Source organism: Phoca vitulina, unplaced genomic scaffold (genome assembly GCF_004348235.1).
Source record: "Phoca vitulina isolate PV1807 unplaced genomic scaffold, GSC_HSeal_1.0 scaffold19, whole genome shotgun sequence".
NCBI lineage: Eukaryota > Metazoa > Chordata > Mammalia > Carnivora > Phocidae > Phoca > Phoca vitulina.
In genome coordinates, this window is record NW_022589722.1 from 20,385,439 (window position 1) to 20,457,189 (window position 71,751).

General features: G+C 43.3%; 2 protein-coding genes across 3 annotated transcripts in view; one reads left to right on the top strand and one right to left on the bottom strand.

The window, feature by feature from the left end:
- Positions 1 to 297: 297 nt before the first annotated feature.
- BPIFC (BPI fold containing family C) lies at positions 298 to 39,930 on the bottom strand. The gene is made up of 16 exons (XM_032416910.1): positions 39,852 to 39,930; positions 32,004 to 32,127; positions 28,929 to 29,049; positions 24,913 to 25,041; positions 23,576 to 23,731; positions 23,385 to 23,448; positions 21,206 to 21,266; positions 17,992 to 18,083; positions 16,682 to 16,858; positions 15,466 to 15,519; positions 14,329 to 14,499; positions 13,588 to 13,655; positions 4,794 to 4,836; positions 2,043 to 2,106; positions 1,209 to 1,285; positions 298 to 420 (listed from the first exon to the last, which is right to left on the bottom strand). The coding sequence occupies exons 2-16, from the start codon at positions 32,125 to 32,127 to the stop codon at positions 298 to 300; spliced, it is 1,524 nt and encodes a 507-aa protein (XP_032272801.1). The 5' UTR covers positions 39,852 to 39,930.
- A 13,242-nt stretch (positions 39,931 to 53,172) lies between these two features.
- Positions 53,173 to 71,751, top strand: part of FBXO7 (F-box protein 7) — a 22,435-nt gene continuing 3,856 nt past the window's right edge. Inside the window, exons 1-7 of one of the 2 annotated variants that reach the window (XM_032416589.1) lie at positions 53,173 to 53,506; positions 56,910 to 57,204; positions 61,798 to 62,025; positions 63,592 to 63,733; positions 65,815 to 65,898; positions 68,931 to 69,026; positions 70,772 to 70,948. In XM_032416589.1, coding sequence (XP_032272480.1) covers positions 53,385 to 53,506; positions 56,910 to 57,204; positions 61,798 to 62,025; positions 63,592 to 63,733; positions 65,815 to 65,898; positions 68,931 to 69,026; positions 70,772 to 70,948 — 1,144 coding nt within the window. In that variant the 5' untranslated portion in view covers positions 53,173 to 53,384. Of the gene's footprint in view, positions 53,507 to 53,611; positions 53,747 to 56,909; positions 57,205 to 61,797; positions 62,026 to 63,591; positions 63,734 to 65,814; positions 65,899 to 68,930; positions 69,027 to 70,771; positions 70,949 to 71,751 lie in introns of those variants that run through there. The other variant, XM_032416590.1, reaches the window with a different exon arrangement.

Sequence of the window (71,751 nt, forward strand, 5' to 3'; positions counted from 1 at the left end):
AGGCACATGGCTAGCTCTCGGCCCCAGCACCTTATAAACACAGGAACACACAATGTGCATTCGAACACAAACACACATTGAAACGCCTACCCCTCCACACACACAGACACACACCCCGATTTAGCTCTTTAACTCAGTTTGCCTCCCTCCGACCCTGAGGGCTTGAGAGAGAAAACTGTCAGCCTAAGCACTTCACAAGGGCTTTACAATCCAGTGTGCACTGTCTTCCCCTTCTGGGCTTACAGTAGCTGTGGATTAAGGGCCATTTACTTCCTGGAGTGGACTCCAAACAGGCAATCAGGCGACTGGCTTCCCCCTCCACTGTCCACTTATGAGGTTCAGACCTTCCCAACCATGGAAACTTAGCTGCTGCTTTAAGGATGTTTCATACTTCAGGTCGGTGGAAATCAAAAGGAATCCCTGAAAAGGAGGCAAGGGTGAAGATAATGTCACACTCTGGACACCGGCCGCCACAGGCCTCTGGGGTTTGCTAAGGGGTGAGGGAGAGATGGTTTCTTTCCCAGGTCCTCCTGTGTCACACCCTCCCCGCCACTGTCCCCTTGTGAGTGCCTCAGACATAGGAACAGGCCACTTGGGATTACTGTCTCCTTATGTGACTTGAGCAGCTGTAGAAGGGGAGGTGGGGAGGGAAGCGGGAGGGCAGGATAGTGTATGGGATTGGAGAATTCCCTAGGAATCTTACTCCCCCTCCCTCAAAAAAAAGCACCAAAATGGAAGAAAAAAGGTGTTCTGAAGTTTGTTGATAATGATTAATGAGGAAACAGCTCACAACAGATCCCTGAACCTTGAGGAGGGTCTTTGGTTCGGGCAAAAGTTCAGAAGACCCAGTCAAGTCTCATCCAGGCCTCGCTTTCCTTGTTTTAAATGGAACTGCCAATCCGGGCCTCCAAGGTTGTTTTGTGGAATGAATAAGATAAAGCACACCATGGTGCGCCTTCTCATACTGTGGTGTGAGTAAGTCTGGCTGTGAAGGGAAATCAGACTTGGTCTGATTTTCAAACTCAAGTTTCAATGCTTTTCATTGTTGACTGCAAGCTTTAAGAGCTAAGCCTTTTGTCTATAAAATTCCTTGGGCTGGAAAAACAAAGCAGAACAAAGTAGCATAAAACAGAGTAAGCAAAATAGGAAGAGGCTTATTCTACTATGAAAAGAAATGGGGGCAGTGAAGAGAATATTCACATTCTTACCTCAAAAACTTCAATATCTGAATTGACAAATGAGATTTTGTGTGGGTTGGGCAGAGGAATTCCTTGCTGCAATTTTGCTAAAAAACAGAACGAGGTGTAAGATAGCTAGGCACAGACACAGAAGTTTTGGAAAACTTTTTAGTAAAAGATGAATAAGCAGTTTTTAAATATGTCTTTTCCTTCTTCCTGATTCTGTATTTTCATTCTATGTTCCTTGAACTTTCCTTGATGAATGCTTAATTATTTAATGAAGTACTTAATAAAAATGCACAAGCAATTATGTACACTTGGATGGCAGAAAAATGTTGGCAACTTGTCCAGTTTATATTTTGAGAATACCTTAATTAGTGGGTCTGAGAACATTTTGGTCTCTGATACAAAATGTATTTTAACCAAGCCAAACTCAAGATGCAGTAGGTTATGAATGACTGCATACAGGGAGAGGGCCTAGAATTGTCCTTCATTAAAACTGTCTATCCAGATGGTGGTCTGTGCATAAGAACCACAGAGATGCCTTCTGGGGAGACGAATCTCTTTTCTGGCGGACCTGAAGGAGACTTGTTACTGCCTAAGGAGAGTGGTTTCAATCTCCTTAACTCAACCAGAGTTTAGCTGTTCTTGCTGAGTCTGTAGGTAGTGTTGCTAACAAGGCTTGGACCTGGAATAACTAATTTTGCAACCACATCGTTGATGGTACAAACTCTGTAAACTCTGGCATGGGCCTGGATTCATACAATCACATGCTAGAAGTACAGGCTTTGGGGTGGAAAGTACCCAAACAATCCCCAACGTTTAGCAAATGTCAGAGTCACATGTTTCCTAAGAATCCCTTACCGTTGGCCAGTGGGAGGATTCCAAAGTGGAGAATAGAGGACAGAATATTCTCAAATCTCAAGACCTAAAATGAAAGGGGATACTAAATCAGTTGCCAAGTCAGGGCATTTTGAAAGTACCATGCCTGGTCTGAATGTGCACTTTCCCAGACCTTATCACGACAGAGGGCGATAATTAGAATCTCCCCATGGAGATAATCTAGCTTTCCAGACACTGAAAGCTATTTTGCGGGAAACCCTATTATACGGTTTCCCAATCTTTTTTCCTCCTTGAGGATGGACGTTTCTGCTCCCTGGAGGCTGGATCATGGTGACAACAAATGCAGAGGGACCACATGGTGGCAGCAAACATGGCAGCTTAGGTATCTACCAAGTAAGACGATCTAAACAATTACTAAGTATCCCAATTAGTAGTCTTTCCTTAATGGAGGTCCTTTGCATTATGTTATGCTCTATAGTTAACAGTATCACCAGAACATCCAATTTACCCAGAATAAATTACAGTAGTTGTTAAATCTCAGCAAAGTGTTAGTTCCTGGGAAGATTCAGGTATTAAAAACAAAGGGACTATGGGGTGCCTGGGTGGCTCAGTCGGTTGAGCACCCGACTCTTGGTTTTGGCTTGGTCACGATCTTGGGGTCATGATCTCAGGGTCATGGGATCGGTGGGGCCAGGCTCCTCGCTCAGAGAGCAGACTCTGCTGGAGATTCTCTCTCTCCCTCTCCCTCTGCTCCTCCCCACTACGTGCACTCTCTCTCTCTAATAAATAAATATTTTGAAAAATAAATGGACTATGATGAACATCAGTTCACTCAATGAATATATTTTGAATATCCTACATGCTTAGCAAGCTTTGCTGCTTAGTAAGGAGAGCTCTGAAGCCGACTTCCTAGGTTTAGCTCTTGTTTTTACCACTTCTATGATGTTGGGAAAGCTCTTTAATCTCTGTGCCTCCATTTCCTCTACTGTAAAATGAAGATAACAGCACTAATGTCGTAGAGTTGGTCTCAGGATTAAACATGTTAATAGTATGTAAAATGCCCAGTATATATCACTGTCATTTTCTCTCCCCCAGAAATGTCATTATTAGCACACTCTGTTGTTGATACTAAGCAGTTTCTTTGAGTCTTCTTAGAAGACTTGCACTCATTTTGCCTCCTCTAGGTTCAGGAAATATTATTTATGAGAAAGTCAGCTGTGCATTCTCATTGATTATAGTCTGTCATCTACCAAATGGCCACGCCACGGAGGTGCCAACCCACAGTGCATGAGACACTACGGATATTTTAAATTTCAATGTCTGGCATGAAAGACGTAACTTATTTTCCAGCTTGTTGAGACTAATGCCCTGGCTCCTAATCTTCCCAACCTGAAAATCAGGATGTTCCTATAAAATTAAACAAAGAAACAAACATCTTGTTTGGTCTCCTGGATAAATTCCTGGGCGTCTTTGCTATTTTCCTCAGATCTATTCCTCTCTTAATAGCTGCTTCTGTCGAACACGGTAATCAATTCAGTACCATGTCCCAGGACTGCTCTGTGAGAGGTCAAGTGCCCTGACCGAGGCCCTCCAGCCAGTAAGGGGGAGTTTACTCCTGCAGCTTGGCCTTAGAGTTTGTGTATGTAACCATTATGCTATGCTGCCCCTTGACATAGAGGTGGCAATAACTGAAATTAATTTTTATAAAAACAATGGCCATTGTTTATTTAATACCTACCATGTATCCAATATGCTAAATGAATTTCATATGTGATCCCAGCGAATCGTCTCAACAACCCCAAGGCTGGAATGGCCAGCTCCACTCCTACCTGCACTGCCCGTTCTCTTGCTGATTTATCGTTCTCTATAATATTTTTCAGCATACAATATATATTTGCTTGTTGTCTGCCACATACATCCACACACACATGCACACTCACACACACACACACACACACACACACACTCTAGAATAGGAGTGCCCAACGGTGGCACTATTGACATTTTGGGATGGATCCTTCTTTGCTGTGGGGGTTGTCCTGCGCACTGTGGGACGGTAAGCAGCATCCTTGGTCTCTACCCACTAAGTAGCACCCCCCCAGACTGTGACAACCAAAAATATCTTCAGACATTGCCAAATGTCCCTGGGGGGCAAAACTGGTGAGAACGACTGTTCTAGAATATAAGTGCCACAAGGGTAGGGACACCAAGTAGTGATTTGGCTGATCTTCCTGCAGTTTGGGGGGAGGGGTTTGTTTCCAAGTATACCCAAGTTGGGATAGACTCTTCCCATCAGGAGGTCACCGGGATGGGGCCCCCCAAAATGTATCTGCACAACCAGCCTTGATGCGATTTTAGGAGATGGCTAGAAAGGCTTTCAAGGGCAAACTTAGTCATGGCCTAATAATTTGCAGATAGCCTCATCCTTTGGGAGTCTGGGCCTTATATTTAATTCTCAAAGATTATTTTATCCAAAAAATGAAATCGCCCTGAAAATCTCCCTGAAAATGCCAATATTACATAGGTCTTAAGTTTTTAAAAAAATTCCTTTAAAAGTCTTTCTGAATAGATAAAAGTGAATTGGAGAGTTCCTGTCCTGTTTAAAAGTTATGGGGTTGGTGGACAGGCAGCTACACAAGGAATTTTAAAGTTAAAACCTACACTCATGGGGAAACCAAGTATTTAGAGGCTTAGAAAACAGTCATCCAGCTCCTATATAGGAAAATTACCATTTTTCCCTTGACAGGGAACTCTGAGAGCTTGGATTCCTACCTCAATATTGCTGCGATTGGACTCTGGCAAAGAGAGGCGGAATCTGAAACAAAACAAAACAACAAACATCAACAGGAAAAGTTTAAAGGATGGAAGATTTAAAAACAACCATCTCAACAGAAAGGAACAAAAAGGAAAGGGGATTTTTTTTTTTAAAGATCCATAAGCCACTATTTTAAAAAACCACACAGACTGGTAAGGATATAATGTTTTAGTACATCTTTCCCCCGATATTTGCGGCTTAAGAAGCAGAGCTCCCTAGCAGAAGCCTTGGATTTGTAACCAGGATGGGTTCCCCAAGTGCATTTGCTATATGGGACTTACTTTGGCAACTCGAATGCAGAAGAATCTTAAGAAACAGTTTCGGTCTCCAGCCATACCACCCTGAATGTGCCCGGTCTCATCTGATCTCTGGAGCTCAGCAGGATGGGGCTTGCTTAGTACTTGGATGGGAGAAATAGTCTGCAGGTCTTGGTCTGAACTCCCAGAATACACACTTGATTTTTCATACATAGTGATAGTTAAGATGAAGCAGTAGTAATCAACAGGGAGGATCCCTTCTTTTCACAGATGGGGAAACTGAGGTCCAATTAATGGCAGATTTAGGACCAAAACTCAGATCTCTTGATGTCCATCCCAAACCTCCCTTCCACTGTAGGATCTTGCCTCACCCTGCTTTCCCCCTTAGCCTTCCATGGCTCACTTTAGCCCAGGTGTAGAGCCTTACTTCTGCACCAGCCTTCTAATGGCTCTCCCTGTCTCCAGTCTTGGTCTTCTCCAATCCGTCTTCTACACCATTCCCAGAGTGAGCTATATGACAAGCATGTCTGATGAGGACATGCTCCTCTTCAAAATTCTTTAACGGCCTGAGTCCAAGTCACTTACATGGTGCACAAGCCTTTCTGTATTCTGGTGTCCAGTTGCCTGTTTACTCTCACTTCTTTTCATTCTCTACCTTGAATTTTATACTCAAGAACCGTGAACTGCTTAGTGCTATGCTATTTTGTTTATTTATTTATTATTTTATTTTCCTAGGTAGGCTCCACACCCAGCCCATAGCCCAATGCGGGACTTGAACTCACGACCCTGAGATCGAGACCTGAGCTGAGATCAAGAGTTGGACACTTAACCGACTGAGCCACTTGGGCACCACTATGCTGTTTTATTAATCAGGCACTATATATCTGAGGTTAAAAAAATGTATTGGCTTCAAAACACATAACAAAAAACTCCTAGTGATAGTTAATTAATACATGCCCACAACAAGTAACATTATGGTGGACTAGTCACTTTAACTCAACTCCACTCATGGTTAAATTTAAATTATATTTAATGTGGAATGCATTTGAATATATCCAATATATTTGGGGCTGGATTCTCCAAAATTAGAGTGGTCATAAAGATCTTAAAACAACTGTAAAGTATTTCCTTGCATATTCCATGATACTTCTGGCCTCCACGCTTTTTGCTCATGCTGTTCCCTCTTTCTGAAATTGCCCCTCCCCTGTCTTGTTGACTGGTTAGCTTCTTTTAATTGTTTAAGATTTAACTCAGGTGTTACCTCTTCCAAGTACCTTTCTGTTATTACATTTAAGGAGCAGGTAGATATTAATAGAAGAGGTAAGTTTGCTTATTATCAGCCAATATCATGTTAATACGAATTAAGTTTTGAGACTTAATTCGTATTAACATGATATTGGCTGATAATAAGCAAACATAAGAGTAAAAACCAGAAAGACAGTTAAACCTGACGAGGATCAGAGATGGTATTGGTGGCACTGAGCTCAGTGGAACGTGAGGACCAGAATCCTTAGGGTATCTTTAAAGGAAGTAAGCTGAGCAATTGAGCAAACACTTGAATGTACTGCTGGAGAAATGTGAGGGAATTCTTCCCCTTGGCCACACTGCCTTTTATTAAAGACGGGTAACCTACGCCAGTTTACAAATCCAGGTGGAGCAAAGAGCAAACTCGAGGTCCTTGTTCTGAAAAACACGCAAGCACAACTCTGACCACTAGGTGACGACCGAGTTCAGTCTTTTGACTCATCCTCAAACAGAGCCCCTAACCTGTTTCTTAAAACACAATTACTAGGAACTAATTTTATTACAGAACCACAGGGTTGTTGAGGAGAAAGGGAGCTCAAGTAGCCCCACCATGCAGACATATAAGAGTTAGCTTATTTAAAAAGTTTTGGAGAAGGTTTACCGCCCTGATTGAAAACCAGAACAAAAGTACAAACACTTAATCATGTCAAACGATGGTGGGGTCATGATCTGGGTCAATATAGCAAATACGGCATAATGAAGCTCAAGTGGACCAAGGCACAGGCACTCACAGTGCCACTCACTCTTCTAACCCTGTGGCCATAGCAGACATTGAAAATCACACCTTGCACTCAATACTGCATAATAATTGTTTATCTCTTTGCCCTCTGACTATGAACTTGACTGAGTCCAGAGCATGGCACATTTAGGCACTTAGTATTCATTCAGTTATCTGTCCAGCAGATACTTATTGAACACCTAATACATGTCAGTCCTGCGACAGGTGCTGGAGATCACGACTGTGAGTGAAACCAAACACAGCCACGGCTCACATGGAGATTAAAGTCTCGTGGGGAGGCACACATTAATCAAATAAGCCCACTGGTGACAGTTTAATGACAGATTGAGATAAGTGCGCTGAAGGAAAGGAAAAGTTCATGGAGGTAAATAAGAGAGGAACCTGATCTAAACTGGCAGGTGCAGGAAGATTTCCGAGGAAGGGAAATACGTCCTTGAGCTGACATATGAAGGGTGAGTGAGATTAAAAAGGCAAATTGGGAAAGGAAGAGGGAAGGGTCTGGCAGAGGCTGCAAAGGCCCTGTGGAGGGAATAAAAGCCAGTTAGAGAGTGCAGCAAGACGATGCTCGAGAGGCAGACAGTGGTGGACCAGGCTGGGTTTCTCAGGCTATGTCAAAATTTTTATATTTATCTTAAGAGCAAGGAATCTATGGAAGGTTTCTAAAAAGGGAGATGATGTCTGTTTTGTAAAGATCACTCTGGCTGCAGTATGGAGAAAAGATGGACAGGCTGAGAGGTTTCCTAGGTGCCCCTTCTATGCCCAGTAATGCTCTAAGCAATGTGAAGAACTTTAGTTATAACTGTATTTATGATGGACAGACAGAAGCTGTATGTATAGGAAGGAGTTGGAGAATACAAAGTAGCTGTCTTCAGTACTCCTTTGTGGGTTTTACACTGACTTTCTGCAGGAATTCTAAGAATGTATGACATAAAGGTGAAGAAACCAGCGTGGGTTGGAGGTAGGGGTGTGTGTGTGTGTGTGTGTGTGTGTGTGTGTGTGTGTGGTGTGTAAGATATGGGAGGGGATAAACTGCCCTTTGAGAGAAGCACTCCACCATTTCCCTTAGCACCCAGTTTTTGCCTGTTAATCTGAGTGTTTCTCTTATCAGGCTCTGGACCTGGAAGGTAGAAACAATTGCCTTTCTCTCTACTATCTGTACCAAGAACAGTATAGAGCACATAACAGGTGCTCAAGAAATTCTCATTGAATGGATTATGGGTAAATGAGTAAAGGATGGGTGGGGAAGTGTTTATTGGAATTGGGGTCACTTTGAGAGGGAGCCAGTCTAAAGCAGAATGTTCATTTTAGGGAGCGATGAGAGGTAAGATTGGCTTGCTTGGAAGGTAGTCAAAGAGCTTGACAACCCCAGGCTGTGCATTTAATCCACGATGAAAGGCTTTTTTTTTTTTTTTTTTTTAAGAGAGAATTTTAGAGCGAGAATGAGCAGGAGGGGCAGAGGGAGAGAAAATCCCAAGCAGATGCCGTGCTGAGTGTAGAGCCTGATGTTGGGCTCGATCTCACAACCATGAAGTCAGGACCAGAGCCAAAACCAAGAGCGTCAGACGCCTAATCGACTGTGCCACCCAGGTGCCCCCAATGATGAAAGGTTTTCATGTGAGGAATGTGTTGAGCCCATTCCAGTATTAAAGGACCCTCTTGATGAGGAAGAGTTCCCCAGTGTTTTATCTTCATTGCCTTCTGCAGTCTGGAAATTCCCCCAACAAGTCAGGGAGAAGGGGAAGAAGTCATTTGGGGTTTCCTCCTCTGATGGGGGCCTCGCACCGTGGCATTCCTCTGCCCTGGCTTCCACAGTAGCTCAGAGGGAGGGCGGACATGGTGGTCAGCCCAGGTGCCAAGCCCGGGCTCTGACGGCCTGTCTAAAGCACTGTTCTGACAGAAACTGAAACCAATCTTCCCAGACCTGTTTTCCTTTCTGGGTTTCTCTCCAGATGGCTCACACTGGGAAATGCTTATCTGCCCAAGCTGCGAGGAGTAGAGTTGGGTGGTGATTCTGCTTGTAGCCAGCTTTCTTTGCATTCTCTGACGGTGTTGCCTGGGTGGGGTTGTAGGGTGTGTGTGTGTGTGTGTGTGTGTGTGCGCGCGCGTGCGCGCTGATGTTACTGGTGTGGGGTGCAGTTTGGGAGTGTCCAATGCCTCACTCGTGGCAATGTCAAAGTTGTTCCAAAGTTGTTGTTCCAACAATACTGTATATTTGATTGTCTTGAGCTTTGCATGCAATTAAGAAAAAGGGCTAGAATTTAGTCATCTGTATGGTGACCAAAAAAGGGAAAGTATTGTTTAATTTGGTCTCAGAAATGTCTACTATGTGGATCAACCTGCACTGGGGTTACCTCCCAATAGAACTGTGTTTAGAACAAAAGTCGCAATTGTAGATGGACCAGTACAAATCTGGTTTATGACTTTGAGGGCCAACTCTAAGGCTTTTAAGGCCATCCTGACTTGTCATGTTTCTTGGGATCAATTTCTCCCTCTTATTTGGTTAAAATTTGAGCCCAGAAGAGGGAACAAGAATAAAAGTCTATTGCTGGTAGTGACCAGACCTTACCTCATCTACCCATACAACAGCTCTGTGGATAGATGCTGTTTTGCTGATGAGGAAACTGATGTTTAGAGAGGTTGATTGACTTGCCCAGGATCACACAGCTAGCAAACGACAGGGGTGGAATTCAAAATCAAATATGCCTGACTATGGGGCTGTGCTCTTAATTAGACATACTCACAGAGGTCACATTGATTACTCGTACTCCCTGCTTCTGCTTTCTTCATTTTTTCCTTCCCTCCATTTCTCAAGGCAGCTGTGTGGAAAGGGCCGTGTGCTTTTTCCACTGCAGGTCACCCTCTGCCCGCGGCTTCTCTTCTTCTATCAAATCTTCACATTAAGAAAGGACATGCTGCTTGCTTCAATTTCATGTGACTCCACGCTCATGGGTTTCCTCTTCTGGGCAAGGGTGTTTACTGTCTAAATCTTCTAAGTCTTGGCTGTGTTCCACATCAAAGGCAGTATAATGTCCTAAGTGAACACTCAAGGCTGTGAAAACTGCTCACCCAGGTTCAAGTTCTGGCTCTGCCATTCAATAGCTCTGTGATGTGAGCAAGTTATTTGACCTCTCTATAAACTGTAAAACAGGGATAATAAGCTACCTCCAGGTCTATTCACTCAAGCTACAGACATTGATTGAAGATCGTGCCAGGTCCTGGAGATACAGGGTTGTGCGGTTTAAATGAAGTAATATATGTGAAGTTCTTGGCGTGGGACCAGAAGACACCAAAGGCTCAATAATAAAGTAGTCATAAATAGTAGAACAAAAGGCAATTTCTCTAATAGCCATCACGGAGTGGGACACAGGGGAATGAGGTGTTTCCTGAACAGGGTTTTTCTGTATAGGGAAACTCTTGAAACGATCTTGTATGATTGAATACCTTCTTCCCCTGGATAAGGCCAGCCCCAAATTTTAAATAATAGCCATAGTCAACCTTCTTGAACACTTATCATGCACTTTACATATATTAACTCAAGTATTCCTTACAATTACCCCCTGAAGTGGGTTGTATTATAGCCTCATTTTATAGAGAAGGAAATGGAGGCCCAGAGAGGTTAAGTAACTTGCCTGAGACCCCACAGCTAATGAATGGCAGGGTGGGGATCTGAACCAGCTAGTCCTGACTCTAAAGCCTGTGATCTCACTGCCTCTTTAAACTCACCACCCTGGATTCACCTTGATTTCGACATCTCCTGTCTGTGTAGCCAGCCATGAGCAGCTCCGGAAAGAGACACATTCAGGCAGGGGATATTTAGAAAGGTGTTTGGGGGGGGGGGGGGGGGTTAGTATTCTGGGAGCCTAATTTGGAGACCTTGTTTCCCAAGGTTTTCTCAGGGATGCTTCACTGATCCCCACCTCCCTTTACACCTCTCCGCGCTGTGTCTCTCTACCTCACCCAAGACCAAAGCAGGCTGTCCATCCGGAAAAGCAGCGCTTGCGGAACCAGGAGTGGAGGCACCGGCTGGGGCAGTCATGTGGGAGGCGGGGCTGCCATTCCTTTGGCACAGCGCTGCTCTTCCGCAGTCTCGCATGGGCTGCCTTGGGACTGAGTGATGCTTGGCCCATCCGCCTTGCCCCCCATCCTCCTACTGCCCGAGGTCCGCCATAGCACTGCCAGCAGGAGCCACCCCAGACTCCACGCAGGTGACCTGTGCAGTGGGACATGGCCTTGCTCAGAAGGGTCCGTGCTTGGCTTAATGCCCTGCTGTCTCTATCTTGAAATTCTTCATAAGATTTTGAACAAGGTGCTCTGCATTTTCATTTTGCAGTAGGCCTTGCGAGTTAGGTAGCGGTCCTGCTCAGACCCCACTAAGGCCTCAGGAAGCCTCCCCAGCATGAGACTCTAAAGGAGACTCCAGGAAGGCAGGAGTCAAAACATGCTTGTGGGCTGTAGGCAGCCAGAGAATGGATCCACACATTTCTTTGGGTGATGTGAACTGAGCAGGTCGCAATCGTTTTTGCGGTTACTCCCATAAATAAACCTAACACCCTCTGAACGTGCAGTTTCTTCCCAGGAGAATCGCTGGAGAGAAGAGTCTGCCCGACTTAAGCAGAGAGGTGAACCTGGTCTCTCCGCTCCTTAAGGTCTCTCCTACCGGCCGGCCACAAGCCTGAAGCCCCACCCTTACTAAATCTTTCCTTGCATCCTGCCAGTAAACCAGAGCCCTGCTCAAGTGCACACAGGGTTTCTCCCTTCTCAAGAGCTTGCTGCCTCCATCAGCGGCCCTGCCCTCCTTCTCCCCCATCCCTCCAGATTTCCAGCCCCCCTTTCCTATCAGCTGCAGATGGAGGGCTCACTAGTGCTTGTGGAGGGGCTGCTCAGGCAAACTGCATTGCAAATTCTCTCCTTTCCCTCTGGCCTCGCTCTGATGCTGCCTTTCCCTCCCCACCCCCTTCCTGCCCTCTGGCTTCCATCCTCTCAATTATTAAAACTGTCCTCTCCAAGATGACCCATCAAGGTTCAGAGTTTCCTCAGCCTTGACCTTGTGGAGGTTGGGCCACGTTATGACTTCAGGGGCCCATTTTTGCCTCTGGGAGTCCTTCCTCCATAAAGAAATATTAAAAATTATATTTGAAGACTGTGTTGTTATAAAGATAAGTACAATCCAGCCTGGATTGTATTCACTTTTTAATTCTTATTTCAAAATATATTACAACGCTTTCATGGGTCCCTAAAGTATCTGTGGTCTCTAGGCTCTGTACCTGCTGAGACTAATGGAGAAATCAGTCCTGTGTTGCAGAGCTGGGGAAGACGTAATAAAGCCTTCTTGAAATCTTTCCCCTCTGGGAAACCATACTACCTTTTTTGTTGTTGTTCCTTTTATTGGGAAAACAATACAGTTACAAAGAAAATTGTAAGGAGAGAAACGCCCTCCATCCCATATCCTAACGGTACTCTTCAGCTGTGATTTGCTCCCTTGTCCAGATGGAAAGCTCTTTTGCACAGCTGTCTACTGTGTTTATGCAGTTTTGCATTCTGTTTGTCCCATTTAATGTCATTTTATTGAAAGCACCTTCCGTGTCTCTGCAATAGTCTTCATAACCATCTGGCTGACTTACGGTGATTGACTTACTTTTCCCCTCTGTTGGTTTCCTGTCCTTCCCAGACTCTGCTTTCTCTGGCCTTTTTATAGCCTTTCTTCCGCCTTCTGTGGGTTTCATCTGGGCCATCTGGTCATTCTGAATATCATCCCCCAGGTAGTCTGATTCATGGCTTCAACTTCCGGCCTCACAGGGCCGAGGAAAACGGGCTTTGCAGACGGTTCTTCTCAATGGCAATCACTGTCCGACAGTCTACCTACGTGACCTCCCCGATCCCTTTAACAGTGCACGGCGTTCACTGGAGAGCCAGTGAGGCCAAGGGGCATGGTTTTGTTAAACTCTATGTTCTAGTAATGGGGTCAGAGTGTCTGAGCCTGCAGGCACCTCAGAGATGACCCAGTCCAACTTCAGTATTTTACAGACAAGGAGAATGAGGCACAAAGAGGTTCCCAGACTGGGAACCAGTGACCAGGGATTTGACACTTTGTTCCTCGACCTCAAAGTTTCATGCTCTTTCCTCAATAGCATGCTTCCTGGAAGTTGTTGAGGAGGATCTTTAATTTATATTACAGTACCATTAGAATGTGAATTTGTTACAGGATTATATTTACACTTATTTGGCTGCCCATTTTATCTGAACATTATCTAATGGGATAAAGCTCCACAACACAGCTCTTAGTGAAGCCCATACTTTGAAATCATCTGGATCATTACAGGAGGAGCACCTAAGTGATTCATGTTCTATCCAGTGGTAACTTCCCCTGTTCTGTTAATGTTCGCTTTGTCTCTATGGTCTGCTGAATCACTTATTGCTGAGGGTTCCAACAGCCAAATCAGTTAAACTTACCTGTTCAGAGATAATGAGCAGACCAGTCTTTGTCCCAGAATAACCAGGCCAACACTGGTACTAGCAACCTGCAGACAACAATAGCACTCGTTACTAAGAGGACTGAATCTGTCTGTTTTGGCCACAAATAAAATTTCTTACGCTGGAAATACCATAAGCTCCACTTTCCCTCTCATTGCTAGAGATACTGGAAAGAAATAGCTCTGAAAATGCTCTCTTGCAGGTAGGGAAACTAACTATAAAGACTTTTTAAGGATCTCCCTTAAATTATTTTTCTATTTTTTCCTAATCTCTCTTCTCCATGTACTCTGTGTGTGTGCGTGCATGTGTGTATATGCGTGTGTGTGTGTGTGTATGTGTGTGTGTGACATTTCGCTTAGACTCACTGTATTAATCCCTTTCCATTGGGTTGCATTTGGCCTTCATCTGCTCAAATAACCTTGAATTCCATCCTGACTGACTTATTTTGGGGAAAGAAATAGAAAGTCAGCTATCAATGTACCTGCAGCCGAGGGAAGGGCACACAGGAAAGGGAGGAGGGGGAGAGCTATTATACCACGCAGGGGGTATGAGCACTGGCCTCCCATACCGCCCCCACCCCAGTCTCACCCCGTCCGCACCACTAATTGTCGAATCAGACCTCACACCCCCAGACACTGAGCTGAGCACTGCTAGCCAGTGGCCCGCTGTGGGAACAGGACTGGTGTCCACAGGGTGCCCTCCTGCCCCCGCAGGCCTTACAAAGTCCATGGACACGATGGCTTCAGCGGTCGAGTTCTCGGTCTGGGCGAGGAGCACCATGGAGGCAGGGATGTCCAGGGTGAAGCTACCCGGCTGCAAGCTGATCACAGGGGGCTCTATTGCCATGACCCGTACCATGAAGGGCTGGGACAAGATGTAGATCTCTGCAATCTGCGATGTTCAGGGAAAGAAGTGGAGTCCAGGAAGGGGAGTTGATGAGGGGAAATAACACATTTGGGGTGGCCTGGGTGATTAAACCTTACATTATGCGGTCAGAATAGAAACAAAGCTCTTTGGCCATTTTAACACCACCACCACACACAAGACAAATAATAACAACAGCTGACATTCACTGAACGTATCCGAATTATCTGGTTTAATCTTCACTAAATCCCTGTGGGCAGGTTCTATCGAATCCCCATTTCACAGCTGAAGACAGTGAGTCCTTTGGTTAAATAATTTCCTTCACTTCCGGGTGAATAAATTGAGGAACTGGGATTCAAATCTAGGTCTGTCTGACTCTAGATCCTTGCTCTAAAACCAGGATGCTCAGTGAGCATCTCTCTGTCCTCGAGAGCAAACCTGAGCCTTTCAGGTGCTATGAGGGCATGACATTAATAGTTTCTTCACTAAAGGCACAAACATAGGCACTATTCCCCCATTTCCCATGGAAGTTTATTATTTCAAATGTGTGGTGGAACCTTAGGGAAGGGACAGTTGATTTATTTTGTAAACTTAAAATGCCTTTAATAGTAACTTGTTTAGTAAATATTTGTGGCTATTTTATTAAAAGAAAAAAAATCTTGGGGCCCTGGGTGGCACAGTCAGGTGTCTGACTCTTGGTTTCGGCTAAGGCGCGATCTCAGGGTGGTGAGATCAAGCCCTACATCAGGCTGGTGCTCATCGCGGAGTCTGCTTAAGACTCTCTCTCCCTCTCCCTCTATCCCTCCCCCCTGCTCTCTCTCTCTCTAAAATAAATAAATCTTAAAAAAAAGAAAAAGAAAAAAGATCTCTTTAGAATGGAAAGATGGACTCAGGTTTGGACCAAAAAGGAGTAGAAAAAACCCACAAATCTTCCAGAAGTAATTGCAATGAATCCAGATACACTTATCAAGCAGTCAAACCCTCAGTACTCACCCGGGAGAGCACGTTGCCAAGGCCTTGAGAGTTTTGAACCAAATGGTTGGAAATCTGGAAAATCAAGACCATCACGTCACTGTAAGATTTTTACCTGGGCTTTCTTTTCAGAGAAAACCTAGCTTTCCTTATATTTTTATGAATCATGAAGTTGTTACACCAACAAACAATTAGGGTTTAAAGGTGGCCTATCATTTTATAGCCCAACCATAAGAAATCTGAGGCCCAGAGAAGTAAAGTAACTTGCCCAAAGTCACACAGGAAATACCGTCCTTTTTAGTAAGTGCCTTTTAACCCTAGCAATATTGTGTATGTCGTATATGTATGATCCATGTGTAACCATCCTTAACAATAAGTCTTGCATTATTGCCCACCTTTTCAGAGATTACTGAGACAAGGGATGCTTAAGTAATTTATCTTCACAGATGAATGGTTTCCAAATCTGAAGCTAGACCTTTCTAATTCTCGGCAGTCTATGGTAGCTGGTGCTGCCGCACCTCGTATTTTGAACCTACATTTTATAACCACTTGTATAATTAAGATCCATGGAATGGAAAGATTAATAGGGGATGCTTAATAAAAGTTGTTGGTTGACTGGCTGGAGAGAGTGTTCTCATCATAAAAGGGAGGGGCATGGCAAGAGAATCCATGACTATGTGTCCTATTACTGGTCATTGTAGATAAGTCAGTTGCAATTACCAACAGGAGAAATGTTTGTGTTGGCATAACACAAGGCATAATAATAATAATAATAATAATGATAATAAGCAACGCTTAACACTTGCTCTGTGCTAGGCATTGCTCTGAATGCTTTACATATATTTAAACCTCTCTAATGTCCATATCGACCTCATGAGTATGGAATTATTATCCTCATTCTCTAAATGATGACACTCTGGCACAGAGAAGTTAAATAAATTGAAGATGCCCAAAGTCACAGGTCATAAGTGGTGGAGGGAAGTCTTGGCATTACTTAAGATCAATCTAGAACAGTGGGCCGGTATCCTATACAACTGAAATTAGCAGACCCAGAGACCCAACAACTCCCCAGCTAATAACAGCATTCAGTTCACAATTCCTTTATTCATGTCCTGCTGGGGTTGATAGTCTAAAAAGGCCCAGGAAATAGAAACTATGACATAAAATTCCCATAATGGGCTACTTATAATAAGACTAAATGCTGGTGCTGATTGTTCCATCCATGAACTCTCCTCACCTCTTTCATGGAGAGAGTGACGTTAAAGGCCCCAGATGTAAAGTAAGCAAAGGATGCGGATTTAAAGAAAAACTCAGAGATTCCAACATAGAGCATAGAGTCATGGCGTTCTGGCAGCGCAAAAGGAACTGGCAAGAAGGGGGGATCGGTGAGGTTGTCCAGTGGGTAGAATACGCCCTGTGGGAAAACAGAAAGATCAGTGTATCAGGTCAAGACATGGGTGTACAGCACTACGTAGGTGGATCTGCTCATGTCAGAATCAGGAAAATACCAGAAACTCAGGAGGGATTAAAAGACTACAGGGCCTTCTGACTCCTTGACCAGGGACTATGGTTTTGCAGCTCTGATGAGTTCTTGAGCATATGTAGACGTGTCTGTCCACCCTGGGGTGTAACCTCTCAGAAGGCAGGTGCATTTTACCTGGACACACAGCTCTGCATAGTTCCTGAGGTGCCATGTAGAGATGCCAAACCCTTAATCTTCAAATTCTGTGGCTGCTGAGCATCTGTGTTGCCCTCGATGGCTAGAGGGTTTTATTACAAAATGGTGTCTTGAGTAATATTTAACTGATTTGAAAGACTCTCATTGATTGAAATATAAGTCCGGGGCACCTGGGTGGCTCAGTAGGTTAAGTGTCCGCCTTTGGCTCGGGTCACGTTTCCAGAGTCCTGGGATTGAGCCCTGCAGTGGGCTCCCTGCTCAGCGGGAAGTCTGCTTCTCTCTCTCTCCCTCTGCGCCCCCACTCCCCAGCTCATGCTCATTCTCGCTCTCAAATAAATAAATAAATAAAATCTTGAAAAAAAAAAGAAATATAAGTCAATATGCACTTAAAAAAACAATGATAATAACTTCGGGGCAAAACTAAACATAAAGACAATTAATCTCTTTTCCAGAATTAGCGAACACCATTTTCATATGCAAATGGCCCTGACCGAGGTCAACAGCCCTCAGTTAAATTGGCTAATCTGACAGGAACAGGAGTATTGATATGGACAATCTACTGTTGTGTTAAGTTCTAATATATGCAGAGCCATGCTATCTCTTAGCCTCAGACCTATCCCCAGAGACACAGTTATCACAATACTTTCCTTGAGGAAGGCAGTCCTATGTTGGACAAATCCAAACCATCCTTTACCAATCAAGAAAATGTTGAAGGGTCTTCTGAAAGAGCATAAGCATGAGGGAATTGCTTGAAAGGACATTAAATTATTTGAAGGGTATGTAGTGATATTTCCTTCTGCATCTAATATTTGTTCTTCGAATACTGGCTGCTGATAGCCAGGATGAGAATTTGGTGATGATAAAGTTACCTTCAAATTCAGCTCCATATAATTCTCAGTGATTTCTGGAGAACTGATTAGGGAATAATCCAGCAGAATATAGTTGTCAATCTTGGTTAAAACTAAATAACAAACAAATAAAAATGAAAATTTGTATTTATTAAAGGCATAGTATAGCATCTGACTATTATCTATGCAGAGCAATATAATTTAATTCTCTGTTATTTAAAATAACAATTACTATTATTTTATAAATAATTCACTTTTCAAAACCCGGGATAAGTAGGTAAGTCAAAAGAAGAAATTAAAAACCCTTCTTAATCACATTACACTGAGGGAAACATCAATAACATTTTGTTGTATAGCCTTTTATGTATAGACAAACACACACACAAACACAATTCATATCTACTTTTTTAAAAAGAAAATTAGACAAACAAAACTCATGTATTAATATTAAACCACATATATTAGGTTGGTGTAACGAGACACTTTCAAGCTCTATGTTATAGCCTTCTATACAGTTAGAGCTTTAATTTTTTACAATGAGTATGTATTACTGTTATAATTAGAAATACTTTTTATTTTTTATTTATTTTTAAAGATTTTATTTATTTATTTGACAGAGAGAGACACAGGGAGAGAGGGAACACAAGCAGGGGGAGTGGGAGAGGGAGAAGCAGGCTTCCCACTGAGCAAGGAGTCCGACATGGGGCTCGATCCCAGGACCCTGAGATCATGACCTGAGCCGAAGGCAGGTGCTTAATGACTGAGCCACCCAGGCACCCCAGAAATAATTTTTAAAAAGAAATGTTGAGAGAGACAGACAGGAATAAAATTCCCTAAGTTAAGCAGGCCAAGAAAATTCTCATGCAGAGTCTATTAATTCAATTCTGTTTTGGTATTATCATTTTCAGAGCACAGCAGGAGGCCAGGGGGCCGGGGGACAGTAGACGGGGTTGGCAGGAAGCATGATTTCAGAGTCTGAGGCAGGTTGTACGTGCAGGGGTGCAGTGCTCAGGAGTCCGACCTGGCCTGGGAGAGCTGCTTTCTCGACCAGCGCCATGTGTTCTGTGATATGAGGACCTCCCCACTGTTCCAGAGCAAAGCATCTGAGTAGCACACCTTCTCCTCTTGCACGCCATGCTTGGTTTATTCCACAGACGGTGATAAGGAACAAGAAGAGATGAAGGGGCTTGCCCAGGTGAGGGAACAATACTGCCCCATGTCACTATAGTTTTTAAAATGCTTTCAAATTCACAGTTTGAACAGATCCCATCACCATACCGTGAGGGGAGCAGGACCGCGCCCGTTTTACAGGTGAGTGAGGGAGGCTCCCACAGGTAGAGAAACTTGCCCATGACAACCTAGAACTCAAGACTCCTTGACCAGTTCTTTCCTTACTACATCTTTCTCTTTCCCTACCTCCCCAATCTGTTTTTTCATCTATCCACACCCAGCCCAATCCACTTGTCCAGGCACTGTGCAACCGTTCATAGACCCAATATTCATTCACCTAGTGTGGGTTAGGCACTGTGCCTGGTGCTGGGGACATGGTCAAAGGCCCTGTGCTTGTGGGACTCACAGCCTGAGGAAGAGTCAGACATATGAACAGGAAATTATAATACAGTGTAATAAGAGTAGGTCTAAAACTGAGCTCCTGATGGTCCTTCTACAGTCTTACAGTCTTCCTCATCTTGGTAAATGGTAACTCCATTCTTCCAATTTTCTAGTTGCTCGGGTGAAAACCTGCAGTCATCCTAGATTTCCCTCATGACCCACATTCAGTGTGTCAGCAAATAACACTGTCTGTCCCTTCAAGGTCCATCCAGAACCTGAGCATGTCTTGCCATCTCCATCACTCCATCCAGGCCAACTGCCATCACTGCTCGCACAGGTCATTGCAGTAGCCTCTTATGTGGTCTCCCTGCTTCTACCCTTGCCCCCTTTCTGTCTATTGTTAACGGATGGAAGCCAGACTGATCTCCTTACAACATAAGTCAGATCATGCAAGCCTTGCTCAGAACTCTCTGAAGACTTCTCTTCTCAGACTAAGAGCCAGCCTTCGTACTGACCTGCAGAGCCCTGAAGATCTGACTGTTGCTTTCCTCCTCCCTGACCTCATCTCCGGCTGCCTTCCCCCTCACACCCTCTGCTCCCAGGATGCCCTCCTCATAGTCCCTCCAAAATACTTGGCATGTTCCCACGTGGGCCTCTGAGCTTGTGGTTTCCTGTACCTGGAGTGTTCTTCGTCCAGATCTAGGAGTGCCCCTCACCCTATTCCATTCAAGTTCATACTGGAATGTCACCTGCTCAGTGGTGCCTTTCCTGGCCATCCTATTTTAACAGAAACACCTCCCCAGCTTCTTCTCTACTTTATCTTTCTTCTTACCACTTATCACATCAGTATCATAGATTTTACTTATTATCTTGCTTGCTGTCTGTGTCCTCTGACTAGTCCATGAGGGCAGAGATTTCTGTCTCTGGGCTTACTGCTGCGTTCCCAGCACCAAGCCTCTTACAGGTTGTCAGCACACCTTAGGTGAATGAATGAATGGAATGGAGAGAGAGAGAGACATCCAAAGTATCAGGTGAGCACAGAGGAGGCAAAACTTTGGGGTGCAGACTATGAGGTAAGACTTCCTGGATGAGACTATGCCTGAGCTGAGTCTTAAAAGATAATGAGGAGTGGACAGGACAAGGGATGGCTCAGGGGTAGGAAGTGGAAGGGACTGGACCCTTCAGGGCTTAGCACAGTGCTGGCGAAGAAATAGGTATTCAATAAGTATCTATTAAATGGATAAATGGGTGGAGGAGAGGGGAAGCTCTTCTAGGCAGGGAGGGCAGCATGAGCCAAGCAACAGGTGTGGGGGCAGCAGAAGCAGTTTCACTGCTGGGGCAGAGAAAAGTGCCAGATGAGGCCAAGAGAGATGAGTTGAGCCAGAGCATGGCGGGCAGGTCTTGTAGTCCATGAGAAAGCATTTGGGCTTGATCTTGAGGCAGCAAGGAGCCACTGAAGGGGTTAGAACGGGGGGAGGAAGGGGCTAACTTGCTTGAGATTAGCATGAATCATCCCGAAGAGGACAGATTTAGTGCCAGAGCTGGTGTTTCCCATGGCTCTAGTTTGCAGAGAGTAGAGCAGGGAGAAGAGCTGGGCTACCTCACATTGAAAAGCAAACCTAGAGAGCACCAGAGTTTGAAGGCGGGAAGAGAACCACCCTGAAGGGGCAGTTCTAGGACTCACCTTCTAGCATGCTGAGATTGGCGTTCAGGGCTTCCACCTCACTCATGATAATGGGACAGAGCTAGCCATAAAAAGAATTTAAAAAAATTGCAGGTTATCACATTGCACTTGAAACCTCTATTTAGGGGCCTAGACCTGCAAACAAAGGCCTTCTGGTTAGGAGCCATTCTCCCTTTGGTCACCAGGACTTTCCCTGAAATTTGTCGATGCCTATGGGCCCCATGTTCTGTACGTATGGGCGGTGTGTCATTGAATGCTGGCTAAACTTCAGAGCAACCGGGACTACACCCAGTTAGCCCCATGAAAGAAGGAGCCCTCGGCTTCTCTTTCTGTGGTGTGACAGGACACGTGCCCGGTGCATCTGGTGCGGTCACCCCTGAGGACCTGTTGCTGGACCCTTGCCGGCTGGGGACGCCACCGCCTCCCGCCTCCTATGTAGCGGCACCATGCTCTGCTGGGAAGGTGCAGCGAGCTCTCCCACTCGGCTGGCTTGAGAGCCCAGTAGTCAGACATCTGTTTAGATCAGAACCCCTTTTGGAGTTAGAAAAGCAATCTTGACTTGGACTCGAGCTTGTCTGTAGGAAGGAGGAGGCGTGCCGACATGGGTGGGCCGCCGTGCGCCTGCGTGTGCTAAGCACTCGGCGTGGTGGTTACTAGCAGAGGCTTGGGAGCCTGGCCACCTCGGGTTAACTTGGCACGTGATTTGTACTCTGTTCTCAGTTTCCTCATTTGCAACATGAGGAGGATGACTGTACCCACTTCATTATGTTGTTGTGAGTAGAAATAGAAGTAATCCATGTAAAATTGCCCACGCATAGCAAGCATTCAGTAAACGTCAGCTGTCTATTTTAACCCCATTTTGGTCTCACGACGGCGCTGAGAGGTGGGCACCACTGTCCCCCCTTTACAGATGGGAAAACTGAAGCTTAGAGAGCTTTAGCGAGTTGCCAGGAGTTATATAACCAGGACTTAGAATAGATAGTTGTGGTCTGAGCACTTTTTTCTGTTTTCCTACGGCACAGAGGGAGTACTAGAAGCAAAGCGTCCATGGTCTCTAAGTCCTATACACACTCCCAGCAAACTTAGCTAGTGGCTTCCTGTGAGAGGCCAGAGAACCACGCCTGGTTTCCAGCAGCGGAGCGATGGCGAGTGTGGGGTCCCCGAGCCGACAGTGCTTTCCCTGTCACTCTCTGACACGCAGGTGCACCGGCCCTCAGCACCTGCCAGGTGAGGATGGAGAAAGCCCGTGCAACCTGGGAGTCCCCTGACCAGCCGGGCACCTCCTCGGACAAGCTGCTGAGTGTGTTTGCGTGTTGATTTCCTCACGGACGTTCATCAAGCACCTACTGCCTGCCAAGCATGAGGGGGATGGAGGCTTCCAGATACTGTTCTTGCCCTTTCATTTCCACTCCTCCTCATCCTTTTCCTTGTCTCCCCCCAGATATGGGTAAGGCGTCCAGCGATGGTCTGGCCTGGACTGGAAAGAGGGCGCACAGCCAAATCCATCTCTCCCCTTCCTCAAACACTGATTTCTGGAATCGAGACACTTGTAACTTTGGAAGCTATCTTAACTTATACTGTTTCTGGAAACATCCTTTCTTCTCCCCCATTTCTTACCTATCAAATTTGCACTTATACTTCAAGGCCCAGTTCAAGTCCTACATCCTCTAAAAAATATCCCTTTTGGGTTATTTTAGGCCATTTTGATTGAATCTTTCCATTTCTCTGAACCCCTTCGGTTCAGTCTAATGATCATGTAGTTATGCATTAAATTCAAATACTCATTCAGTTATTGTTCCACAAGCCTGAGTTGGGTTTTCCTAAAAAGATAATAAGTTTATTCCTATTTTATATCCCCAACAGCCTGTAGCCTAGGGCTGGGCATGCAGTAGGTACGCAATAAACTCTTGTTGGTCGTTTGCCCATCCTGTGCTGAGCACTTGAGGTAGGGAATGCTGTTTCATTCATCTCTGCGTCCCCAGCACTTAGCAGAATGTTTGGCACATGGCAGGCACTTGCAAAACTTAGTAAGTTGCAAAGGATAATGTGTGTGAAAGTGCCTTGGATGATGCCTAGCATACAACAGGTGCTCAATAAATGTTTATTGACTAAGAACTAGGTAAAGCATGGCAGAACCACTGAGCATTTTACTGTGGTTGCGTCACTTCTAAAGACTTACCATTTCATTTAAGTTCTTTAAAATAGGTTTCTCCATGGGCTCAGCAAAGGAGTTGTACAGGACACTGGGGAAAAAAAGAGAAAGAAACGGGCTTACTCAGGAACCGTATCTGCCAGTCGTGAACCTCCTCGGGCCCTGCCGGAGAATCCAGCCCCAGACCAGCAACTGCCCAGCATGGCGCTACCACTCACCTGAGTTCTCCGGAAAATGACACATGGCCGTGGCTCACTTGGGCGTAACAGTCTTGGAGCTTCAGGATCAGGTGACCAAAGTCATTGCGGGCCAGGACAATGATACCGGTGAAGTAGACCCCAGAGAGAAACAGATCAGCTCCTCCTGTGTCTTGACTGTTGAGAGGAAAAAGTGCAAGGTTACCCAGGCCTGGGCAGGGGTGAGATGGATCATTTCTCTGACTATCCACAGCCTATAAGCTCCTGGAGGGCAAGAACTCTGTCACCTCTGGATTCCTGGCACCAACAAGAGGTAGGAGCAGAGTAGGTGCTGAGTGTTCACCAAACAAATGAAGCAATGAATATGTGGCTAGGTGACAGCTTTAGCTCAGCTTTTTTATCCTGAGTGCTCTGGCCCCCATAGTGGCCGAGCATGTATTAAGCACCATTCATATACGATGCTCACGTGGAGAGAGAACATGGGGTAGCCTTATTTAGGATGGGCACAGATGGGGACGAGACACTTAGATGCAGTCTGTGAACTCTTTGAGGGACTGGAGTGTCTGTTGTTTGTTTCCACACCCCCAGGATGAGCACATAGTGTAAGCACTTAATATGTGGCTGATGAGTCAGCAAAGAAATGAATGAATACCTGAATCTGTGTTATTTATGGGAGAATATATAATTTCTCTACAGTGTACAGGTCTTGAGATGGGGATAAATGGTACTTGGTTGGCACTCAGTAAATGGTTGTTGAATGACCAAGTGGATGAGTAGATGTGCTTTCTGGGGAACCAACCGAGGCAGACCTAAACATTACACCCAGGACAGTGACTTGCACGTAGTAGGTGGTCTGTAAGTGTGACTTGAATTTGATCCCTCGTTTCTCTAGGAGGGTGCAAAAGCCTTCTGGTAGGGAGAGAATTGGGCTCCAGCTGACTATTATCCTCTAATCTCCTTGTGAGGTAGGAAGGCCCATTTCCTATCAGTTGCCCCTGAGGATGGGGAAGTGTGTGGAATGGCCCAAGATCATACAGTGACTCACTGAAGGTCTAAAATGTTGAGCATGTGTCCGTTCCTCCAACAGTCAGGGACTTCCAGCTCTTAGGAAATCTTAAATGACATTTTGCTCTGTCTTTAAGGGAAGGATGCTTTTCAGCCCTCCTCCTCCCCTGCCCAGCCCCCAGCAGAGATATCCTGATTTAAATCTCTCCTGGATAAAAGTACTCTCGAGAAAGACTGTTAGTGGCTGAGGGAAAGAAGCCTAATGTCAAAAACATCAGCAAATTTTTGGACTTTCAATTTTGGTTCCATTTCTCCCCAGAAGAGGCGCAGACAGCACTGAGTGGAATACTCACAAGAGCGGAGACTTGATTTCCCAGTTGGTGCTGATGTTGGCCCTGCCGTGGTTGGTCAGGGCCTTGATTCCCACCCCAGGCACAAAGGCTAATGAAGTATTTGGAAATGAAAAGGCATTGATTTTTATGCTGTAAAACAAGAAACAGAGAGGTTAGCGCATGTCTTCTAGCACATCGCTAAGTAAGGCAAAATCAGAAAGGAGGTTTGTGGAACTCCCGAAGGCAACTGTGAATTCCTGTGGAGGAAGGAACCTCGGGTCTGAGGTGCTGCCTCTGGGCACTGCCTTTTTTTTTGAACTCACGACCCTGAGATCAAGACCTGAGCTGAGATCAAGAGTCGGACGCTTAACTGACTGAGCCACCCAGGCGCCTCTGGGCATTGCCTTCTAATGCCCCTTCAACCCTTACCAAGAAGCCCCTGGTGTCTGATTGAGGGGGAAATGAGCAAGTATAGAAACAGATTCGAAAATAATCAATTTTTCTAGTTTCATTAAAGACAGTATGAGGTACAACACTGCCATCGTGATTTTTCCCTTCAGCTGTTCCAGTGCTTCTCAATGGGGGCGGATATTAGTATTTTGGGTACGACAACTGTTTTGTGTACAGGGCTGCTATACACATCGCAGGGTACCTGGTGTGTGTGCCAACTAAATGCCAGCAGTGCCCCTCCCCCATCATTGGGACAATCGCAAGGGTACCTTCCTTCTCTTCTCAGATGCCCTCTACGTGGACAGTATCTGCCCTAGTTTAGAAACTTAGAGTATTAATTTCCCCTAGGATTATCTGAGCTGTCAACGGGTGGATAGGAAGCAATGGGCTGCATGTAATTCTTATAGGTAGATGGCTCATGTATTGAGTGATTACTCCCTACCAGGCACTGGGGTAAGCACTTTACATGCATTAGATCATTTTAATCCTCACAATAATCCCATGAGGTTGTTGCTGGTTTTGCAATCTGCAATTCATAGATGAGAAGATAAGGAACGTGGTTGAAGTCATATATAAGTGGTAGAACCAGACCTGGAGCCCTCCTCAATCTGTCTTCAGACTGTGTTCTTAGCCAGTAGGCTATGCCACTTCATGTATTGTGCAAGGGGCACTTGACTTGGAGCTGAGTTTTGTGCTAGCCGCGCAACCTTGGGTATGATACTTAAACTCTTTCAGTCACTCAAAGGAAGGGTTACTCATGGGCAGGTTGGGAAGACAAAATGAGATCACCTGCGTATAACTGTGGCACGGGAGAAAGGCATTGTTATGAGCTAAGATTAGGAAAAACGTAAAACATAAATGTGATAGCTGATAACAAATGCTTATTTATTATTTCTTCTATTTTGCATCCTTTCCTATGTGTCTTTGTCATACACCCTGAGTCCCACTGTGGGAAGGAGATGGTAGAGGTTCATTTAACAGATCTTGGAAATATTTTCCGTTTGATACATATAGGTCTAATGCATTCCTTGTATTCAAGCTATGGATGTATCATTAAAGAAAATAATTTCTTTGTTGCTGGACATCTAGGTCGTTTCCAGTTATTTCTGTATTATAAAGAATGCCACACTGAACATCCTCATATATGCTGTTTATGTGTATGCCTTTCTAGTGAGGATACTGAGAAGTGGGATTGGTAGGTCAAAGAGCATGCATTAAAAAAACAAAGTCCTTGTAAATAACTTTCTGAAATGGAACCATCCAATAGAAATAGAACGTGAGCCACATACATAATTTAAAAATTTCTAGTGACCACATTTATAAAAGGGAAAGGAAACAGGTGACAGTGATTTTATTAATATTTTTTTCTCAACCTGATACATCTAAAATAGTATCATTTCAACATATAATCAATCTAAAAATTATTGATGGATATTTTGTTTTCTCTTTTTCAAAATAAGTCTTCAAAATATGGTCTGTTTTTTTCACATTCATAATATGACTCAGTCTGGACATTGAATTTCATCAGAAATACTTGTCCTATATTTAGATCAGATAAATTTTCAACTGAAAAAGTACACTTCCATACTCAAATTGTTCCACACATACTTAAAAGCTTTTCTTTTCTTTTTTTTTTTTTTTAAGATTTTATTTATTTATTTGACACAGAGAGAGCACAAGCAGGGGGAGCTGCAGGCAGAGGGAGAGGGAGAAGCAGGCTCCCAGCTGAGCAGAGAGCCTGACGTGGGGATCAATCCCAGGACCTGCAATCATGACCTGAGCTGAAGGCAGACGCCCAACTGACTGAGCCACCCAGGCGCCCCAAAAGATTTTCAAAAACTGAATTGAGTGAGTACGTTTTTAAATTAAAATTAATTAAAATTAAATAAGTAAACCTTCAGTGCCTTAGTTGTACTAGTCCCGTTTCCAGGGCTCGGTAGCCACACGTGACAGGTGGCTCCTGTGTGGGCAGCTCAGGTCAAAAAGTACTGTACCAGTTTCTCTACTCCCACTAGCAATCTTCACCTACACTTCATAATATATGTTTAACCCCGGATTTTTCTGCTGGAACATTATTGTCATTGTAATTAAATAATTCATTTTGTAAATATATAATGTCTATCTCTCTTATTGGACTTTAAGGGCAGGGGAATATATCTGCGTCATTCACTACGATATCCCCCATGCCTGGAACAAAGCCTTGGTACCTAGTAGGTACTCAATAAATACTTGTTGAATGGCTGTCTTTATTAACAACTAGAGCATTTTCTAGGAGCTTTTCCTAGATCACCATTCTTCTCCCCACCCCCCAAGCCCCCCCAAAACTCATGGTTTTATAGAATGGTATCCTTGATAGCAGGGAAATTATTGCTCCAAAGGGTTAGAGCATCAGGGAATTATCACTGGATTGATAAAGCCTTGGGGTCAAATTGTGAATCACAGATAATTCCTTATAAAATCTTGACTCTCTGCTTTACCTTCAAGATTTAGTGCAAGATGGACAAAGGTGTCCTTTCCCTATACCGCCTTTGGGGCTTTTGTTGGCAAATACGACAGGTTGCTGCTGTCTGAACATCCATTTCCCTTTCTTCTTTCCCAAACATCCCTGAATTGGTTCAGGATGACAAAGATGTCTGCTTGGAAAATGAATTTTCCAGTCTCCCTTGCTAATAATAGTAAGTATGGTCATAAGAGAGATCTGTCCATTATCGAGTACTAATAGAGCAGGGCTCCAGAAAAAAAAAAAACTCACTGAAGAGACTAACCCAGCTTTTAAGAGCCCTCTTAACTCCTTCTTGGGCCTGAAATATGGATTTGATGGCTGAGCTGCAGTGGCCATACTGGACCATGAGACAACCTTGAGGACAGAAGCCAGAACTGAGGACGGCAGGGCAGAGAGATACAAAAAGGCTGGGTTCAGATAAAATTGTGGGGCTTCCATAGGATCCCGCTACTCTTTCTTATTCTTTTCTTTTCTTTTTTTTCTTTTTTTGTGGGGCTTGAACTCATGACCCTGAGATCAACACCTGAGCGGAGATCAAGAGTCAGACGCTTAACTGACTGAGCCACCCAGGCGCCCCTCTACTCTTTCTTTTGAGCTTCTTAATTGTGGCCCATTTCTATGACTTTTAAAATCTCAACTAAACTTCATTAAAATAAAGAAAGACTTGATGAGGGTAGATTTGTTTCTGAGACTGTGACTGAATCCTGCATCTAGGTTTAGGGTGTGGGGGCAACAATGGGATGGACAAAAATTTCTCTTGGAATTCAAGGGGCAAAGTATTCTCATTTTAGGGAAGAGGCAAGGACATCGAGACTCTGAACAGATTCCCCAGGTGCATACAACTAGTGTGTAGCAGGGATAGGACTTGGACCCAGGTGTTCTGACCCCAATCCTACACTCGTTGTCAGCTTTATGACCCCTGTTTCTTGAGGTCATTCATCTGATAAGCCCCTTACCAAAGATTAACTTTGTGTTAACTTCTACTCTGCAGGTCCCTGGTGTTACACCGGAACACAGGGTGACATATCCACAACCCTAAGGTTTTAAAGAGTAATTTCACTGCTAAAAATACTCTTTTACTTACTTTGAAAAATTGTAGTTGACATAATCAACCTTCAGAAATTCCAGAGATTCAGAACCTTTTAGGTCTGGGATATTTTTTTCCATAACCATTTGCTCAATCATCTCCACCCCGGCTAGAACGCCTATGAAGGAACCAAAGAGAGCGTTTATTGATAATGACGAAGATGATAATGGCATCATTAGACATACACGTGAAGTTTACCGAGCAAGGCGTGCTCTTAGAAACTTAGAAAGCAGCAACCCTACAAAGTGGTGCTGTTGTCCCTGTTTCACAGAAGAAAACACTGGTCCTCAGAGAGGCTAACGAAGACCCCAGGACCCCAGGACTAACAGCAGGAGAGATTCTCATTATGTGGCCAAGGCTAAAGGATACTACTACAGGACGCTGTGATAGGAGAAGTACAAAATATTATCATTATCCACGTTTTACAGATGAACAAACTGAACCTCAAAGAGATGGATTCTCACCTAAGTCACATGGCAAGGAACTGGGGGCCCCATAGTCAAATCTGGGCAATTGGGCTCCAGAATCCATGCCTTATTAGAAAGTTATTCTACATTCTCCCCTTTCCCCTAGATTCTTTAGTTTAGTTTTTTTTTTTTTTTTAAAGATTTTATCTATTTATTAGAGAGAGAGAGAGAGAGAGAGCGCGAGCACATGAGTAGGGGGAGGGACAGAGGGAGAAGCATACTCCCCACTGAGCAGGGAGCCCGACGTGAGGCTCGATTCCAGGACCCCAAGATTACGCCTGAGCCAAAGGCAGACCCCAACTGATTGAGCCACCCAGGCGCCCCTCCTCTAGATTCTTTAAGCTCAGCAATTTTTGGCCTGAGGTGCATGGACTGTTGGGCACTCTTAACCCTCCTGAAATCCTAGTAAAAGACTGTGAGTAGGATGTGTGTGCGTGTGCATTTGGGTCTCATTGTTCAGGGGAAAGGGGCCACATTTGCATCAGATTCTCAAAGGAACCCAGGACTCCAAAAAGGTTAGTAAGCCCCGCTTTTGTGCAATTCAGGAATAAATCTGTCTTTATGTGGTAACACCACAGGACACATTTTTCAGAGTTCACGGAGAAAAAGAGCCCTCCTCATAAAGAGCTTGAGAAAAGTAACTGACATAGTAATGAAGAATGATCTTTTCATTTTAACCTTCTTAAGGAGGAAGCTTTGCCTTTACTCCCTATTTTGCAGCTTAAGCTCATTTCCACTTAGGCTATCCCTGTGGAGATTCAGAGCAGATCTTATCCTCTATAATACCATGAATAATATTATAATACAGGGATGCAGGGATAGGATGTAAAGGATATAAAGATGGAACCAAAGGCACTATCAGACAGCTTAGTTTCGAATCCCAACACTGTCATGAGATAATGATAATTGTGTGTCTGTGTGGGCCAGGACTGTCTACACTTTACACGTATTCTAACCTTTGATCCTCAGAGCAACCCAGTGACATATATATTATTATTCCTATTTCACACAGGAGGCAGTTGAGGCTCAGATTCCCAGACTTGCCCGAGAGCTCACAGCTACTGCGTGTCATCAGCGAGGCTTTGGAGGAACGGGGAGCAGAGAACAGAAATCAGGCAGAGCCAGAGACCTGAACTCCGATCTTGCCTCGCCCCCTTCCTGGTGTGTGATGTGGCAAATTCAGTCCAGCCCCTCTGAGACTCAGGTTCCTCCTCTGTAAAATGACTATCCCTTCTTTGTAGGGTTGTTGTGGGAATTAAATCAACCCAGAGCCCATAGGCACATATCAAAGAGCGTGGCCATGGTAGATGCTCCGTCAAGGCATGGTTCTGACTTTATAGTGTGTCCACCCCATGCCATATCTCTACAGATGATTCCATCTGGTCCTCACATCACGACAGGGGGGCACATTATTGTCATTCTCCTCACCCCGTTTTCCAGATGAGAAAACGCACTGGCCCAACCCTACATATTGAGGAAAGGGGCAGAACTGAGATTCATACCCATGTGAGCTGACTAGATCTGTTCTTTAAATTGCTCTGATCTTGAGGGTGGAATAAGCTATTCTCACAACTTTAATACTGTTACAAGATGTCTATTTCTGATATGTATTTCTGTGCATATAAGCATATCAATATAGTAACAAGATACACACACATGCAAATATACATGTGGATACACATGTGCATTCCTGGTATGTATTTCACATTATAGCCAGCTCATATGACAATTGTGCAAGATGGATCAACTTTAGATTCCCTGTACCACAAGAGGAACTGGGGGAAGGACAAAGAGTTGCCCAAAACTCAATCTTCCCTTCCTCCATCCCTCCCTTTCCCTCCATCCTTCCTGTTTTTCTTTTTTGGTGTAGCAGGTGAGGCGTTTCCTGGTCACACTTAGGTATTTCTGAGTTAGACTAGCAGTACTTGAGTTGATTGCTTTAGTTAAGAAGGGATTGGAGTGAATCTATCTGCCTGTATTCTGTAATCTTGGGCCAAGATTTACAGAAGAGAACTAGGCCCACACACTTTGGTTTTGCAGTATCTTTCCCATATGCAATCTGCCCTCACCCCAGCTCTGCTCCACATTTTTCTCTCCCTGTGTTTATAAACACCTCTAAAGGAGTTTTTCTTAATCTTTCAATGTCTCAGGCTCCTTTTTGCATCTAATGGATGTATGGAGCCTCTCAAGAAAAATGCACAATCATCATCTACATTAAATTTGGCACACAATTTTAGGGGACTTTAAGTTCCTTTTGGAGTTAAGCCCTTTCTGAAGTTCTAAGGTGTTACTTTTACTCTCACATCTCCTCCCCTCTAGCCTATGACGTATCCTCCTTTAGAGCAGAGGTGTTTGTTGTAGGTGCATGAAGGGGTACAGGTGGCAGGGGTCAGGGAGAGAATGAATATCTGTGGCCATGTTTGGACAGGCCTACCATCAAGGTGATTATTTTTTAGAAACACTTCCTTCCCAGCCATCTTAGCAGCCTCCACATAAGGGGCTGGATCATCCCACAGGAGAGCTTGCCTCAGTCATGAGACAGTCCAATATGAGCTTGGGTCATAAACTCCACCTGTAGCCTGGCTTCTGGAAGCATTCCACTCACCATAGTCCAGAGCCCGCTGAGTAACCCTGGCCTTGATTCCAGGGTAAACGGTCTGGGCAGATGAGATGTAGAGATCCCACAGGAAGAAACATCCCCAGAGGACTTGGACTGCCTTTGTACGCATCTGCAATTAACCAACATTTATGGTTCCTTTATTATTTTTGACTTTTCTTTGGTCAATTCCATCCAGCTTTTCTATGATTTCTTGTTTCATTGCTCACTTTCAGAACTCACTCTATCCACCCGTCTGTTCATATATCCGTCCATCCATCCAACCATCAATCCACCCACCTACCCAGTAATCATTTATTGAACACACCAGAAATGTGCTAGGTGCTGAGGATGCAGAGATGACCTGTGTGTCCTTGACTTCTGCTTCTCACAGACCAGCGGGTGAGTCAGACACGCACACAGATGATGACTCAGTACAATACGATGCAGTGCAATGTAACACAAGTGCCTTACCGTAAATATAACACTTGTGATATGCCTTGGGAAGGGTAAGGGGGTGGGGATGCCAAATTTTTGAAAGTTTTAGAACACAAGTCAGTAGTTTAGAAAGGTGGCTTCAGAGAATGTGAGACAATCACTCATCTGCTTAGAGACACTTAATGAGTCCCCTTTGCCCGTAGGACAGGGTTTAAGCTCACAGCCCAGCTGTAAGACCCTGCCCTGCTCTACACTTCTACCACCTCGAAGACTTCCTTCCTTAACACACATGCCAGGCTCACCCCAGAATCTAGTATAATGCCTGGCACACAGTAGATACACACATACAAAATCTGAAATAAATATCTCCAAGGAGAGGGACCACATCTTTTTTGCTGTTTATATTGCTAGTGCTTGGCATATATTAAATATTCAGTGTATGCTTGTTTAATTAATGGACTTAATGAATTAATGCCAGCCCATTTTCTTTTCTTTTCCTCCCTCCCTCTTTCTTCTTTCTTTCTTCTTTCTTTTTTTAAAATATTTTATTTTTTATTTTTTATTTTTTAAAGATTTTATTTATTTATTTGACAGAGAGAGACACAGTGAGAGAGGGAACACAAGCAGGGGGAGTGGGAGAGGGAGAAACAGGCTTCCCATGGAGCAGGGAGCCCGATGAGGGGCTCGATCCCAGGACCCTGGGACCATGACCTGAGCCGAAGGCAGACGCTTGATGACTGAGCCACCCAGGCACCTCTCTCTCTCTCTCTCTCTCTTTCTTTCTTTCCTTCTTAGTAGGCTCCACACCCAATATGGAGCCCAGTGTGGGGCTTGAACTCATGACCCTGAGAATGAGACCTGAGCTGAGATCAAAAGTTTGATACTTAACTGACTGAGCCACCCGGGTGCCCCCCAGCCCATTTTCTTGATGAATGAAGCACAGGTTACCAATAGCAACAGTGACATGGGTTTCTTTTAATGACAGCTGAGCGAGTAATACATTCACAGGCCTTGTTTCTAGTTCTGGCAGTTTACAATCTGGGTGAGCTACCATTGTGTTCATATGTGCCAAAGACCCACAGGTGACAGATACCCACTGAGTTAACATACAAACATGAAACAAATCAGGGAAGCATTTGTGGGGGTGGTCAAGGAAGAGGAAGTTGTGGGAGCCATGCAAAGGGTGGGGTCAGGCCAGGTAGGGCAGGGAAGGATTCAGAGAAGGGCTGGGATTCAGGCACAGTCTGGATGAAGGAAAAGATCATTGCAAGAGGTGTGTATGCGGTGCTTGGCCAAGAAAAGAAAGAGGTTTGATAAAGGGGATTGTGTGGGCTTTGTGGATAAGGCCATAGATGTAGACAACAGTGTGTTCCAGAGAATTTACTTGAGAGGAAGAGAACAGTCTGACCAGGGAGAGGAGTATCCATGCAGGGCTGTTGCTAGCCTATCTTGGCCTTTTGTATGGAATGGGAGAAGGTGCCCTTTGGAGATATACCAGCCTTCTGGCACAAAGTGGGGCAAGCAGAAAATGTTTTAGGAAAATCCCACACCAGTGTGTCCAGCTTGGTAGGTAGAGCCAGGGCTATCCCACTCACCCCTTGGGCTAGCATTTTTTTATTTTTAGATTTTACTTATTTATTTATTTTAGCAAGAGAGAGAATGAGCATGGAGCCTGACACGGGGCTCGATCCTATGATCATGGCCTGAGCCAAAACCAAGACAAGGATGCTTAACCAACTGAGCCACCCAGGCACCCCATGGGCTGGCATTTTGTCTGGTGTACATGTTGCCCAATTTATAAGGGGGCCTATGTTCAGATTAGTGAATGTTCATGTGGGTATTTTGCTGGAAGGCCATGAGGTTGAGAATTGGGGTCTTGACCTGCCTGTTCTGTGGTGCATATGTCCACCTTCAGGTGTGAGAAGCAGCTGACTCAGTCAACTTGCTTACATTTCTCATCTGATCTCCCAGGAGCCCTCTGTCCAGACAAACTGGACTCCTGGTCCCTAAACACTCACCATGTTTCCTGCCTAATATCTGTGCTTATGCTGTTCATCTTCACCTAGGCCTGCAGAAACCCTGAACATCCTTAAGCTTCATTTTAAATACAGCCTTCTTTCTGAAGCCATTTCTGACTTCCCTAAGTTAATCTCATTTCCTTCTGAATCCTTGGTCAAAATAGATATTTATTCATGTGTGTATATTTATTTTCTCACGTGCCATCTCCTCTGTGAGAATGTAAGTGCCATGAAGGCAGAGTCTTCATTTGGTTTGGAGGTCCTTGGGCCTGGCTTAGTGTCTCGGACATAGAGTGATTGATAAGTATTGGTAGAATGAATTGTAAATGAAGGAAGAACGCTTACCTCACTCTGCATTATATTACAGTTCTTTGCAGAGGTGATTAACAAAGCATTTGTACACTGGTGGAGTGCATGCACCCACCAGAACAGATGTTGTCCACAGTCCAGGAACAGCGTTGGGGAGGTTAGGTACTGGATCATGGGGACAGGAGAAGTCTTGGGAGGACTGGCCAGTGTGGCTGGGGTACTGGGGATGGGGTGGGAGACTCAGAGTAGTGATTATTTACTATTAGAAATGGAGACATTTTAATATCTTAACACTGCTATGGTCTTAACCTTCAGTATGATGTTTCAGCCCTACAGAGTTGGTTTGGGTTATACTGGACAATGTACAAAAGAACCTGGGCAGCAGTGCTGGGGACAGGGCTATGGAGGGGTGGCTTGGCAATGGTTGGGTGCAGAGGACACCAAGGGAAGTGTAGAGCAATGACAATAAGAGCCAAGGGGGCAGGACTTGGGTAGGAGACCTGTCTCTGGTCAGGCCGCAAGTGATCTCAGGGTTGGAGGAAATGTGAGGAGTGGGACAAGCAGCGAGGGGCAGGGTGATATTGATATCTTATACTCAGTTAGAATGGATGCAGAAGCTAGGCCCAGTTGCCATCTGTGCTAGGCCCTCCTTGATCCTTGTTGTCCTAGGTTGGGGGTGGTGGTCAAGGGGTCCTGGAGAGGGGGATAGGAAGAGATGGATGAAACTATGGGAGTCAGGGCAACACTCCTGGGGCTGAGATTAGTTGCTATTCACCAATTGGTATAAAAGTATGTCCACATTTTAACAAACGGTGAGGCCATACTGATGTACAGTCACACTGAATTGCTGTGGGAAAAGAATTGTAAATGAATGTCTCATGCCAAGGCAGGCATGAGGACTTTTTTTTTTTTTTTTTAAAGATTTTTATTTATTTATTTGACAGAGAGAGACACAGCGAGAGAGGGAACACAAGCAGGGGGAGTGGGAGAGGGAGAAGCATGCTTCCCGCCGAGCAGGAGCCCGATGCGGGGCTTGATCCCAGGACCCTGGGATCATGACCTGAGCTGAAGGCAGACGCTTAACGACTGAGCCACCCAGGCGCCCCGAGATGGATTTTTTTCAAAAGAGGAAAACATTTTCTTAACAGTGCAATGCAATGGGAAAAAATATTAGATCAAAAAGTCTATACAGGGACGCCTGGGTGGCTCAGTCGTTAAGCGTCTGCCTTCGGCTCAGGTCATGATCCCAGGGTCCTGGGATCGAGCCCCACATCGGGCTCCCTGCTCTGCGGGAAGCCTGCTTCTCTCTCTCCCACTCCCCCTGCTTGTGTTCCCTCTCTCGCTGTGTCTCTCTCTGTCAAATAAATAAATAAAATCTTAAAAAAAAAAAAAAAAAGTCTATACACATTAGGCTGTATCCAAATTAAGGTTGAAATGATCTCTCTGCCTGGCACGTAGTTAAGACCTCAAGAAGTATTTGCTACCTGACCAACTGACTGGCTTATAAGATTCTGGTTAACTAAGAAATGTTCTAGAAAACTGTGAAAAAAAAAGGGGAAAACCAAACCATCATATAAATAACTCTCCATTTCTACAGTGAAAAAGCATAATAAACCAAATCAGAGCTATTACTTGTTAATGGAGTAACAACTAAAATAATGAATTTGTGTGTGTGTGTGTGTGTGTGTGTATATATATATATATATATATATATATATATATACACACATTTTTTTTTTTTTTTTTTTACCATTTACACAACTCACAACCATCCTTGGAGGCAGATGTTGCTATAATCCTCCCTCCCTCCCAGGCACGTGAACACAGAGACTTGGAGAGTCTGAATGACTTGTCTGAGACCACATGGTAAGTCAGGCACCTGGGAACCACACCTTGCTCTTCTGGTTCCCAATTCTAGTGTTTATGAATTTAATTACTTGATAAGTGCTAGATTTTTCATTCTCATCTGGGAACTTTAGGAGATGCTTGATGCCATCTTCTATGTGGAAAAAAAATCTAAGCATCTGGATATTTTCAAGTGTCAAGTGCAAATCCTACCGTATTTTCCTGGGCACAGATGGAATTTTAAATGCTCTTCCAGCAGCAAAAATCTATTTTCCCTTCTTGGGTAAAGGAAGTTTCTGAAATGGTTTACACTGATGGAGATCCAGGAACTCAAAATTGCACATGGAAAAACATATTTTGCCTCTAGAAATTTTATGAGTGAATGAAATTATGGGGCTATAAAAGGATTGTATGTAACTTTCAGTTGAATTGTTTGTTAGGATGATAATTTATGGGCAGAGGAGGGAAGGAAGCTTGTCGAGCAAGGAGCTGAGTCCTTAAAGGTTAAGTAATTTGGCTGACAAGAAAGGGCAGGAGGAGTTGCCTGCTAAGAGAAGGGATCCAAGATGACTTAAAAACCCTGCCAACAAGTTACCTATTTTGTTGCGTCTAAGGAATTGTTTCTTTCCATGATTCAAAGCCTCAGAAGTCATTACATTTCCATACCAATAAATGGACAGAATAACACTTCTAAATTAGACGGCTCTACCATAACAACATTTTTCTAGATATGTCTCTTGAGGCAAGGGAAACAAAAGCAAAAATAAATTATTGGGACTTCATCAAAATAAAAAGCTTCTGCACTATAAAGGAAACAATCAAAAAAACTAAAAGGCAACCTATGGAATGGAAGAAGATATTTGCAAATGACATATCTGATAAAGGGTTAGTATCTAAAATATGTAAAGAACTTATACAACTCAACACCCCAAAACCTTACAATAATCCAATTAAAAAATAGGCAGAAGACATGAACAGACATTTCTCAAAAGAAGACATCCAGATGCCCAAGAGACACATGAAAAGATGTTCAATATAACTTATCACTGGGGAAATGCAAATCAAAAGTACAGTGAGATATTACCTCACACCTGTCAGAATGGCTAAACAATGACACAAGAAACAACAAGTGTTGGCAAGGGATGTGGAGAAAAAGGAACTCTTGTGCACTGTTGGTGGGAATGCAAACTGGTGCAGCCACTATGGAAAATGGTATAGAGGTTCCTCAAATAGTTTAAAAAAATAGAATAACCATATGATTCAGTAATTCCTCAAATAGTTAAAAAAAATAGAATAACCACATGATTCAGTAATTGCACTACTGGGTATTTACCCCCAAAATACAAAAACACTAATTCAAAGAGATACATGTACCCCTATGTTTATAGCAGCATTATGTACAATAGCCAAACTATAGAAACAGATGAGTATCCATTGACATATAAATGGATAAAGAAGTGTGATACACACACACACACACACACACACACACACACACTCTCAATGAAATTTCATTTGGCCATAAAAAAGAATGAAATCTTGCCATTTGCAACAACATGGATGGAGCTAGAGAGTATTATGCTAAGTGAAATAAGTCAGTCAGAGAAAGACAAATACCATATGATTTCACTCATATGTGGAATTTAAGAAACAAAACAAATGAGCAAAGGAAAAAAGAGAGGCAAACCAAGAAACAGACTCTTAACCATGGAGAACAAACTGATGGTTACCAGAGGAGTTGGGCGGGGGGGAATGTGTGAAACAGGTGATGGGGAATAAGGAGGGCCCTTGTCCTGATGAGCACTGGGTGTTGTATGGAAGTGTTGAATCACTATATTGTACACCTGAAACTAATATTACACTGTAGGTTAACTAACCAGAATTAAAATAAAAACTTCATAAATAAAAACATAAATATATTAGGTGGCCCTTGCCTGAGCCATTCTGATGAGCAGAAATAAGAAAACTCTTATTTCTTACCAGGGGTGCCTGGGTGGCTCAGTCATTGAGCATCTGCCTTCAGCTCAGGTCATGATCCCAGGGTCCTGGGATCGAGCCCCACATTGGGCTCTCTGCTTCTCCCTCCCTCTGCCTCTGCTGTTCTCCCTGCTTGTGCTCTCTCCCTCTCTCTCTCTCAATAAATAAAATCTTAAAAAAAAAGAAAAGAAAACTCTAGTACAACTTAGGAAATTCCTGAGACAGGTAGACTTGCCACTGGTATTCACAGAGGGAACTTTGACAGACTTTGGGAAAATCAGTTCAAGGAGGTGATAAATGAATGAAATGCAGCCTTTAAAACGGGGGCAAAAGTTGAAAAATTAAGTCCAATTGGTTTAAAGAAGCCTGGATTGCCAGAATATTCCAACCTAATGGTTAAGACAAAATGTGTGTAAGGAATCTAAATCAACAGGTATAGAATATGGGCAGAACTGTGGCAGAATATAGACTATTTCAAGGGATTTAGCTCACATATCTGATTTTTACCAAGATCTCAAATTACAAGGGCATTGAAAATTTACACCTAGTCTTCCTCAAACTCCATACTTAACACAAACAGGTTAAACAATTCCGGCAAGTGGGAGGGCCCTTTGCTCCAGCAGGATAGGACGTAGGTCACTTGATGTGGTTTAAGACCTGGCCCCAAAGCACAGAGATCACAGCGGTCCCTTCTTCCTAAATCCACACTGGTTCAAGTTAGAGACAAGTTAGCCTTTTCTGCCATTGATCTGGGATCCCCCCTGAAATGCAGGCAAAAATAAGTCCAGGGGCGCCTGGGTGGCTCAGTCGTTAAGCGTCTGCCTTCGGCTCAGGTCATGATCCCAGGGTCCTGGGATTGAGCCCCGCATCGGGCTCTCTGCTCGGCGGGAGGCCTGCTTCTCCCTCTCCCACTCCCCCTGCTTGTGTTCCCTCTCTCGCTGTGTCTCTCTCTGTCAAACAAATAAAATCTTAAAAAAAAAAAAAAAAATAAGTCCAGAAGATTGAGTGACTGTCTTAACATTGCCAAAATGATGCAAATGTCAATCACTCGTCCACACCAACTCTCTTTTCTTTCTTAGGCCTGCTCATTGTCTTCTGGGTGGGCATGAGTGACATAAAAGACAAAAAAACAAAACAGAAAAACCTAGGCAGACTATAAAGACTCAGGCTACCTGACGGCTGACTGAGCCGGGACAGCACCAGCGAGGGGGTAGTCCCCACTGGGAGATTTTGCGCTGGCAGAGACCAGAAGTTTGTTCACGATTCTTACCTCAAGCAGAGGAAGCGTCCAAAGCTGGGGAGCACCTTCGATTCCTTCTGCCTCTGAAGCTACGTGTTCTCCGCTTGAGCCTTGAACTCAGCTGCTGAAAAGACAAGATAATTAAGTCTGAATCATCTAGTGGTGGATTTTTTTAAAACGCCTCTTTCAAAATGTGTTACTTAATTGCTACACTTCAATTGCCCAATAGCATGAATGAACACTCTAGCCTCTACCTAGATGAGCAGTCAGTGCCACCCATGCAATGCTTACTCCCTGTAAAACACACACACACACACACACACACACACACACACACACTATTATGACTACGTTACCAGAATGATTAACTCAAGACTTCCAATGTACTGAAAGAGGTGTCAAGTTGCATTGTATTGAAAGAGGAAGAATTTTCCTTTCTGGGTCAATAAGCCAGTTTTTCCCGGTCAGGGTGCCTGTAGCGGATGGCCCAACTACTGCCCAGAATACCTTTTGGACTTTTGGTGGATCGGCTTCAGTCCGAAAGCATGAGGCTTGATAACTGGGCTGACCTAGTTACCACCTTTACCTTTCAGGGTAGGAGCAGAGCACAGATGGTATCTCTAAGCGTCTGCTCCTCTTCAGGTGGGTTAGTGCCTTCCGCTCCCAGTATTTCTTTGAGGTTCGGCTGGGTGGGTGCATCAACTCCTATGTGACTTCACACCAGTAGGTTCTAAACCTGATCCACCCTCCCGTCCCTCATGTTTTAGTCTTTGCATTTTACACAGCCAGGGATCTGATTGCATGAAGTCTCTAAGGTCTTATTTACAATTTTCTGGGTAAGATAGGGCAACCCACTGTCTTAGTTTTCTCAGGATGCAGGATTTTCAGTACTAAAACCAGAACAGTCCTGGGAAAACCCAGGAGATTGGTAACCCTAAGAAGAACAACAGGCACGCTCACTTGGCATTGTCCGCACTCCTGACAGCTCTTCAGGTCTCTCACCCAGGGCGCCTCCAGTTATATTTACCTATTTAACTTGTGTTTCCTTAGGGACACAATGGGGATAAAAAATAGTATCTACCTTGATAGGTTCTGGTGGAAAAAAAAGTGTTAACCGTCAGTCTGTTGGGGCTGTTATGGCGTCTAAACAACAGACATTTATTGCTCACAGTTCTGGAGGCTGGGAAGTCCAAGATTAAGGAGCCAGCATGATCACATCTTCCTGGTTCAGAGCCAGCGCCTCTGACTACGTCCTCACATGGTGGAAGGAGCCAGGGATCTCTCTGGAGCCTTTTTATACAGCATTAGTCCCATTCATGAGGGCTCCACCTTCATGACTTGAGCACCTCATAAAGGCCTCACCCACAGATACCATCACTTTTGGGGATTAGGATTTCAACATATGAATTTTGGAGGGACGCAAACATTCAGACCATAGCAATAACCTGGAAGAATTTGCTCTTAAAACTGAAAAATGCCATAAAATTTTATTCATCAGTATGTGTCCTTATCAATGGTGATACAAGCCTGAAGATACTCTCCTCACCGAATCATTTATTGTCAGTCATCACAGATTCCACTCATTCAATCCACAAATATTGGGCAAGGACCTCTTCAGTAAAGAAGACAGAATCCCTGTCCACGTGGAGTTTATTAGATGAAGCTATAAAACAAACAAGCAAACAGCAAAACAAATAAAAATGTATAGATTGTGATGTACGCTATGAAGGAAATGAGGGACTGTGTTGGTGTGGTGGTCTTGTAATTGGCGGGGTGCTGTCACTGGGGGAGGCATGCTCGCTTTGTGGGGTGGCCCAGGAAAGCTTCTCTGAGGAGGTATACTGGAGCCGAGATCTGAGCTCTGAAGGGAATGGGGATACAAACCTCTGTACTGTACGAAGGACAGAAATACAGGCATTAGGTATCTGGACGGTGGTCTCCGGTGGGTAGTTGGAGCTCTGGGGAAAGCTTGGCTGGAAATGTGAATTTCTTTTTTTTTTTTTTTTAATTTTTAAAATTTTTTTATTGTTATGTTAATCCCCATACTGGAAATGTGAATTTCTAAGTCATCATGCTGGAGGTGAAATGAAAGCCCAGAGGAGGGCAGGTGTGTGTGGGGCAGTTTCCCACGGTGCCTGTGCTACTGAGGGCCGTGGGATGATCTCAGGTGCTTGACGGAGAAACACTTGAAATTGTATTGTCATTGTTTTTAGTGTATGAGGAAAAAAGAATACACAACCAGACGTGGAAGAACAGGAATGACATCACAAATCACATGGAAAAAATTCATAAAGTACCCCAAATATTTCTGTCCCTTCCTCAGAATCTTCCCTAGGTGGCAGTACCAGTTTCTGCCCACCCCCATCTCTCCTGCCCAGAGCAGCTGCTTGGCCCCACCTTCCTCCCCTGCTCCCCCACTCTCCCACATTGCCCCAAACCTCCTCCCTGTCAGTAAGATCCCTGTCCTGCTCAGCCTCCTATTTGCCTCTCCCATCCATTAACCAGCTGCATAGGATCTGCTAGACTTACAGGGAAGCTGATCATTGTAACACAGCTGTATTTTGCCAGACACAAATATTAATTTTTCCTTTTGCCCTGGAAAACCTGAAAGTCTTGGTGGAAACCTGAATCATTGTTGTCTATCCTGGGGCATCTGGCACAGGATTTGAGGGGAGTTCTCAGGAAGGGTGGCCTGGAGAAAGTGAACCGGGGACTCTGTCCTGCAGTGCTGGGCTCTCGCCTCACAGGGACCTGCCCTGCCCACACCACCTAGGACCCTGGGCAATTCGCTCCACTCCTGGGTCTCTGCCATCCTTTTCAGAGTCACTGAGAGAATTGAACTGAATGAACTAGCACATAGTTTTTCATACATTATTAATGAGATGCATCATTATGTTTCTCTATTTTAAACATACAAAGTTTAATTTCCACGGTATTTATTTTTTACATTTACCCTCTATTTGGAAATTAGTAAGTTTTCCCTTTACATAGCTTTCCTTTTTAAACAAATGTACATATGGCTTTTTTAAAAAAATATTTTTTTTTAGAGAGGGAGAGAAAGAAGAGAGAGAGACAGGCAGAAGGAGAGGGGGAAAGAGAATCTTAAGCAGGCTCTGTGTTGAGCATGGAATCTGATGCGGGGCTCAATCTCATGACCCTGAGATCACGACCTGAGCCAAAATCAAGAGTCAGATACTTAACAAACTGAGCCACCCAGGCGCCCCTAAACCAATGTACATACAGTTTAAGAAGTGGGCTGATTTATGGGGAAAAGTAAAGTAAATAATGGTGCAGCTCAGGTGGGACATGGAATAATTCTAGAAAAAGAGGCTCAAATAATTCGAGTTTAGGAAAAAAAGATGGAAGAAGAGAGGGCAGCTAGTCTGTTTTATTTCATTTAGAAAGGGCCTGAGATTCCAGCTCCTTAGCCTCCTTTCTGCTCAAGGAGTGTCTTTTTTTTTTTTTTTTAAAGATTTTATTTATTTATTTGACAGAGAGAGACAGCGAGAGAGGGAACACAAGCAGGGGGAGTGGGAGAGGGAGAAGCAGGCTTCCCGCTGAGCAGGGAGCCCGATGCGAGGCTCGATCCCAGGACCCTGGGATCGTGACCTGAGCCGAAGGCAGACGCTTAACGACTGAGCCACCCAGGCGCCCTTCAAGGAGTGTCTTTAAGGCAAATTTGCTGAATTCATCATCACAACAAAAGCCAGTAGCACTATGTCCAGTTTCACTATTTATTTTAGTTTTTCAGATTTAACTGAAAATTTGCTGGGAACTCCTGCTTATCCAGCCTACCCACGATGGCAATCTAGAAGGCAAGATTAATTATTTCACTTACTAATGGCTGACAGCATGTTAGTCTCTGCAGATCAAGGGACACCTTTAATTAAAACTCCAAAGAAACATCATAATTAACTAGGTAGAATAATTGTTCATTAAAGAAAAATTTCAAGATATAGTGTTAAGGAACTGAGCATCATACTTCTTGGTTTCTGGAATGTCTGGGCTATTCCCATATAGGAAAAAGCTGCTGAATACCAGACTTTTTTGAGCTTGGAAGACAAATTATGTTATTCTTTGCAGGAGAGTAAAGTGAGAGAGGACAGGGATTATCTATATATTGCGGGGGGGGTGGCGGCAATGAACCAACATTTTGTGTTGGTGAAATCTGGTTAAAAGGACACCGTGAAGAGGGAATAAGAGGTAGGGAAAAATAAGAGCTAACATTTTTTGTTGTTGTTGTTATGCTCTGGGCACCAGCCATATATTACCTTATTAAATCCCCACCAAGACTGTGTGAGGTACTAATATTATCTCAATTTTATAGGTGAGAAAACCAAGGGGTTAAGTATATGCCGAAGCTTAGGTTGTAGAGCCAGGACTCAGGACCCAGGTGTCCTGCTTCCTGGAATCTGTGCTCTTAACCACTATGCCAAACTGCCTCTTCAGGAAGGTCGCTAAAGGGCAACCCACAACCCAGGGGATGTGGAAGGTGAGGAGAGAGAAGGATGCTGTTGCTAGGCAGTACCTCTGGTTTTCCAAGCTGCTAATTGAATCTGTGACAGTGACACAGATAGATGTGTCTGTTTGAAGTTGCTAGCTTATTCCAGCCCAGAGGAAGCTGTCTGGAACTTGTGTGGCTCTTGAGAGAGATCAGTGACCCTACAGTTCACTCTGGACGGGCTGAGGAGACATCTGGCAGAATCACCCTGTCACCTGGCAGCAAGCATCTCCCCCTCTCTTCCCAGCTCTGTCCCAGGCCACCCTCTCCTGATGCCTGTGACGACAGACCAGACCGTGGCTCTCCCGCTAATCACACTCTGGAACAGTTTACAGCATGGACTCCCTTCTGGTTTTGAAAAATAAACAAAACAAACCCACTTACTCACTTACCTCACTTATTATCAGTTGTCTAAAAGGGAGTACATTTTATTACTTGTAGTTCAAACTGAATTTAAGTTCATGTTAAATTTGAGTGAAACCATATAATTGTCTTTCTCTGTTTGACTTACTTCGTTTAACGTAATCCCCTCCAGTTCCATCCATGTCGATGCAAATGGTGGGTATTCATCATTTCTGATGGCTGAATAACATGAGCAATAGCACGGAGGAATGTAGGTGAAGGGAGGGAAATCCAAAGGGGGAGAAATCAGAGAGGAAGATGAACCATGAGAGACTATGGACCCCGAGAAACAGTCTGGGGGTTTCAGAGGGGAGGATGGTGGGGGGAGGGGGTAACAGGGTGATGGGTATTGAGGAGGGCACGTGCTGTGATGAGCACTGGGTTTTATACTTAACTAATGAATCGCTGAACACTGTATTGAGGGCTAATTATGTACTACACAGTGGTTAATTGAACATAATAAAAAACTAAATTCATTTTAAATTTGAAATGAACATACATGTCTTTTATGAGACATGAGAGATATTGTGGAACCAAGCAAACAGATAATGTGATACAACTCTGAAATGTCTGAGAACCACCAGTGCGAGCCCAGTTCAGACAGACAAGAATTTCTCTACCTCAACGCTATTGACATTTTGGACCGTGTAATTCGTTGATGTGGTGACTATCCTATGCATTGTAGGACATTTAGCAGCACCACCCCTTGCCTCTACCCTGATGTTAGTAGCACCACTTTCGCCTACCCCAGTTGTGACAAAAATGTCTCCAGACTATGGCTAATGTCCTTGGGCAGGCCTTGATTGAGAACCAAGAAAATAAAGTATATTCAAGTATTCTATCTAGCCCTTGCTGTAGAAAATGGCATGCCTCTGGAGGGTCAGATTCTAATATTCCTAATAATATTTTTCTTTTTTTTTTTTTAAAGATTTTATTTATTTATTTGACAGAGAGAGACACAGCAAGAGAGGGAATACAAGCAGGGGGAGTGGGAGAGGGGGAAGCAGGCTTCCCGCCGAGCGGGGAGCCCAATGTGGGGCTCGATCCCAGGACCCCGGGACCATGACCTGAGCTGAAGGCAGATGCTTAATGACTGAGCCACCCAGGCACCCCCTAATAATATTTTTCTTAATTATCCAATACATACTTGAATACATTCTCTTGGTGACAGTTTCAAACAACCCTGAGGTTTACATATTGAGATGTGAAAATCGTTGATGCTCCTTCCACCCCTTATTCCTGTCTTCCGTATGCCTCCCTCTAGTTTGCTTTCCAAGAATATTTTTATTTCTTTCTTTCAATAGATTCCAGACATCTTCATTTGGTCCTTCGATAGGGTTTTAATCATTTCAACAACTTCTGAAGATTCTTTTCCTAACTTGATGGTTCTAATTTCATTTCACAACACTTTTTAAGGTCCATTTCAATTTCTCACCAAGCATAGCAGATACCTCAACGTGCTTTATAAGTGTTAAGAAAACCCAAAACAACCACAGCAAGACCACATGGTATAGACCAGTGGTTCCCAAAGTGTGGTTTCACAGTAGCATCACCTGGAAATCATTAGAAATGCAAATTCTCAAGCCCTTCTCCAGGGCTAAATTAGAAACACTGTGTAAATTAAAGCTTAAGATTCAGGAAAATGGATTGGATTTAAGTAAACACTCAAACTAAGGCCAACCTGGCTTTCTTTGGTGGAGATAGAATGAAAATCTTACTTTCCAAACAGATATATCAAGAACTCAGAGATAAGCATGGATATCTTTATACCATTTTAAATTTTGCTTAACCAGTCCCAACAAGGGAGGTGGGGACTGAACGTTGTGAAGATGGATTAAGACCTGCCTTTTCCCCTTGAAAAACTCATAACCTAAGACTGGAGAAAGCCTGATGGGCAAATAATTGCACCATGATGTGATGGATAACATTGAAAACCATGTTCCAAGTGCTCTTGGAATAAAAGGAAGGAGCAACATACTTTCCTTGGAAGAAGGAAAAGAAAAGTATTCCAGGCAGAAGAGTCAGCATGTGCAAAAGCACAGGAACACACAAACTTAACTTGGGGGAGAGGAATTCTGGAGTAGTGCAATATGAGTAGTCTATAAGGGGTCATTGGGCAGATTGAAGAAAGTGGTTTCCAGATGGACTATGAAGGGTTTTTAATCATGCACAGAAATCTGATTTATATTCAGAAAACTACAGGAAACTCAACAATAAGAAAAAAAAACATTTAAAAAGTGGGCAAGAGATTTGAAGAGACCTCACTGAAGAAGATCTATAGATGGCAAATAAACATAAAGATGCTCAACATTGTTATTAAGAATTGCAAATTAAAGCAATGAGATACATCTATTAGAACGACTAAAATTAAAAACCTGACAATACAAATCAATGGTGAGGATGTAGAGAAACAGGAACTCTCATTCATTGTTAAAGAGAATGCAAAATGGTATAGCCATATTGGAAAACAGTTTGGCAGTTTCTTACAAAATTAAACCTAGTCTTGCCATACGACCCAGCAATGGTGTTTCTGGGTGTTTATCCAACTGATTTGAAAACTTAGGTCCACGTAAAAACCTGCACAATCACAAATGTTTACAGCAGTTTTATTCATAATTGTCCCAAACTGGAAGCATCCAAGATGTCCTTCAGTAGGCGAATGGATAAACTGTAGTACATCCATACAATGGGCTGTTATTCAACATTAAAAAGAAATGAGCTAGGAAGCCACAAAAAGACAATGGATTAATCCGAACTGCATATTGCTAAGTAAAAGAAGTTAGTCGCGAAGCCAGAAAATGCTATACAATGATTCCAATCATATGACATTCTGGAAAAGGCAAAACTAAAGAGATGTTAAAGAGATCAGTAATTGCCAGAGGCTGGGGGGCTATGGTGGAGAAGGTTGAAGTGCAGGGGATTTTTTAGGTTAGTGAAATAAGACATTATACATTTGTCAAAACTGATAGAACTTTACAGATCAAAGAGTAAATCTTAATGTATGTAAATTTTTTTTTTTTAGATTTATTTATTTATTTATTTGAGAGAGAGAATGAGATAGAGAGAGCATGAGATGGGGGAGGGTCAGAGGGAGAAGCAGACTCCCTGCCGAGCAGGGAGCCCAATGCGGGACTCGATCCCAGGACTCCAGGATCATGACCTGAGCCGAAGGCAGTCGCTTAACCAACTGAGCCACCCAGGCGCCCTTAATGTATGTAAATTTTTAAAAAATCACATAGGAGATTGAGGGGTCCAAGAAAGAATGCAGAATGTGAGAAAAGAATCTAAATATATTACGAATGTATGAAACAACCTTGCTGAAGGGGATTGGGGAACAAGGTGCTGACCTGTGTCTTTTGGGAATGAATGGAAGCTGTAAGACAAAGGGCAGCAGGAACTGTTGTTGAAGCACTGTACTCTGGTTGACAATGTTGTTTTTGACAAGGGTATGGGTTAAGAATCCTGAAACCACTATACATAGATTCTGGAAATGAATGATTAAGTAAATGGATGGTGGAGGGGGGGGGGGAGCTAGATTTGTCACAGTTGGATTGGGAAGTTACAGATAAGCAAGGGAGGAGACCAGAATGATTGTGTGGTAAAGGATTAGAGTTGGAAACATCAGAATGAACTCATACTCAGCTTAATATAGATACAGATGGTTAGGTATGGAAATAGTGTGAACATACACGTATCTCCCTGTTGTGTTAGCTGAGAAGGCTTAGAAGCAGTAACACCTCAAATGCAAAGAGCACACCTAGCACCCAGATCTTGGTTTCTAATACCACTCTCCAGTAAAAAGAACTAGCGCACCTTGGAAAAATGGTTGATTCTAGGGTTGGGGTAGGATATATACAAAATGATACTACAGCATCTTACAGTGCCAGAAAATAAGAAAGTGTTCAAAAACAGAAAAAAAAAAGGACAGATGAACAAAAATCCACAATGATGTCAAGTGGATACAGTAGCCAAATGAAAGATTTCCCAGCAGCCAAAGCTGGAACAATTTGAGCAAAAAATTAAATGAAGCAGCATTGGATTATAAGCCAAAGTATAAAATAAATATAAGTCCACACTGATATAAAGGATTGAATAAATAGAGAATAGATAAATCTCCTGTACAGGGGCACCTGGGTGGCTCAGTCGGTTAAGCGTCTGCCTTTGGCTCAGGTCATGATCCCGGAGTCCTGGGATCAAGTCCCACATCGGGCTCCCTGCTCAGTGGGGAGCCTGCTTCTCCCTCTGCCTCTGCCTGCCACTCTGCCTACTTGTCTCTCTATCTCTGTCAAATAAATAAATAAAATCTTTAAAAAAGAAATCTCCTGTACAGAAGAAATTCAAATGATTTATGTAGATTCTCCACCCCTAATAAGGTATAGCATAACTCCCACTCTAGGTGTGGGCTGCACATGGTGACTTTCTTCCAAAGGCTACAAGATGAAAAGGAGAACAAAGGAGTACCTTTACAGTGGAGAAACCAAGCAGTCAGGATTAACAGCAACAGTGAGAAGTCATATTGCCAGTATACACTGTTGATGTAATGAGAATGGCACCTTGACTTCAGTGGTCTTCTTCCTAGGAGCATGTTACCTAGTCTAATCACGAGAAAACATCAGACAAATCCCAGCTGAGGGATGTTCTACAAAATACTTGACCAGTAATCATTAAAACTGTCAAGGTCATTAAAAAAAGGAAAGTTTAAGAAACTGTCATAGCCCAGAAGAGCCTAAGGAGACACGATGAATAAATGTAATGTGGCGTCCTGGATGGGATCTTGGAACAGAAAAAGGACATTAAGAAAAAACTGAGGGAATCTGAATTAAGTATGGACTTGGTTGATACAAATATATCAACATTAATTCATTAATTGTGATAAATGTTCTACGCTGATCTGTGATGTTACTGATAGGGATAATTGGGTGTGTGGTATATAAGTCTTTAAATCATTCTATAAATTTTTTTTTAAAAGATTTTATTTATTTATTTGACACAGAGAGAGAGAGAGCACAAGTAGGCAGAGTGGCAGGCAGAGGGAGAAGCAGGCTCCATGCTGAGCAGAGAGCCCGATGCAGGGCTTAATCCCAGGACCCTGGGATCATGACCTGAGCTGAAGGCAGCTGCTTAACCGACTGAGCCACCCAGGTGCCCCTAAATCATTCTATAAATCTAAAACCATTCTAAAATAAAATGTTTATTTAAAAAAAGTCTACAGGGAGTATATGTATTCCCATAGAAAAGTGATATTGTCCCTTTTAGTATTCTATAAAATGGTCCATTAAAAAAAAAAGAAATGCAAATTTCTGAACTCTTTGAAAGTTGCAGTAACTGTTGCTTGCAGACATTAAAGTGACATCCTGCAAGAAATTTAAAAAAATTATGAAGGAGGGAAATAATTGAGAGAGAGGCTATGTAACATTGTCATGGATCTTTGAAGTTTTGGAGAATTATCCTCCGGAGTACCTTAAATCTTGGTGGTGCCTTGAGAATGTTCTGGTTCTCTTCCAGGACGCTTCTAACCCCCTGTGGTTGGATTACTTCTGCCATGCCGATGGTTATACCTAATGGGCAAAGGATTGAGACAAGGATCCCAGTTAGATTGGTTTTCTATTGTTTTAACAAATCATCACAAATTTAATGGTTTACAACAAAAAAACAGAAAAGGTATTATCTCAATCTTTACAACACAGCTGTCTGATACATTCTTATTTACTATTTTCACTTTTATAGATGGAAACTTACCCAGGTTTACAACGTACTGAGAGGTAGACTGGGGTAGATGGTCTCTAAAGATGGCCATCATATTAGCCTTGCACTGCTTTCTCCAAGAATGGTATCTCAGAGAGAAATAAACAAGTCTTGTTTAGGTCACTATTATTTCATATCTCTTAGGGCAGCTGAAGCTATATTCTAACTTATAAGACCTCCAAATATAGCCATTTTCCAATTTCTATTATTTCTACCTCTGTAACATCATCCCTGCCCACCCATCATCTCCATTCTTACCGTCATTCCACTAATTCCTTTCTTCTGTTACCAAAAGAGCCTCCAAACTAAGCTGGTCCCCCATCCAGTGGTTTTCAAGGCAATTTCACCCTCTAGGGAATATGTGTCCAAGTTTGAGGACATCCTTGGTTTTTATAATTGGGGGAGAGGTTTCTAGTAGCATTTTGTGGATAGACTAGGGATGCTACTAAACATCCTACAAGGCATAGGATAGTCCTCCACAACTAAGACTCATGAAGCCCAAGTGTCAACAGTGCCAAGGTTGAGGAACCCTGATCTAATATATCCCCTACACTCGACAGGTGATAGAGTCACATTTCAGATCTGACCTATGTCCCTTGTGGTGTATGCCTGTCAGACTCATGGCTTCCTACCATCTTTTGAATGGCCTTTTTTTTTTTTACATTTGGGGATATTTGCCTTCCCAAGGAAGGAGTTCAGACCCCCCAATCTCAGTCTCCTTTGCAGCCAGGACTCAGGCATGGGACTCCGGTCTCCCTTAATCAGATGTATCCCTATGAGCCTTTGATTTAGAAGTGAGCAAGGTGAGGAAACTGGCTCTTTTGGAAGCTTGGCATTTTGTTGGTGTGGGAGGCCGCAAAAACGCGTGGCATTTGAAGGTGGCCGCCATTCCGCAGTGGTTCCTGTCGGGGAGACAGCAGTCTCCTCCAGGGCAGGGTGGGGCAATCCCAGTCAGTCAGGCTAGTTTCCCCATCAGGCCAGTTCTTCAGCGTGGTTCTGAGTTTCATTCCTGGAACTAGCCTGGAACCACTTCTTTAGTCCTTCCCAGAATTCCCTGAACTATCCAGTAACCTTTTTAACATGTTCCTTTTCTTCTTAGTCAGCCAGAGTCAGTCTCTATTGCTCAGAACTAAGAAACCCGATAAAGAATCCCTTGCTTAAAACTCTCCGTTGGCTTCCCACACATTCTAGAATGTGTCTCAAATCCTTGGCTTAGCTCAAGGATCTTCTTTATCTGAGATGTACCCACTGTGTCCTTCCCTCTGGCCACACTGAGCCACCCTGGTCCTGCCACCCTTCCTCAATCTCATATTGTTTGCCACTAAAGATGGGTATTAAACAGGGCACGTATTGCATGGAGCACTGGATGTTATATGCAAACAATGAATCATGGAACACTACGTCAAAAACTAATGATGTACTGTATGGTGACTAACATAACATAATAAAAAGAAATTAAAAAAAAAAAAAAAGAATCCTACTGGCACAACCACCCTTCTCTGTGTACCCCAGTCCCCAGGATTGTTATTATCTCTGTCATAAACAAAAAACTCATTACACTCTACTACAAGAGTTGATTCACTCAACTGTGAATTCAATCTTTGAGTCCTCAGCACCTGGAATAATATCTAGCACAAAGTAGGTGTTCAATACATGTTTATTTAACCAATGAAGATCAGGATGTGGACAAGTACTGCCACCTACTGGGAGAAACTTCATTCAACTCTTTCATAATGATTTGGACAATGGCTATCATACAAGGGTGATATTTGACGATTCCCTCTCTCTCATCTAAGTTATCATCATCATCATCATCGTAATCATCGTCAGACTTTCTATAGTAGCCAGCCTTCCAGGTGGCTCCCAATGATCCCTATTGGTATTCATGCCTTTGGGTTGATCCTCCCACACTGAAGGGTTGTCTAGAATGACAGAAGTGATGGTATGTGACTTCTGAGGCTTGATCACAAAAGACACTGTAGCTTCTGCTTTGGTCTCTTTGGGAGCACGTGTTATGAGAGAAGCCAGATGCTAAGTCATGGGCACACTCAATTGGCCCCAGAGAGAGGTCCTTGCCCTGAAAAACAGGCCTCCCGCCAACAGTCATGTGAGTGAGCTATCCAGCAAGCAGGTTCTCCAGCCTGAGTCAAGCCTTCAGAAAACTGCAGCCTTGGCTCATGAGAGACCAAGACAGAGCCACCCAGAGACGCCAGGCCCAAATTCTTGACATACAGAACCTGTGGGACAACTAACGTTCGTTGTTTTAAGCCGTTAAACTTTGGGGTGATTGCTATGTAACAGACTATACTATACTCTCCGACATAGATCAGGGACTACAAGCTGTTTCATATTTTGCTGTAACAGGAGGAAACTAGCAGAGCCTGGGCTCAACCTAAGGCTTCTCAGAGCAGATGCCTGCGGCTGGAGCGGAGCTCCGCGGAGGAAATGAGTTAAGAACCAGACACGCCTGGGGCTTGCAGAGTGGCAGGTCACATATTCTGCAGCCTCTCTCTCGGCGTTAACCTTCTCCAAGCACACCTGGAAGGAGTCGGCACAGCCCCGGCAGCAGACGAGCCGCCACAGCCGACAGAGCCGCGGCCCCCGCCCCCAGCGGCAGTCTCGGCACCTGCGCACTGAGCGCCTCTCACTCCCAGGCGGCGCCGTTGCGCGCCGAGCCATCGATCACAAGACGCCGAGCGGCCTGGCTGGCCAGCCGTCCGCCCGAGGGGTGGGCTCTAGGGGGCGCCCTCAAGAGAGGGGCGGGGCGCTCATGTTCCAGAGACCCGCCGGCAGGGGCCGCGGCGGGTCCTTCTCTCCGCTAGTCCTCCGGTAGTCGCCGCTCCGGGCCCGCCGCCGCGCCGTCGTCACCGTTGCCGCCTCCGGGTCCGGGCCCCCGGGGCCCTCCCGCCGCCACCATGAAGCTGCGGGTCCGGCTACAGAAGCGGACCTGGCCGCTGGAGATGCCAGACGCGGAGCCGACGCTGGGCCAGCTACGCGCGCACCTGAGCCAGGCCTTGCTGCCCACTTGGGGCTTCAGGTAGGAGGCTGCGGCGGGGGCGCGCCGCGGGCCCGGGAGCAGTGCGCGGGAGCGCGCGCCCGCTGCGGGCGGTCACGTGAGGCCGGGCGGTAGCGGGGCGTCGTGGGTCGGGCGTCCCAGGGACTGTGACGCGCGCAGACCGGGCGCGGCGCGGACGCTGGGGCTGCAGCTCGCCGCCTCCCGGCTCGCGACTCGTGGAGGACATGGCCTGGCGTCCCGGGGGCTCCCTTCCTTTGCAGGGTGAGCCGTCGCTTCCGTTTCCGCAGCAGAGGAAACCAGGGACAGGCCGGGGCGTAGGGGTTCGGCTGGGGGTAGACCTTTCCAGGCTCTGTGGGATTTAAGTTCACCATCTCCAGCAGTCGCAGTATTCCATGGAAAAAGGAAAGTTCTAGAAGTTAGAAACCGGCCCTCCATCCGAGGCCACCTGTGAGCGGGCCGCGTTGAGTCTGCGCGTGCCCGGCCCGCGGGGAGCACTTTGACTTCCCGCCGCAGAGTATTACACGCTCGGGGGTGTCGGCGTGGTTCACATCCTTCTATTTCCCTGGGCGAGCTGTTGCTGTTTTGCTAAAACTAAGATAAACGTTGGCCGTGGGATGACCCTGGAGAGCTTGCAGTTTGGGGGCAGTGACGTTGAGAAATAATGGACCAGATTCCGCTATTAATTTATGGGGCTGCAAATGAGACTTTGTTTCCACAGAGAGTATTTTCTGGGGACAATAATCTGGGGGTAGAGGGACAGAGATAAGGGTGGGCCTCTTCACGTACTGAACTAGCGAGTTTGGAATCTGAGTGTGCTAAGAAAAAAAAAGGTGGTCGCTGGAGCTTTTTAGGTGAATTCGTCAAAAGAAAACCTTTCTGTTAATTAAGTGGACCGTTTTTATGAGACTTTTATATACCTTGACTTTATTTTTAGGGAATAGAGTAAAATGAGGCCGTATTATGAACTCACCTTTCATTTTTCAGGTTAAGGCACTATATTAAAAGTAAGCCTGTTTTTCTCCAAATTAAAAATGGGGTATTGACGTAACTGTTAAACGTTGTATTAAGTGACATGCCTGTTGTTATCTCTTGGGGTTAAACCTAAGCGTTTTGTATGCTGATGCCATTACCCCACCAGAATTCTTCAAAAGTAACTTTTTTTAAAAAAGATTTTTGCATATATATGTATATATATTTTATTAATATTATATTTTAAATTAGGGGCAGTCTTGAAAGGACTTTATCCAAGAGGCCAAGTTAGTTTCCCCTTTGGGTTTGTTTTTGAGGCTGGTTAACTGGAAGGAATGTAAGCTTCAGCTTCTGAAAGTAAATTCATTCTTCTGAAAGTATCTTCACTTCATAAAAATGGGCAGTTTTAAAATGACCATAGGACATTATTATTTTTAAAGTGTCTTCACTGAGCAAGTGCATCTGGGTTTGAAAGAAAATATTTTTAAAAGGCCTGGTGTTTCAAGGATGGCATTTTCTGATGAATTAAAACAATTTTTTTTCAGTTTCAGAAAACCAGTTTTTAACCCCTCTGCTGAAAAGCTCTATGTTACTTTAGAAATAGCTCTTCCCTTTTTCTAAATGGGGAGGGAAGGCCAACATTTTTATTAATCATGTAATTCTTTAGCTTTTCTACAGGTAGATGTTTGAATGACTATTTTGTTAGATACTGTTAAAAAAACCAAACCTTTTGCTGTGACAGATGGTCCATAAACACATAGTACATTTGAGGTGTTTCTCTCTTTTTCTGTTGGGATGGTGTTTTTTTGGGGCATCTGGCAGATTTTCAACATTTATCAGAGGGTTTGAAAACAGAAGCATAGCTATTTATTTTCTAATAAGCAAAACTTCAGTAATTTCTCTACAAAAGACACTGTAATTGGTAAGAAAAAGTGTTTTTACATGTGAAAGAAAACAAATTATTTTGAGCACTTTTGAAAATGCAGCATTGCAAGAATATTGTTTATTCATGATTTTCAAAGGACTTCATCCTTGGTTAACCTCTCAAAAAGTTAATGAAGTCAGCATTGCTGAGTCTAAATGCCTTAGAAAATGTTGTGCAGTGGTTTGTTAATTACTCTTTGCCACTATGTGATGGTTATTCTCTCAAATCAGAGAGCCTGTGATATGGAAGGGAGAGTTCGTTGCTTCAGGCTAATTTGAGCTCTTAACTTGTTTAGCAGTGGGGTTTTGGATTTGTGCTGTTTTCATTATAAAAGACATCACACATCATCAGTAAGAAAGGTGACCTTGTATTTAACAGTGGGAGGGATGAATTTATACTGATCTTCTATATACTCATCTTATTGTGATTGTGAGTATTTACCTAGGACATGGATCTAGTGTTTTGGAACAGACATAAGCTGACTGTTATGTAAACAATGACTAGGGAGCCCTGATTTCACTTTCATCTCCCATCTTCCCAACTAATGTTTGTTGGTTGCATTTATTCCACAAATACTTTTATTTGACAAGTGCTGGAGATACAGTTTTGAACTAGACAGATAAGATACCCGGCCTTATGAAACTTAAATTGTAGTGGTGGGGTGGAGAAGAGATGATAAATATGGAATTTTCAAATAGTGATGTTACAATAAAAATAAAACATGAGAATGGAATAGAGTGATGGAGGCCAGGCAGAAGGCATCCTGGAAGAGGTGGCATTTGAATTGAGACCGGAATGATGAGAGTCAGCCCTCTGAAAATCAGGAAGAGCGAATGCAGAGGCCCAGAGGCTGCTGTGAGGTTGATCTGTTTTGAGGAAGGGATAGAAAGTTTACATTGATAGAAAACAGTGAGTGAGGGGTTGGGGTAGATGAGGTAGGAGAAATGGGTAGGGGTCAAATGGTGGGTGTTGGAGGCCATGTTAAAGATTCTGTTCTGAGTTCAAATAGAAGCCATTGGAGGATTTTCAGCAGAGGAATGATGTGACATAGTTTGTATTTTAAAAAGACTATATTTCATTGACCGAATCTTAAGTTGCTGTCAATCTTAAGATGCACGTTGTTTTATGTAACACTAAAGGAAGAGTTGCTGGCAATTAAGCTGTGATATGTCATCAATTTTAAGAAGCATCCCTGTTTCAAAGATATCAGAATTACAAAAGATGTGAAGTGTGTACCTTAGAATTGGTGAGAACATGGGTTAATGATAGAGAATTACTGTATCCTGCGTCCCAGGATAGAATTGTAGCCATTAGAAGTCTATAACCTAGGCATTCGGTGATAAGAACATGTAATTTTGATAGTTTTTGCAAAACTTTGGCTTCCTTTTTATTTTTGTTTTGTTTTCATTACTTAATTCTTCCAGGCTCACACCATGTACCTTATATATATGTTCTAAGTGTGTTATTGAGGGAAATGGTAGCGGGTAATGGTAGGTAGCTCTTACTGTCCTTATCCATCTTTCTTGGCAGTTCTGATACCCGGTTTGCAATCACATTGAACAACAAGGATGCCCTCACTGGAGATGAAGAGACCTTGGCTTCATATGGGATTGTTTCTGGGGACTTGATATGTTTGATTCTTGAAGATGCCATTCCAGCACCTAACTTACCTTCATCCACAGATTCAGAGCATTCCTCACTCCAGAATAATGACCAACCCTCTTTGGCCGCCAGCTCCAATCAGTCCAGCATACAGGATGAACAGCCCAGTGCTTCATTCCAAGGACAGGCAGCCCAAACTGATGACTGCAGTGATGACAATATGGTAGGTATTAATATCAAGATGAGAAATGGGGTAGTTGATAAAGCATACTGAACACCTCAGTTGAATTCTGTATCAGGATAATTATTATTAGTAGATTGCAGATTATATTCTTGTTGAAATTTTTAAACTGCTAAATGCCTGGACCAGTACTTGACTGGCATTCTGAAGAACCCAGTTTTTATGTATTTATTTTGTTCAGACATTCACTCCTTCAGACAAATTGTCCCTTGGCTCCTCTTGTTGCCTCTAAGCTCGTGATTTCCAGCTTAGCTTCTCTGGTCTGCTTCTCTCATTAAGGCTATATAGAGTCCAGTTATTTCCAAATTATTTGCAGGACATTTATATCTGGATTTTAAGCATTGCTATCTCACGTTCTGTGCTGACATAAATTTGGAAATACGAACTAATGTTCTCCTCTTCCCAAGCCAGCCAGCTGCCCTTTCTGTTGGTGGCACCACTGTTTTCCTGAGTTTAAAACCCTGGAATGATTTTTGACTCCTTATATCCAACCCCTTAACAAGGCCTGTGAGTTCTTCCTTTCTGTTCCAGGCTTCCAATATCTGTCCTTCCGTCTACTTTCTGGGCTCATCATTTCCTATACGTTTTCGATTATGTTGCTCCATTTAGTAACTTTGTGTCATTGATACACCTGTGCTTACAATTTTTAGCTGAAAAAGACCAGCTATCTCTAGTTTAACCCTGTCATGTTACAGAGGAGGAAAATGTTGTCTCTCTTCTTGTACTTAGTTTTTAAAGCTTTTCAGGGCTACTTTCTTTTCTTCGCTCCAGTAGACTCTCATCTCCAGCCAGACCAGATTCCATATCATTTTCCCTGTACCAGCCGGCACATTCACACGTTCTCATGTGCACGCGCACACACAGCCCACCTACTGCTTCATGCCTTCGCACTTGCTGTTCCCCCAGCCTGGAATGCACCACCTTTCCTGCCTCTCCTGTCTCTGCCTGTCTTCCAAGGCCCTGCCAGCCACAGCCCAGTGATTGTCTTTAATTTCTTAGTATCGATTATCTGTATTGCCTTGTAAACACCTCATTATTTATTATCCTTTTGATTTCTTGTATGGCACAAGTGATCACATATATTACTTAATTTTTTAATATTAATGTATATGCCATTGTGTTCATTGTTTTTTGTGTTTATACATATGATTTCAGCTTAGTTTTTTTTTTCAGGGCTTAAACATTTGTGAGTGTAAGTATGCATTGTGCCTGTCATGACATCAAGTATAGACAGATACTAAGAAATGCTTTTTAAAAGATCGGTAAAGTATGAAAATCACCTTTGTCAAGTTTTGTTTTGTTTTGTTTTTGGAGAGTGCACTCAAGCAGGGGAATGGGAGGAGGGGCAGAGGGAGAGAGAGAGAGAGAGAATCTCAAGCAGGCTCCACACCTGGTGTGGAGGCCAACTCGGGGCTTGATCTCACGACCCTGAGATCACAACCTGAGCTGAAATCAAGAGTCGGATGCTTAACCAACTCAGGCGCCCCAGAGATTTTTAATAATAGTATCCAAAGAGATTAAGCAATTTAAAAAAGACTTTATAAAGGTCAAAGTATTTTTATGATTTTTTTTAGAAATTATTATGTATCTCTGTGTTTTTGTTTCATGAAGGTAATCTAGCGAGTAAGAAATAGAATATTTAGCCACATATTTAAATTATATTTCTGAATCTTCTTTGCTGATAGACTCATTCAGAGATTCTGGTAGAAGGGGCCAATCCTTTTACTTCTATGTACTTGTAAAAATGCCCAGTAAGAACTTTTCATAGTATATGTGACCGTTACTTTACTAGTTTCCTTTTGGAAAATTTTGACAAATTAATTTTGCTTCAAATTAGTCATTTCAGTTCTAAAAGCATGTTTTGTATTCTAAGACTTGTATAGGGTGACTGTAAAATCTTAGTGTGGAAGGTGAGCTTGAAATCTCTTAAGTATGCTGTAAGTGCTTGAAGCAGTATGATCTGCTAATTAAATGTAGAATGAAGTCTTAGGGAAAATAGCTGGGTAAAACTGGAAACAACAGGAAAATTTCACTCTTGTAATTAAGTGTAAATTAATTTTTTTATTTCATATATTTGGGAATTCTCCTAGTACCTGTTGAGTCTTTGATGGAAAATGGGGATAACCTGGTACAGACCCTAATGTTAGCTCTAAACTGAATTTTAATTACTTGTTCCTATCATTTGTAAATGACGTGACAAGTGATCTGTTTAGAGAGGTGGTGCTGAACATTTTTTTTCCCATTTCACATGCATGGAGGACATGATAAATATTCATATCATATCAGAATGGCTCAGAATGTCAGTGGTTCTTACGGAGTGGGAGTAAGGTTTGATAAGCTCACCAGGGGATTCTGATAACTTCCAAGACATTATCAGTTTAGGGTAACTTTTTTAATATTTTTTCTACACGTATTGTCTCCCACGCAACTGTCAGTAAGTAGTAAATAGCCAAAAGTTAGGTAGAGTAGATAAGTAAGAAGCAAAGAGCTTACATACTTCATAATTCAGGTGTTAATATGGTTTTTTTTTTTAAAAAGATTTTATTTATTTATTTGAGAGAGAGAATGAGAGAGAGAGCATGAGAGTGGGGAGGGTCAGAGGGCGAAGCAGGCTCCCCGCTGAGCAGGGAGCCCGATGCAGGACTCGATCCCGGGACTCCAGGATTATGACGTGAGCGGAAGGCAGTGGCTTAACCAACTGAGCCACCCAGGCGCCCCATAGCTGTTACATGGTTTTAACAGGTAGTTTTGTTTGTTCAGAAATATGATGGAGAGTGCGAATTGTCATTGGCCTCTAAGTTTTAACAAATGAATTTGGATCTTTTCCATAAGCCAGTAAGGGCTAAGTCCTCAGGGATTTTGGAAGAACAGCCTCTTGCTCCCTTATATATTTTCCACCCTTTCATCCGTCCTACATAATTTTTAATTTCCTCTGTCCCTTCTTTAATGGAAATACGAACTTAAAGAGAAGAACCATGTGTTTTGCATCAAGAGTTGAACACGTACGTCAGAAACAAACCTGAGCAAAATTAATATAGGTAACATAGTCTTAACTGAAGCAGTGTATTGTGTCTGAAAGCCTGAACTGTGAGTCTGGAGATGTTGGTTCATTTCAGGTTTTTGTTAGCTGGTAACCTTGATTATGTTATTTAATCTGAGTCACAATTAAAACACGTATAAAAAGGCAACATCATCTGACTTGCCTGTTTTATAGAATTCTTGTGTGGTGCAAATGAGAAGACACTGAAAACAAAACCATTAGGAAATTGTAAGATACTGTCCTTAACATTGGTTCAGCAAGCATTTGTTGAGCACCTACTATGTGCCAGGTCGTGTACTGGGATTACAAAAGTAGGTGATGTGGAGTCTGTTCCTTTCTAAGGTTGCGGTCTTGGTAGGATGTAGATGTGTAATCAGGAAAGTGCAATGCAGTGTGATAAAGTGCAGTAGTCAAGGCCTTTGCAAGGCAGGGTGATAGTCTGAGCTGCCTCTTCGGCAGAGGTGGAGAGTGCTGGCATGGGGAGAAAGGGCCTGGCAGGAAGTGGGCTTGACAGAGTCAGGAAACCGATGAAGTGATACAGGGCCTTGTATGCTAAGGAGGTTTAGCAGTTTGGACTTCATTTTCTAGGCCTGCGTTTCTCAGCATGTTGTCTATGAAACACTGCTTTTCTGAGACCGTAAGTAGGTGTTACGGGGATGCTGAGCATTGATGAAGGAGGGTGGTGTTTCTTGGCTAAATGTTATGCACACATTATTATTATTGAAATTTCAGAGCTCTGTAATGCCACAGTGTATTGTGTGAATATGGAGGGTGAGGTTCAGTGGCTATAGCATGTAGTAGCATTTTCCAAACTTCGTTGATTGTAGAACTCTTTTTTTCCGAGGACGTCTAGGGTTGCATTCCAAGGCACAATTTAGGGAAATGCTGCTATCTGCATTGGGGAAATACTGGGAAGTTTTAAGCTGGGACATAGGACATAGTTGGATTCTTTTTTTTTTTTTTTAAGATTTTATTTATTTATTTGAGAGAGAGAGAATGAGAGAGACAGCACATGAGAGGGGGGAGGGTCAGAGGGAGAAGCAGACTCCCTGCCGAGCAGGGAGCCCGATGTGGAACTCGATCCAGGGACTCCAGGATCATGACCTGAGCCGAAGGCAGTCGCTTAACCAACTGAGCCACCCAGGCGCCCCATAGTTGGATTCTTAATTGTCAAAACCTCTGGCAGCAGTAAGTGAAATGTCTTAGAAGACAAAATGGAGTCAGGGATACCTGGGGAGGCTATTACTGGAGGCCAGGAGGTAAATGAGTCTGAAGTACCATTGGGGAGCAGTAGGGGCAGATTTTGGGCATATTTAGGAGGTAGATTCAGTGGAACTTGGAAGACAGATCACATGGAAGGTGGAGTTTAGGATGGTGGAGGGAGAAGGCTAGGTTGATGTCCAGGTTTTTGGCATACTGGACAAACTAATAATGTGCTTTGGCTTTGAGCACTAATCTGAGTTCAAAGGGTACAAAGTAAACTATAAAAATAAAAGTCTATTTAATGAATTCATGGTTTTTGTTATCTTTTTCAGTCGGGGCCTAGTCAGACTTTGGAAGCTGGGTCAGTTCAAGATGTTGTGGATATGGAAGAGGGCACAGGTGTCTTTCCCTCAGAACCGATGCTCTGCAGTGAGGCGGTGGAAGGGCAGGTGCCACATTCATTAGAGATCCTGTATCAGTCAGCGGACTGTTCTAATGCCAATGACGCCTTGATAGTATCGGTACATCTTCTCATGTTGGAGTCAGGTTACATACCTCAGGTAAGACTATAAGCAGAAATCAAACATCTTGTTAGGGTTTCAGTTTCCCGTTGGGAACGGGGGCATATTGATAAACATCACTAGGATATTGTGGTTTTCTAGATTTCTGTATTAAAGACAAAAGATTATGTATGATAATATGTAGTAAACTGTGGTCAAGAGTGTGGGATGGGCATGTCTAGATGGATAGTTTACTGGATTTTTATGGTAATGGCTCTGAATTACCAGTAATCTAATAAGATTCAGTTAGGAAGAGGGACATTGTTCCCTTCACTCATTCATTCATTCTCCATTTGGTAAGTATTTACCAGTGACAGGTGCAGTGCTTTGTCCCTGCTCTTGGGGTGCTTATAGTCCAGGAGTGGGGGAGGGAGACAGTCTACAGTCCGTCATACTGTATTGGTGAAATTCTAGGAGCGATGTCTATGTATATGGGATGCCAGAGAGTCATGGAGGAGAACAGAGTTTCTCAAATCTTGCTGTGCCTAAGAATACCTGGGGATCTTACTAATGCAGGTTCTGATTTATTTATTTCATTTATTTTTAAAGATTTTATTTATTTATTTGAGAGAGACAGAGAGCGTGAGCGGAGAGAGGGAGAAGCAGACTCCCCGCTGAGCAGGGAGCCTGACGGGGGGCTCAATCCCAGGACCCTGGAATCATGACCCGAGCTGAATGCAGACGCCTAACTGACTGAGCCACCCAGGCGCCCCTGCAGATTCTGATTTAATAAGTCTAGGGTGAAGCCTGAGACTGCATGCTCCCACACCGTAGACATGCTACTGGTCTCTGGGCCATGTTATGAGTAACAGAGATGTGGAGCAGTTCAGTGACCATTGTACACCTGCAGCATGCCATGCTCTGAGCCAGGAATTAGGATATAAAGATAGTGGGATAAGTCCTTGTCCCCAAGGTGTCCGTAAGTTGGGGAGAGAAACAAATAAAAAGAAAATTATGATGTATTATAACATAATAGAAGTGTGTAACAATATAAATATGAACAGAATGTTAGGGGATAAAAGAGAATGACAAACAAGATTTTTTTTTTTTTTAAAGATTTTATTTATTTGACAGAGAACAAGCAGAGGGAGAGAGAGGGAGAAGCAGGTTCCCTGTTGAGCAAGGAGCCCGATGTGGGACTCGATCCCAGGGCCCTGGGATCATGACCTGGGCCGAAGGCAGCCACTTAACCGACTGAGCCACCCAGGTGTCCCCAAACGAGATTTTTTTTAAAAGGCCTCACAAACAAAATGATAATTGAGCTATGGGTCTTGAATAATGATATGGCTTTGCTGGACAGAGTAAGTGAGTCTTTGAAGAGAGAATCAATCCCTGTCTCAGATATTATTATATCTACTTGAACAAACATTTTGATGGAGGATAATATATTGTAACATTTTTCTGTCAAAATTTTATTAATGACGATAGTAATGATTTGACAAATTTTGTTAAGGGGACCGTGTGGAATGCTTATTTCCAGACAAGTTAGGGGCCTCTTGGGTTTTTAGTCTTTTTGAGAGTAATGCTTTTCCTCATTATTTGTTTCTCTTTGATTTCCTTCCCCAGGGGACGGAGGCGAAAGCTCTGTCCATGCCCGAGCACTGGAAGTCAGGCGGTGTGTATAAGCTGCAGTACACGCACCCTCTCTGCGAGGGCGGCTCTGCTGTTCTCACCTGTGTGCCTTTGGGAACCCTGGTTGTCATAAACGGTAATTGGATGGCGCAGTCACAGTTGTCAGTTTACCAGAGCTGACCTGTGCCTCCCCAGATGTCGTCTAGCTGCTTTGGTGATTGGTTCTCATGATCTAGCTGAGTCTTTCCCAGCTCTGCTTAGTCCCTAGGCCGCTGATCACAGGAGTCGGAAAGGTTATGGACGATGTGGGTTGATGTTCCGGCGGCAGGCTTCTCTTGGCAGCGGTACGCTTCGGCTGTCTTCACCTGGTGATGTTTTTGCTCCAGGGGGCGTTGTGATCATCGGAGTGAGATGATCTATTACATATGAGCTGTTTGTGCTGCAGATGACTTTATGTTTATTTTTTTGACCAAAGTCTGGAACTGAGCGATGGTAAGAGGTGAGATTGAGCGGGGGTCGTCTCTGAACGGTAATGCACGGACACACGCCTGAGCACTGCCTTCGTGTGTGCGCACGTTTGCGCCCGCAGGAAAGTCACTTCGAGTAGTTGCTTTGTCTCCTTCTCTTTCATATTGGCAATTTCACAAGGATGGCAGTCCGTTTGGTTTTTAGTTCAGATGCCACCCAGAAGTCCATATGTCTACCAGTGGTCTCCAGAATAGTCCCATAATTACACCTTCTAGAGAGCCAGTGGAGTGACTAGAATCTTTTTCTGCTCTGTTTTGATTTTTGAGGTTTATCCCTTTAGCTAGATAAGATAGTATGATGAGATTGGAATGACTGCGTTTTTGATTTTTCAGGACAGCTTGCCTTTTGTGTAGCGAAGGCAGTTGCTTCAATACGTCTTAGCCCTGAGCTCTCAGCAGCTACTGGTTCTGCTGAGGTGGAAGAGGAGGCTTAGTAGACCCCGAATTGCCACTTAAACCTGGAGCAGCACCATGTTCGTCTGTTGCATTTATCAAGGTCCCTTGTAAAATTTTGTTTGAAAATGTTTGTTCTGCAAAAATCTATTTTGAAAACCAGCGTCCTACCGTCTTGATCTTTGAAATGAAAGCTAGTTCTAGGTCCCCTGTGATGTGATTTCTGCTACTTCCCTTTAATCACTAGATTCTTTGAAATATTCAAGTCTCAAATTTCAACAGCTTTAACGACTTTGGTGGTATTCCACGTTTGTCAGGATGCGGCTGTCCAATGCAGAAGGACTAGCTGTGTCTTCTCAGTGAGCATGTGAGACTTCCAGCTGGGCGTTCTTACACACGCAGGGGCGGCCGTTTCTGCCCCTCCCGGTCGCTCTGCTCCATCACATCCTAACTGGTGAGGCTGAAGCTACCCAGTAGTGACTGAGGTGGTCATTTTTGCCTCCGTTTCTTACAAAAGCACTTTGACAACATGTATAATAGCCTCTATTCACTGGTTTCAGGATACATAGCATAAACAGAATGGCTGCTAGGTCTCTTGATGGTTTCTTTGTTTCTGTTATCTTGTTCTTTTTTTTTTTTTTTTTTCCTTTTACTGTTCTCAGCACATCGGCTACTCACAGACTTGCATGGCAGCCAGCCATTCCAGGCTTGATTCTTTGAAAAGGAGCAGTGTGTCCTTAAGTCTTTCCTTCACCCAGGACCTCCTGCTCTGTGCACATATGCATAAGCACAGCACGGGCTCTTTCATGGAATGAGATGAAGTGCGCCTTTGTATATATGATTAAAATTGAACCCTCTGGTGATGTCAAGAATAGTGGTCCTTTGGGCTAGAAAGAGATGATGTTGTGAAAACTAGCAGGATTCTTTTGATAAACAAGGGAAGACTCTTTGCCAAGGGTCAAATAAAAAAAAATAAGTGGAGTTTTTAGGGACCTTGTTAGAAATAATGATTTTATTATGTTTAACTGTCTCCTGTTAACCTTGTTGCATATCTTTCAATTACTAATAAGCTGCTGTTGGTAATACCTAGTGGATTTTATATAAAGGTGCATACTTTAGTTTTTAAAGGTGTTGTAGAGTGATTTTATTTGATGTGGTGGCAGGTTTACACTTCGCTACGAGGGAAGGAAATAAGCGTCCTTTGTATGTTGGGGCAGGGAAATGCAAGCCCATGCTAAAACATGAAGGCCATTGGTGAACTGACAAGAGTTATTTGTCTTCGTTTGCTTATTTACAGCTACACTAAAGATCAACAGTGAGCTCAGAAGTGTGAAAAGATTGCAGCTGCTGCCAGGATCATTTATTTGCAAAGCAGAACCAGGTAAGAAAAGCATGATTGAACTTTGGGGATGAAGCTTTGAGAGGTTCACTTTAGAAAGCCTGAAAGGTAATGTCTGAGAGACTGAAAATTTCTGAATGAGATTAAAACAAATTTAAGATATGTTGCAGAGTATCTTTTTCTTCCTGCTTTTCTTAGGTTCTTGGAGTGCTGGATGATATGTGTACTGCCATTATGGAATGACACTAGTATGTAATTCATCCCATGCTATACCGATGCTTCCTAATTTCTGAATTAATCTTTGGATTTTTCCAGCATCGTATTTAACCAGTATGGAGAGGATCTGTGTTTTGTGGAAACCATATAGTGCGCCTTCATTATTGAAGATTATTGGAGGAAAAACTACTCAGAATTGTTAGCTTCAACTGACATAGATTTGGTAGCCGTTTGATCAGATTGGAACTTTACCAGAAGTTTGCATTCTAGGCATGGTTTTGCTTGTGTTCTATAAGATCATTAGTAGATGCAGAGACAAATTTTCCTTTTTATTTTTTCAATTAAATCCAGAGTATGAGAAGCAGGTAGGCAGTTGAAGGAGAGGAGATGGGTGGAGCAGGGACTCGCATCTTGAAGTGCTGGTTTTGTGCTGGACCGGCATCTTGACAGACGCTATTCCATTTCGTCCTCCTAGTAAACTCGGGAAGGTTTTACAATCCAGCTATGGCGTGGCCTGCTGTTGTGGGGCGGTGGCATTGACAGCATGTCTTGGAGGGAAGGCTACCTAGATCTAGGTCTTTGCATTGAAGGCCTAGAGACTTATTCTTATTGGTTCCTTGGAGACATCAGGCCCTGCGGTCCATGAACTTCCACAGACCAAAACTGATGGGTAAAGGGGATGTCTGGATATGTATTTATAATGGTCTCTGAACATTTATCGTCACCCTAGACCAGTGTTTTCTCAGCCCTCTTTGCATTATCAATCCCCTGAGGAGCCTTTGTAGAAAATTCGCCCCCCACCCATTCTTTTCCATGAAATTTTAATACCGTAGATATAGTGTATTTTCATTTGTGTACTGTGGCTCTTTGGAGGGTCACAAACCAATGGTCTAGCTAGGGTTTTTTAATTTGCCCTCTGAGAACCAGTTTTTGTCTCATTGTGGGTGACACTGCCCCTGCTGAGGGTACACAAACTAGACTGATAAATCTGTAAAATGGTCTTACCATTGGGACCGGAAAAACTTGAAATTCCTTGGCCACAACACTTTAGTTCTGTCGACACTAGGGAGGACCTGCTGTGGGGAGTAGAAATACTCTACACTCCATAGTAGTAGAGGTTATTATGCCCATTTTACAGATTAGGAGACAGGTCTAGAGAAGGTTAAAAATTACTTCAAGGTCACAGAGCTAATAAATGGTGGAATTTAGGATTGGAATATATTTGACTCCTAAGCCTGTTCTTTTTTTTTTTTAAAGATTTTATTTATTTATTTGAGAGAGTGAGAGAGAGAAAGCACAAGAAAGGGGAGAGTCAGAGGGACAAGCAGACTCCCTGCTGAGCAGGGAGCCTGATTCAGGGCTCAATCCCAGGACTCTGGGATCGTGACCTGAGCTGAGGGCAGACGCTTAACCAATTAAGCCACCCAGGCACCCTTCCTAAGCCTTTTTTTTTTAAAAGACAACTTTTATAGGAATGTAGCTCAGATTCATATTCCTTATCTGGTTTCTGTTAAATAAAGAGAAAGGAAGTGAAAGGGGAGGAAGAAAATTAATATCACAGTAAGTTTATGGACTATATTAAATATTTTTAATATAGTACTTTTATGTTGGGCAGGGTTATATAACGCTGCTCATTTGACAAGTCATTTTAATTACTTTTTGCTGTGGCTTATAGTAGATTACCTAATATATACTTACTTATAAGTTCCTGATTACTTCTATAATAGATAATTGCAGGAAAAAGCTTGTTTAAAGTCAGTTTTCATACTTGAAAAAAGGCCATAAACCAAATTGATTTTTTAAATATCTTGATATTTGATTTCAAGTCAAGCTTGTAGTTCATGCAGGGAAGATATCAAATTATAAAGAGTGTGTTATTTTTTATAGATAGCGAAGTACCTAGTTACAGAATGGGGAGGGAGCACGCATAAACTGATGATCTGGAATACACCTGGCACTGTGTGTGGAGCTTTACGTTTTAACCACTCTTTGGTGCACTGGTGGTATCTCCTTTAAATAGGTGAGCAAACAGGCGTGGATCAGACGGTTCAATGCCTGGTGGAACTATAGCAGAACCGTGGTGGGGACTTGGGTGGCATTTGGCCATGCTTCCCATGCTGCAGTGTACGTACAGGTGAATCATCTGGGGCTCTTAGGAATATGCAGGTTCCAATATGAAAATGTAGGTCTGTGGTAGGGCCCGAGATTCAGTCGTGCTAAAGTTTCCAGGTGATGGCTGTTCTTTTGATCCGGGACCCACACTCTGGAGTGGCAGTGGCTAAAATGAATGCATTGGAGCCAGACTTAGGTGTGTACCCTGCTCTGCTGCTTACCGTGAGGCCTTGGGTGGGCTTTCAGTATCTGTCCTATTTTTAAAATGGGGGTCAGAGTATTTGTCTCCTACTTTGGGAGAACTACTGATGTGAAAGAGAGCCTAAAGTTGCTGACACCTGGTCCTCATGTGACGGATACCGTTCTCCTTCTGCTGGGACCGGAAGAGTGGCCCTCCCACTAGACACTCCCAGTGCCTGGACAGTTGGGCAGGTGCTCAGGACATCATGTTGTGTGTACAATTCTCACCCCACAATTTTTCCTACTATAATTGTAGTCTGTGAGCTATATAGGTTGCCTACAGCCCTATTTGAAACTGTGAGATTTTTAGCTTTACATCTAAGATTTAGTTTTCAGAGCCACACACTATGCATTTCTTTATCTGCTAGAGACTCTGGTTCATGTCTGTCTATGTCAGAATTGTTTGTGAAAATTTACCACTTTGGTTTGGTGGAAATAGAGGATACCATTTCAGGTTTTGCCACTTGATTTTGTGTTTTGATTTTTCATTAAAAAATATATTTTAGGGGAAAATGTAGCCAAGATATACAAAGATCTTCAGAAGCTCTCTCGTCTCTTCAAAGACCAGCTGGTGTATCCTCTTCTGGCTTTTACCCGACAAGGTGAGAGATGATAAATGATCACAGGTCAGATAGCTAGAAAGAAGAGTAGAAGTTTATATACTATGCTTGTGACTCTGACATAGGACTTTTGCCTCTTTCTCCTCCTAGTGAAATTCTGGTCTTCTAAAACTAAGCTTTAATGTTAATTCCTTAACCATTATTTACTTTCTCTTTGTATTTCCTCAGCATTTTGGGCATCTTTATTGTAGCCCACCTTCCACTGTATCATAATTGTTAACATGAGTTCTTTCCACCTAAGGTTTTAAATATCGTGAAATCAGGGAATAGGTCTTGTCCACTTTTGTGTTCTCATGGCCCAACGCAGGGTCTGGTCCATAATAGGCGTTCAGTAAATACTAAATAATGGATAGCCTGTAAATTGGGTTTTAAGTTTTTTTTTTTTTAAACATGATTTATTGGGGTTCTGTGCTGGGTATGGTGGATATACACATGCATTCTTTTTTTATGCTAACAACTTTGAAGGAAATTTTATTCTCATTTCATAGATGATGAAACTATTTTAGTGAGGTTTATAATTCATTCAGAATTCTTATATTAGCTACCTCTTACTTATGTTGTAGTAAAAAAATACTTTAAAATCTCAGTGACTTAAAGCAAACACTTAGTCTTCTCACTCACGTACATGTTGTGTGGGGGTTAACTGTGGCTGAAGAAGCGGTCCTTCCCCGGGACATGCTCTTGTAGCCCAGCCACGTGTTGGTTCTTCCAGCTTTTGCTCGGAAGTGATATGCCACTTCCACTCATATTTCACTGCACAAAACCAATCAAAATGGCCAAGCCTGTGGCAGTGTGGTGGGGAAGTGTAATTAGAGGCTAGAAAATGAGAATCCTAATGTACTACAGTCCTTTAGCTGGAACATAACTTCAGAATTATACAAATAGATATGTGGCTTTTACTTGCTGTCTGTATATTGAGATATTTTAGGTCTCCAGTTGCATGGGCCAAGGCTGCTGTCACCATAGTTTTCTTCTTTAGGTGGTGGTAATGAAAGAGAAAAATGTGAATTTTAAAAGCCTTTATTGGGTTTCAGTTATCTTTGCGAGTGGAGAACAATATCACATCTATTTAAAGGAGCTAATACTACATCATTTTCATTTGACTTTGGAAGGTGTTGTTACTCTTTTCCTTCCTTGGCATGCTTCTGAAATTTATCTACTTCCCTTTTTTCTAGCCTGCTAGACTGTGAATAATAGTACTTGCTAACACTTGAATGTTTGTTCTAAGCACTCTGTATGTATTCACACATTTAATTCTCAACTCAGGGAGGTAGGCAGTACTATTCACCCATCTTACAGATAAGGAAGTTGAATTATAGTTTAAGTAACTTGTCCAAAGGTACACAGCTAATAAGTGGGAGTGTTGGGAGCTAGTTATAAAAGCCAACAAATCATCTGTTTTCTGTAGTTCAATAAGAGGTTTTTGTTGCATTGAGTATTGCTTGAAACAAGGGAGACCATGGGCTAACATTTAGAAGTTGTCAAAGTTATTCATTTGGTCTGTATTAAAAAGTATTTGTTTTTCCACTAAAACAGAGGGAATAAGGGACTTAGTAGTAGCCATCTGGTCAACCTGGGGTTAAAAGTTTGTTGTAGGTGTCACATACTTGGGTAGTGGAGACTACCCTCTAATTTGTCACTTAGGAACAAGTTGGTAACTTTGTTAAATATGTGGGGAAAGCTAGATGTTCTTTACTCAGTGACACCTGTTCTTTTTTTCTTTACAGCACTGAACCTGCCAGATGTATTTGGGTTGGTAGTCCTTCCGTTGGAGCTGAAGCTGCGGATCTTCCGACTTTTGGATGTTCGTTCAGTTCTTTCTTTGTCTGCAGTTTGTCGTGACCTCCTTATCGCTTCAAATGACCAGCTGCTGTGGAGGTGTTTATATCTGCGGGATTTTCGAGGTGATTGTTGTGATGCCATGTTAATCTCTTTCTTACCGAGATCTTAATTATTTAGCTTGCCAAAAGTTTTTAGTTGTAGGCTCTTTTTTTTTTTTTTTTAAGAGTTGCAAATAATCATAACCTGTAGCCTTGTTAGAAGGAGATTCTAAGCCTTGTCTACTTTTGCCTATATCCTGAAAACTCTGCCCAGTCTTTTTTGTGTTCTTCATAACACAAGTAGCCCAGTAGACGAAGTAGAATATTTCAAGATAGAAAAATTTCAGGTTTATTCTTTCTTTTGAGACCATCCTCTGAATGACTTAGCAGTCTGGTGCATTTCATGTATACAACCTGGGGCACGTTGCTGGGGAAGCTTTATTTCCATACAGTCTCATTTATGGTGACTTGGTGATGATTGTAGCAGTGATGACAGTGGATCTCGGGGGCTGGGGAGACGTTATCCCAAATGTAAAAGCCCTTTGGTGAATCAAGATTTCCAGATACAAATCTAGAAGCCTGATTGTGGAATTTCTTTTCCGCATGTCAGTGTTTTTTTTAAACTGGTTTGACCCTGAGGTGGGTCATGAAATCAATGTAATGGGTCATTAAAAAAAAAACCATATGCATTTTATAAAATAGTTGTAAATTTCTATTTCAGTATGTGTATATGTAGGTATATACTGCTTTACAATGTAAAAAATATTTGTGGTTCATGAACCCTCAAGAAAGAGTGAATGATGGTGCTATGTATAACATACCCTCTTGGGAACTGTAAAAATCTAGCGGGTAGATCCCCTTCCTTCTTTTTCATACTGAGAATATTA

Coding starts and splice junctions, on each gene's coding strand:
- BPIFC (XM_032416910.1), bottom strand. CDS start 32,127: ATGCGTACAAAGGCAGTCCAAGTCCTCTGGGGATGTTTCTTCCTGTGG. Junction 18,084..21,205: donor CAATCTCAGCATGCTAGAAG/GTGAGTCCTAGA, acceptor TTTGTTATTTAG/TTTTAACCAAGATTGACAAC. Junction 421..1,208: donor CAGATATTGAAGTTTTTGAG/GTAAGAATGTGA, acceptor CCTCCTTTTCAG/GGATTCCTTTTGATTTCCAC.